We start from the raw sequence: 59,388 nt of genomic DNA on the forward strand, positions 1-59,388 counted from the left end.
GAATCCAAAGAAGCCACGTTAAGCGAAAACCATTTTCAAGACAGTAATAATGAGGGGGAAGTTTTGAGAAGGAAGACACACAAGAATATTAAACTTCACATGTAGTATAGAATTGAAATTCAATTTGAGTAAATTATATCATCATTTTTAGTTAATTAATGAAGGTTTAAAATGGTATTTTTTTTCTTAATTTCTAACTTAAAAATTAATTTTTTTGATAAATTAAGCTATCTTGCCATAATACTAGCTAGTACTATTTACTTATAAATATAGTACACAGGGACCCGCCACTTATAGGCAGACGGTCCTAGCCACACAATAAATTTGTCATAGTTATTTTAGTATTTGATTGAATAATAATGCATTATGGTATGGACTTTATTGTGGTCCTATATGGCCTCCACCCTCGTCTGTCTGAATAAAGCTCAATTGCTCCCTTTGGTAGCATTTAAAAAAACAAAAATTGTTCACTTGCGGACAAGAACCAAGGCAAACCGGAAAGTCAAACTGACAATTCCCCCTGATTCACCTAACTTATTATAATTAGTTATATATTATATAAAACAATAAAAATGTGCATTCCTCTTTTAATATAATATGCATATATTATGGTGACGTGGAGATAAGCACTTTAGAAACTGAATCTACTCTCCATATAAAAATAGCTCAACCTTGAGTCGAGCTTCCATACCATAAGATTAATTATCTTCTGCCAAATATTAATGCAGCTAGCTAGCATAGTAATTCACGAACATGAAGAAGGTAAGTAATTTGTTGCATACGTTGAAACCAGACATCTTAATGGTGTTTGTGCAGATTGCATTTGCTGCTGTGAATGTGATGTACAAGCTGGCCATAAATGATGGAATGAGCATGAGGGTAGCTTCTGCATATCGCCTTGCTTTTGCTTCGGCTTTCACTGTCCCTGTGGCTCTCGTCTTTGATAGGTCCATGATTATTGCATGCCTTTAGTTTCTTTTATTTACTAATACATTGTTACTCACGGGGATTTGGTTTGTGAAATATTTTCTCCTTTGTGTGAATTTTTATGTGATAAAGTAAATATCATATATTTTTAATTTTGACATTTTAAATAATTAAAAAATAATGTATTTGTGAAATATTTAAATTATTTTCTTTAAAAATAAATTAATGATAAAAGTGTATTAAAAAATTATTTAAAAGTATAGTAATGATAATCTTTTTTATTTTTATTTTTCACTACTCAAGTCAATTACAACTAGTTTATTCAAAAAATTTAAACTATATATTATTTTTTTTCTTTACGGTCATGTCTATATGTAAGGTAATATTTATTGACAAATTTTTATTTTATGTACTAGTAAATAGGATAAATTAAAAAAAAATCTTAAAAATGAAAAAATATTGCATCAGCAATGGAAAAAATATTGGTAATATTGGTTATATTGAAAGTTATTATGTTTCTCTCTTTTGAACAAGACGATCATATCACACAAGATTCAAATCTAATATAAACTGACAACATAAATAAGTAATTAGCATCATCCCACTACGCCCTTTCCTTGGCTGTGTCGTCTATCGTGGCATATAATTGCTGAAATCTTGATATCATGATTGTCAATTATTTATCACAGTCAAACCAATAGCGAATATTAAAACCTTTGTTTTCTTTTTTTTTTTTGCTGAAAATATTAAAACCTTTGTGGTAGCATGTAAACCCTAGTACAATTATTTTTATTTTATTTTATTTTAGCGTGAACGATCAACAATTGTTTTCAAACTAGTATTATATTACTCGTGAATATAGATATTAATTGTCTTAAAAGTTTAATTTAATTGTTTAATTTTATTTATTCTATTTTTTCGGTTTTTATTTTATTTTAATATATAATTTTAATGCAAATAACTATTTTTAAGATTTTTAAGAAACAGAAAAAATATTATTTTTTAGATTAAACTAAATCAATCATCCATAAAACTAAAAAAAAATGAAATAGATAAGTGAGCAAAAATTGGTAACCAGATCATCCTTTGAAATATTATTTTTTCTTAGTTTTTGTAATTCATAAAATACCTTTTAGTCCGATATGAAATTGTAACAACTAGAAAGGGCGAGGGTAGCATGCATATGTTTGTTAGGTTAGGTTCAGAGCATGTATTATTAACCAAGTTCAACCTTAAGGTCATGGTTTGATTCATATAGATAGATGTTTTGTTAATATTTTAACAACCAAATATTGTCAACTTCATTCTCAAAAAAACCAAATATTTATAGTATTTGAAGAAAAATAAAAATTTCTCAACCGTTTAAGAGGAGAGATCTAGACTAGCATGGTAGCTTCTTTGAACATGCAAACCTGCACATCAAATTAACTTGGCTTGCTAAAGTTATTTAATTTGCCATCAGGAAGAAGAGACCAAAGATTACTTGGAGGGTGCTTTTATTGGCATTTCTGTGTGGATTGTTTGGGTATGCTACGTGAATTCTTCACCTTTATCGTCATATCATAATTAGATTGTTCAGGATTATATATTTTCAATGGTATAACGTACGTAACTAATGAACGAAACTGATTTTTCAGGGGAAGTTTATTTAGTAACCTTTACCTCGAAGCCATGGCTTTGACGTCAGCAACGTTTATGTTGGCCATGGTCAACCTTATCCCTGGCATTACCTTCATTTTTGCCATATCCTTCGGGTATTCACACCACTCCCATATATCTTCTTTTCAAGCCTTCATATTATTTTAAAAAGTTTTAGCTAATGAACTAAAAAATTCTATATATTTTGGCTCAAGAAAGACACATATGTCATAACGTTTTTTTTTCCTTTCTACTTCTATAAACACCTCTGTATATAATTATTTATATTACACAAGACTCTTACTGCATAAGATATAATGAGAAATACAATACAGGACAACTAAAAAGATGATTCTATAAGAATGATAGTATAAATCTTAAAAGTATTAATAATTGAATGAATCAAGTTTGGACAACTATGCTCCACTTCGATTCTCCATTTTTCATTATCCCCACAACAATAACTCTTTTAATTCATGCTTGTAATGTTCGAAAATGATCGACCTTAATATACTTTATTTAGCTTCTTTAATTTTTTTGGAATTAATGCATACTTCTTCTTATTGTTTAGCGTCACTGAACCACACTTTCTCACCTTTTTTTCTTCACTATCCGATCATCTATTTTTTTTAAATACAATTTGATTCCAATTATTTGACAATATTTGAAAAGGCATAATAACTCCTTCTCAATGATTTTGATTTATTTTTTCATGTCATTTTCAAAGTTTGAAAGTTTATTACTGTCAACAACAAATAACAAAATATATCATTTATAATGTTAGTTTCACCAAATAATCTTTGAATACTTCTCATTTTTCTTTACCTTCTACTTGAACTCCGATCCTTCCTCATTAGCCTCGAGATTTAACTATGATCAAGAACTACATGCTTAAAAAATAACAATTTCCTTTCATTTAAACCGACACATAATGTTGGTTGACATCTGTGTGTGTGTGTCAAGGACTGCTAGGTGTAGAAACTTTTTTTATGGATATGGGTTTAGGTACTTCTTGTGCCTGTTATCAATATACAATAATATTATTAGGCATGCGATGTAGCTATAAAATATTAAATTATAGAAATTAAAGGTACACACTGCTCCAATTTAGAATGTTTTTGTTCATAATATAAATTGCACTATAAGAAGTGAGATTTAATTTAAAGATATGTTGGGAACTGCCATTTTATTTTATATATAGTACTTTGGCTTAATTAACTTTTTGACTTTATATATAGATTCGAGAAGTTAAATTTGCAAGCAGCAGAAGGAAGGGCAAAGGTCATAGGCACCATAATTGGAATTAGTGGAGCAATGCTGATGACCTTTTTCAAAGGCGTAGAAATTAATATTTGGTCGTCTAATAAAATCAACCTTCTGCATCCACATCTGAACCAAAATGGGCATGTGGCATCTCACCACACTGAGTTTCGAAATAAACTGTTGGGTATTCCATGTGCCATAGTAAGCTGCTGCTTTTATTCTTTATGGTACATCACTCAGGTCAGCTTCTTTAGATATACTTTGTCATAAATAAACATCTATAGGAAAAGAAAATAAAATAAAGTTTTTTATGAGTTAATTTATAAAGCTCTCTCATATTAATTTCTCTAAAAAAAATATTTTTAATTTACATATAAATTTTAACTTAAAAAGAAAACTTTTTTTCTTCTTATTCTTATGTGTGAGAGTGTAGAGAAGATTAATTAAACATGCCCTAACTCTTATGTTAATACGGCACAGGCTAAAATGAATGCAGAATATCCAAGCCCTCACTCAAGCGCAGCTTTAATGAGCATAATGGGAGCGATACAGGCCAATATTTTTACTCTTTGTGTCGAAAGGGATTGGAGCCAATGGAAGCTGGGTTTCAATATCAGGCTTCTAACGGTGGCTTATTCGGTATGCCCTTCAATTACACTATGTCTTGGACATTGAAATTAATTACTGCATACATATACACAGGGTGGCGCAATTTTTTTTCTCACCATAATATGAAATAGTTTTTATCAAAAGACATAAGTGATCAATCTTCATTAAAAATCGTGAATACATAAGATGAATATTAAAATTTATGCATTATGCATTATATATATTAAGCACCTTTTTATTAGACACATAGGCATTTAATTAATCAATTTCATATAACGTTAATAACAAAAAACATTAATTGATTTTAGATTTTGGAGGAATAAAAAAACTTCTGCAGAAATTAAAATCAAAATTTGTTCATTTTACACGAATCAGAAACAAATTTAACTCTAAATTAAAAGAAAGAACAACGACGCACTGAACGCTCAAGTGTATAAATGCTCAAAGTAAAGGAAGTTTGTTTCATGTGAGTAAATGTTTATTGATTCAGGGAATGGTGGCCTCTGGAGTAGTGGTCGTGATCATTGCCTGGTGCATAAAGAAGAGAGGCCCTCTATTTGTTTCTGTTTTCAATCCACTACAGCTTTTGTTGGTAGATATCGCTGCTTATTTAATGTTGGAAGAGAAATTGTATTTAGGAAGGTATTCTCTAAATCATTCATATAATTAATTACATAAATATGCCTATTTTTTTTATTAAATTTAATGGTCATACACTAACATTATAAAATTGTAAAGATATATATAAGGTTGATTGAGTTGTAAAGATATATATAAGGTTGATTGAGTGGTTAAAATAAAAACTTTTTTTTTACAGATTCGATCTCTCTTATTAACAAAAATTAACAAATCAATAATTAATATTTGTCAATAAATAAATAATGTAATATTATTTTACTTAATTATTTAATCACAAATTATTATGGGTATGATATTTGAGACAAGTCAACAAATTTATCTAGTTATGATTGACTGAGAGGATAAGATTAGTATATGACGTATTTTGTCTTGGTTTTGGTCATGTTCATGAGTTGATATGACTTCTCCAATTTTGTTAAATTGTATAGTGTGCTTGGAGCAGTGATAATTGTGTGCGGTCTATACACGGTGCTTTGGGGTACAGCCCAAGAATTGAAAAAGAAGTCTCAGTTAGTGCCATTAGGAAACACCAGAGGAGAGTCTGAAAATGATCGGGTGGTAAGCCCAGCCATTTGATCACAACAACCTTGAATGTTGCTAAGGTCAAAGACTGCTAATGGAAAAATGAATGACTTGAAGAACATGATATTTAATATGATTATTTTCTTCTATAGGGGGAAAGATATACATCCTTGCTAACATTGTGGATAGCAATAGCAAGTTCTTTTACTCTTGCCCCCGCCTTCAGATATTGCTTGTGTCTAAGTTTCTGATCTACACCCTTTCATGTCAATATTGATTAAAGTATTAAAGCTAGAAAGAATATTATATTTTCTCTTCTTATTTCTCTCGGAAATATATATATATATATATATATATATATATATATATATATATATATATATATATATACATCTAGTTTGTGAACGGAGGAAATATTACCCCAAGTTGGGACATTAATTAGAAGTGGCCATGGCTCCATATTTATTTTTCCGTCTTTACGATATTACAGATAAGTAGTAAAAATATTTCAATGGTGAACCTTGCTTAAAATAATTAAATATGCATGGCTATATTTACATTTGAATTTTAACGGATTAGATCGAATAAAAATATAATTTAACGGATTAGAAATAAATCAATATTTTACGGAATTCATCATTATAGAATTAATTATTAATAATGCTTGATACAAGTCAATTCAAGGTGTATACCAACTACCAAACTTATAGGGATTTGCTACACATTGAGCTTCATCATTCTTAACGAGACAATTTTTAAGATGGTATGCTAGCAAAGTCCACAACTTCCCTCAGCAAACGTTTTGAAATCTACCAACAGGTAGCCCAGTTTCTTAAGCATTCTCCATTTTTTGATGCAATGGTTTAATATTCCACACACATCATTCTAGCTCTCTGATTACACGCTAGTGCAAATGTTTGATGCCACTAATCCTACAAGTTAGTTTGGGACATTATGGTATGTAAGAGTATAAATTATAAACAAGCCAATTCTAACACCTGAAAATTAGGTTTGATTTGTAAGAAGACTTTATATTTAATTTTTTTATATTTAAATAAGTTAAATTTAAAGTTTAAATTTAACTTGTTGAATATAAAACATAATTAACTTGTTTATAAGTTCATTTTAATTATTTTTTTTCTTCTGTTACATCTCTTCTAATCAACACCTATGACTTCTTATCTTGCTCTTTAAAGTAAATCCCCTGGACTATCAGAATCCATGTATTTTTTATTGGATCTGGTATGATTTGGTATTAAAGGTAAATTGTCAAGTATATTCGGTTCATATGCTTAATTTATTTCTAAACGATTATAAAATCAATAATTAAGTATATGCTAGCAAAATCAACAACTGTCGCCTGCAGACCTTTTGAAACTTACTAACAGGCAACCTTGTTTCTTAAGCTTTCTCCTTTTACACGATGCAAACTATAGGTTGCACTTGCAGTACAGATATTAAAAGAGAAAAAAAAAATATAAAAGATCAAAAAAGGGAAAGGAAGGGACACAAAATAATTAAAAAAACTAGCACAAACTTGAAGTCATTTGCCTCCTTGTCAATGCTAAACTGCATGTTTGCTTGATATAGCAAAGGGACACAAATAAATATCTTAAATAGTTATACTGATACATATATATATGCCGCACAAAAAGAGTCCATGAATTTGTTCCCCATTTCATTCCAATAACAAGCTAAAGTTTAAATTGTCAAAAACAACAGGGGAATCAGAAGCTGTTACTTATTGTTTTTCTCCATGCTGCATTGATAAGTCTTCTAAAACATTTGTACTTTATTTTGGTCATAGGGACTGAAATATGGAGAATTTATACAAAGTTGAAGCCACAGGTAATGTGAAGCCTGTACTGTTAATGATTGCGGTCCAGACACTGTATGCAGTGGTGAATATCATGTTAAAGATTGTGGCAGATGATGGAATGAGCTTAAGTGTTCTTGTTGCCTACCGGTTCTTCTTTGCTTCTGCTTTCATCGTTCCGCTTGCTCTCATCTTTGAAAGGTGTTTCTCTCTTTGCATAAGTTTCCCATTAAAGAGTTAGGAAATATAGTTAGTTGCCTTTCCCATGTGCATAACATATGTAGTAGAGCTAATGCACATTACACATTAAAAAATTAAGAGTGGTGTAGCAATAGACTCTCTTTTAACACACACATACACACTCTATTATTGATTAGAATTTATTGAAAACTGAAAAATCAGAATAGAGGCTCATTAAATATCAAGTGAGGCCTACAAAAATTTGTGATTTCTAATAAATTCCAACCAATTCTAAAGAGTGTGTTCAAAAGAGTCTGTCAGAGAGAGAGTGTGCTGCAAACATCCTTCAAAAATTAATGTTAATCTGAATCTATATGCAAATTTTTTGGCATGTGTTTCCCTAGGAAAAGCCTGCAATATGTTACTGGGAAAGTTCTATTCCAAGGTCTTCTTTGTGGGTTATTTGGGTAAGATATTTAATGCCTTAATTTATTTAAGATAGTCAATTTAAGAAATAAGTGTGAGATGATGATTTAAAAATTTGCAGGGGATCCTTACTACAAGGTTTCTATGTTAAATCCTTGGCCTTGACAACTGCAGTATATGTCACAGCCATGTTGAACCTCATCCCCGCTGTCACCTACATCTTGTCTGTTACTCTAAGGTATGCCCCATAACTTTGTATCTAATCATTGAAGAGAAATGCTAGTAATACAGCTTTCTATCTCGAGAAATTATTACTCCTAACCAATCTCTACATGATACATGATTGAGTGTTTTATGAGAAAAAAATTAATAATACTCGATTATAGCATGTAGAGATTGACCTGAGATCATGTAATAATTGCCCTTCTACCACACTCATTCTAATACACTCTTTATTGTTGACTGCAATTTGTAAAAAAACAACAATATTGTGGGAGTCTTGCCCCTTATTTAATGATCTACACTCATGATTTTGTAGTTTTCACTAATTTTAACTCATAAGGATGTGTATTAGAAAAAGTATGTTACAAACACTCCACATTCAATAAATCACCACTGATAATATTGAATACCATTTGACCCAATGGTGGGGGTTTCATCCCCAGACTTGAGAAGTCAAATCTTGGAACAGCAGGTGGGATGACCAAGTTGCTGGGGACTTTAACAGGAATCGGTGGTGCCATGATCCTCACTTTCTACAAAGGAAGAAGGCTATGCCTCTGGTCAACAAACATTGCCTTGTTGCACCGTGAGCCATCATCACACGATGCCCCCATAGGTTCTCTCTTGTTGGGCTGCATACTAGCTTTTGCAGCCGCTCTGAGTTACTCTGTGTGGTTGATAATCCAGGTTAGAGTCATAATCGTCTTCACTAACTTTTTGATGATTTTATAAAAAAATGTTACAAAACTATGGTGTACTTAAAAAAGAGAGTTTCTTAATGACATTACTAAAGTAAAAAACCTTTAAATTTTGAAGCTACCCTACATGAATTTCTCTAAATTTAGACAACTTTTTGCTTAAACTCACCCAATAATTGAATTTTTGTAACATGATGAATTTGGATAAGCCCAGACAAAGATGAGCGAAAAGTTTCCGTGGCACTATTCAATTGCAGCTTTAACCTCTGCAACGGCCTCAATCCTATCCGTTATATTTGCTCTTTCTACGGAGAGAGATTGGAGCCAGTGGAAACTTGGTTGGGACTTTAGGCTTCTAACAGCAGCTTCTGCGGTAACTAATTAAATGTTCTCCATAGAGAATAGTATGTGTATTCAATTTGCTTGAGTCTACATATTTGGCTGTATGTGTCATGAGTAAGTAACACATATAACCAAAATATGCATTGTTAAAATGAAGTTAGTAACAAGACATAATTGGTGGCTCTAATTTTGTTTTGAAGGGTATCTTGGCCTCTGGAGTGTGTTACCCCCTTTTAGCATGGTGTGTGCGTAGGAAGGGACCTCTGTTTACATCTGCTTTTTGTCCTCTAATGTTGGTGATAGTGACCCTTTCCGAGACATTGGTACTAGATGAGTGTCTCAGCGTTGGAAGGTGAAAAAGCTATTTAATTGTGAACCTTCAACTTCATTTTTTTTTCCCAAGTGTCAATGCCTTATATATATTATGGTTTGTGGATGTACTTGTGCAGTTTAACAGGATCAGTGTTAATTGTGGGGGGATTGTACATGTTGCTGTGGGGTAAAAGCAAGGAAAAACGGATGGAACATAGTGATATAGTGTCCTCAAAAGGCACTCTTCAATGTGAAGCAATTCACAATACCGACCCATCATCTTAGGCATGTAGTAAAAATGAGCATGAAGAGAAGATATATTGTAGCAACTATTCTTAATGTGAAAAATTCAACAATTGAACCACTACGGTCAGCCTTGTTAAAAGTTTGAGTAATTTACATGAAATTTTAGTACCACAAAAAGAAATTCAACAATGAACATCTGAGGATAACAATTCATATTAGTTCGATATTTACTACTCTGATTTAATGGTAGAGCCTTCCAGTAATTCACTTTTAAATGGGAGTATATTTAAATAATATTTGCAATAACATCAACAAAATGGATCAACTATGGTGAGATTATTTAAACTTAATCAATGGTCTTGAATTTTAATCTTAGATATACAGTTGTGTTACATATTGAGAGGAAGAATTTTATTACTTGTAATAGTCCTATATGGCTCGAACAATATTGTATATAATGAAGGATACACACATCTTGAATACATAGCTAAAATAATAATATTTGCAATATATTTAGTACATAGCCATCAAAGTATTATTTATGCTCAATTGCAAATTTTACCATTTAACTTTAGTTATGTTGAAATTATATCATCCAAGTTTTTTTTGTAAATTTTATCACTTAAGTTTTCAATTGTTATGCATTTTACCACTCAGACGGACTTTTTTTACAAAACTATGTGATATTGTAAGACTATATACCAAACTAGGTGATCTCAAAAACTATTTAGTAAAGATAGATAATTTTGACTTATGACATTAGTTATAATTATAACTAATATAGAAAAATGACTTATTTACATCGATTAATCATTTATAACTAAAATCGATGAACAAAAATCTAGAAAAATGACTTTTTACATTGTTTTATTGTCGACATGATGGAAAAATACATAAAAAAATTTTAAAAAATGAATAGTAAAATTTGCAAAAAAAAAACTTTGGTGGTAAAATCAGCAAAACTATAAAAATTAGTCGGTAAAATTAGTGAAAATAAAACTTGAGTAACAAAATTCACAAAATAATAAAAATTTGATGGTAAAATTTTCAATTAAGCCTATCCATTTATAATATATAAAAGCTCAGCTATTCCATATTACGTTGCCACATCAACAAAAATGATGATGTGGAAGAAGAAAAACATTATTCTATTAAGTGATACTCACAATCTTCCAAAATCCTATACAATACATTTCAATTGAGTGATACTCATCTCCAAATGACCTAGTCTTTTATATTCCCTTCTACGTACCTGCTCTTCATCTCAAGGTTTTTTACATACAACTACGTCCTTTCCCAGATCTTCAGCGCATAAGAACCTTCTGAAATTCGATCACTTCATTCATTCGCGTTTCGCTTTCTTTAGATTTTCATCAATATTAAAGATTCTATGTTCGCGATTATGATGATGATGCTATAGCAACAGTATTTCGTGAACCATATTCACATCAAAGACCAAATCGCAGGACCTCCAATCATATATGGCAATCGACGATAACCTTAATCAGACGAATTTGGGGTTGTGCGAGCCTTTTCGCATCAAACCCCGATTCACATGACATTCCATGAAACCTCGGTCAGACCCTCCGAATCACGTGACACTCGACGAAAAATCAGTCAAACGAATTTGGGGATGTGCAAGCATCTTCACATGAAAGAGCGAATCGCAGGACACTTTCCCAATCGCAAACTCTCCATGAAACCTCGGTCAAACCTTTCGAATCGCGTGTCACTCGACGAAAACTCGATCAAACGAATTTGGGGATGTGCAAACATGTTCAGATGAAAGACCGAATTGCAGGACACTCCCCCAATCGCATATTGCATAGTATCGTGAGAGCCTCTCCACAATCGCATACTTCAAAGTTTTGGTCCTACACACATGCAAGACTTCTGATACTGAGTTTTGTTGATTTTTATTTTCACTTTTGTGATATATTTATTTTTCTGATGCGTAGATTTTTCCGTTGTAAAAAATAATTCAAGGAGTTATGAATATCACAATATTTTCATAAATTCTAATAATAGGTCCAAATGTAGCAACACAACTTTGCCTCTTCCAAGGAAATTATACAATCATGGTTACTTAAGACTCGACTTCCTCTTTTAAAAGAGAATGCTCTTAATACAGACTTGCAACTATAATCTATAAGGAAGTTTTTTTCTAACTCAACTTTATAGTTAAACAATATTTTTCACAATTTATGAATAAATTTTAACTTAAATAAGATATGCTTAATTGTTCGTTGCCTACAGGTAAAAAAAAGACTTCAAGGAGTTGGTTATGAATATCATAATCTTTTCCCAATATTAAGATAATTGATCAACATGAAAAAGGTCTTGGAGATGTTTGATCATTTGGTTAGCCAACGGGATAAGCATAAAGAGGGAGAGTAGTTGTGAGAATAATTTGATGGAACACCTGTTTCAAGTAATTAATCTCCTCTCATCTTGTAGCTATTTGATATAGGTTAAATTATTCTTTTTTTTATTATAACACAAATAAATTATTTACTTGTTGAGTGTCAATTTTTTATCCTCTATTTTCATAGCAAGGTAATGTGCATTATATTATATTTAACCATGACAAGCATGACACAAAACTTGCATAAATGTTACTTTTAAATGAATATACAATATCATGGGTGTGCTTGCTAATATGATCTAATTTTAATATTTTGGCATATGATACTTAATAGTGGTTGATGTTCACTTGTTGGTTTGGCCTATTGGTCTTCCACTACCCTATGTCAAAGGTGAAATTATGATTATTTTGTAATTTTGTCTATAATTTAATTTGGACTCAAGCATGCACTACTTTGTTTATAATTAGTATTAATGCTATCATAACATTAGACCATGTTTGATCATGTTGTATGCAACTTAGTATCCATGCTCCTTCTTTTTTCTTTTAATTTGTTTTTGTTCTAACAAAATGCATATATGAAAAACTAAAGCATTTTCCAGCGCATCCACCACTATGGTTACCAAGTTAATCACCTAGAGTAGTCTAGACTTTGGCTCAAGCTCCTACTGTAACTCCTGCTTATGCTATAACTCCTACTTCTGTTGCGGCTTCTTGACGCATAAAGTGATCTACAGTATGATCGATCCCTATACTTTCTATCCCTTGGTGAGATTGACCTTAATCATAATAAAGGTGAGTATAAACATTGTATGTAATAACAAACCTGTAATGTCGCCTTTGTCTTGGAGGATAATAGTCTCGATTAGATATCACCCAGAAACTTAAAATACACTAATTTTAACAAATAAAGTCATTATATATTTTTGTTAATTTATTTATCTCCATATTTATTAATGTATACGCATGCTTATTATATATGTTGCTTCATGAAATTTCATTTCACCTCCTTAATTTCATAAATTCTAATAATAGGTCCAAGTGTAGCAATACAACTTTGTCTCTTCCTACAAGTTAAAAAGTGCATCTTTATCATCTGATGAAGAAGTTTATGAAATCTCACAAACTCATTTAAAAAAAAAGGCAAATAAAGAAGATGGCACAACTCAAAGTCCAAAGTTACAACTATCCAAGTCAAAAGATGTATCTTCATCATCAAAAGAAGAAGAAAGTCCATTAAAAAAAATGTGAAAAAAAAATTGCATAAGCAAAAGTTCCAAGCTATAAGCATCCAAGAAGTCAAAAGATGCATCTTCATCATTAAATAATGTTTATTCAATCTCAAAAAGTTCATTAAGGAGAAAGGCGAATAAACAAACTGTTCTAACATCCTCTGATGATGAAGAGTCAATCTTACTTCAAAGTTTAAAAAGAAGCACAAAAAAAAAAAAAAATTCAACAACAAATCGTCAACAAAAGGAAATAAATACAAAAAATCTATTTAAACAAACAATTTTTTAAGTTTTATTAGCATAATTTTTATGTATTTTAATATTATGATTGATTATTTTCCTTTCATTATATATATTTCACATTATGTGTTTTAAAATTATGTGTTTGATTATGCCAATTTCACTTTATTCTTTTATTACTCTTATAATATTTATGCATAACACTTACTTTTATTTTTACGTTACTCAACTTTAGTTGAGTGATCATACTTCAATTTTAAAATATTTTCTTATAAATATATGGATAAATACAAATTATCTTAATTTATGCATAATTTTTTTTAATTCATTTAACCGTGAATGATATAAAATATCATTAATAATTATATTTTTAATTTTTATTTATCAATCAAATTATTTATTTAAATATATTTTAAATTATTTATAAACCCGTGCATCAGGCGGGTCTATGTCTAGTTATTTAACTAATCCTCAACTCTTGTACGTTGATAGCTCAAATCTTAAACTCCTTATTTTTGGAAGCTTTTCCTAACTAACACCAAGAATTAATAGTATTTATGGGCTACATGATTAAGCCCATTTAACTTGAAAACCAAGCCCAAGAACATTCCATCTTGGGCTGAGGACCCAATCTATGGCTCATTACGCCGTTCAGCCTACTCCAAACAAATCAAAGAATCCTCAACCCCTGCAGACTCCCTCACGCTAGAAGTTCCAAAATATTTAATAGTTGAAGGGAATCTCATAATTGTACTAAGATGTTCATGATTTGTAACATATCTGCATTTGAGCACTATAAATAGAGTAATTCTCTTTTCATACGTTGTTACTCTACTAATTCATTCACTGATTTGAATTGTAGAATGCATTTACATGTGTACCTACACTACACTATAAAAAGATTTCATTATGGCTTCTAAAGGAGAAAAAAGGGCACAAATTTTGGAGAGAAAAATAAAGGAAAAAGAGTATGTTTCTATTTCGTTTTTTGCAGAAAAAAAATTCAGCTATGTCTTGAAGATATCCCGAGTGAACTGTCACCTAATTGAAGAATTAAGCATCACATTGATTATGTGCCTAAAGTTATCATTCCTAACGGACCTGCCCATGAAAGTAATAATGTGGATAAGACATGGGATTTCAAAATCAAGATAAAAAATTATTTCCCAAAGTTATGATTCCAGAATGATGTAATCCAAGTGTCAGTAAATACGGCAGTTGGCTAGTTATAACTACACAAGCTAAGAGAATTAAAGAAGCATTGAGTTGGCTTATAGGACAGCTTTGGAAACTGGAAAGATCTAGTGGCAAAAAGTTTTACAAGGGCAGGGAATATCGATCACAAGCTTCTCAATGTAGTCCATGTTTTAGAATAAAGATCACGATAAGGAATAATGATGTCTGAGTCATTTTGGAAATAGTTGGTTTTGAGCTTTTATGTTATTTTAACGTTTTATGTTAAGAACCAAACTATGCTAGCTATGTTAAACTACACTAAGATAAGTACGGGATAATTCTCTCGTGTATTATTATTTACATTATCTTATATTTATACTGGAACTTGAGCTCAAGGCTAAGGCCAATCATTGTCCTGCTGTGCTAACACTAGTAACAGAATGGATATATTTTGCAGTAACAGAATTAGTGGATAAGCACTAATGGAAACAACAGAATGGATACATAATGGAAATAACAGAATGGATGCTGCCTATACATTGTTGTCCGTAATCACTGAAACGGGTGGGCTTCCTAGTGGATCTTTTGGGCCTGCTATTGGGCATCATGTTGTTGCTGTAGTATTGCTATCATTATATATATATATATATATATATTTTAAGAAACCTTTTATATGTTTTATGTACACCAAAAACATTTTATGTTTTATTTTAATAGTGGCCTTCACTTTATTCCTTTAGGGTTCTTGATTAATGTAAGACTATTAACAGTAGAATTTGAATATTGAAAAAAGAGTTTTTTTTCAACATTCTTTAAGAACTAGTTCTGAACATGTCAAAGAGTCTTTAAAAAAATCTTCCTTTTTTTCTGTCTTGTTACCAGTATCATCATAGGCCAATTATATCACCCATTGTAACTCTAGTAAATGGCTGATGTAAGAGGGTTTGGAGTATTTTTAACTTGTAATGTTGCTATTTTTTTTGTTGTTGAGTTCTTGTAATGGATGCTAACTTGCTATATATGTTTCATGCACAGAGGATGCATATGGATCATAGACATAATATCACCTGCGAACAGAGAATCATTTAACTAGTTCTGATGATGTGCATGATACATTTGTCTAGTGCTTGTTTGGGAATTGGGTATTGCTTATGATCACCACCATTGGTGCTGCTTGTGCTTTATGTTGTATATACCTTACTAACTGGGCACACAAACAATTACTTCCAAAACTCTAGTGTTAAGATGAGTTGAACAAATTGCAAATACAAGTAACTGTCTAAGCAGACTTCTTGACCACTTTCTTTAGATACAAAGTGGGGCACCTGGTCTGAAATTTAACCCACTGAATCATCCTAACTAATCCTATCTAAGAGCATCTCCATGTACATGTTTAAATATATTTAAGATCCCTAAAAAATGGTTGAATTTTGTTCTGCATCTTTAATTTTTGTTGTTATTTTGAGTTTTTGATATATGAAAACTTTTGTTTTGAGTCTCCGATATCATTCCAACATTTTTAATATTAGTGATGGGATTAAGTCGTCATCACTTAACTAATGAATGTGACTCAAAATAAAAATTTTAAAATATCTAAGGACTCAAAACAACCTTAAAATTTATTAGGATTCTCGATCATATATCGAAGACCTTTAACATATTTAAGCCAATTTTAAATTTGTATTTTATAAGGAAGTGAATAATTATTTTTGTTTGAAATTTTTATTTAAGATGGATTGGTCCATGTAATATTTCTAGTTGAAGTTTGAAAATATACGATTAGATAAATAGAGTATCATCTGGCTCACTAACTTATTTAATGAGATTTTAATATCTAAAAAATGTTAAATATGTGAATTATCAAATATATTACTAAAGGGAAAGTTAATGCATGGAGCCATTTGTTATAAATACAAATATTTATAACTTTTAAAATAAAATAATGATTATAAAGGAAAACATTATTAATAAATAAATAAATAAATGATACTCAAATATTTTTTTTTAAAAAAGATTTTTACCCCGCTATAGTAGATTAGTAGTTGTTTTACTTTTGTCTATAAAATATCATTTTATGTATTTAATCTTTACATGATAATTTTTAAAATAAAAAAAATCTAAACAAATATTATTTACCGCATGATCAATTTGATATTCTTGTTTGATGAATAAATATCATTTGATGATCAATTTAACGATAATAATTTATTGAAGGAACAAATTGGAGATTTAATCTTTTTGTTATATTATAATTTTGTGCAAATTAATTTCTGCTCATAATTGAGCTAAAGGGAATGGAGTGAATTAGTAGAATTTTATAATGATTGAAACCATTCAATCACCATTTTTAAATGGCTTAAAATAAAAAGATCGCTTTCTAAATTGAGTATCTGACTATCTCTCTCTCTTTGGATACAGTATGTGTGTTTTTAGTGAAAAACAAATTATAGCGTTATATTAGTTTTACACATATTTTTATAAAATTTAATTTTCATATAGTAACTAACACTATAAAATAATTTTACACTGATAATTTATTATATATAGTAAATTATGATTAAATAATAATATAAAATTATATTACACTGTTAACATATAATCTATTTTCTCAATTTTTATAATATTTTTATGATTTATATTTATATTCCTCTGTCACGTTATTTATTATATTTCATGACTATCTTTTGTTATTATAAGGAAATTATACAGAAGTATTATATAAATAAGATTTAACTATAAAATGTCAACGGGTTAGTAATGCATGATTTTTCACGCAATCATTTAAAAACGGAAAATTATCGCATCAGACAATAACACACTCATTGATGCCTGGAATTTCATTCTGGTTTCTTTAATTGATGTTTATACTTTTTAATTCATTTCAGTTGTTCACAAGGATAAGGTTTGTTTATATATATCATTTGTTGAAGCTAACATGCGTGGCATGTTAAAATACAGATGTTCACAGAAGTTCTGGGTTGCAATTAAATACTAGCAGCTGTGCTGATGTAAACATTAATAAGAGGACAAATGATGTCTAACAAGCACTACTAAAATGTTATTCATTACCCCTTCCATTTTTGTTTTTTCTTTGGTGCTGGCCTCTATTTTAGGTTGAGTCCTCATTATTTAAATTGGATTTTTAAACGTGGCGTGAGATCACAACGTGTTATTAATAAAATGATTTCTATTCAAAAAAATTAATAAAATGATGTTACTAGAAAATTAAATGAAAATGAAAAAAATAATTGCAGCCCAACATTTTTATTTGTCAGCAGAGAAAGACTGGACGAAATGTGCATAAAAGAAACTATTAATAATTAAATTATCCTTTTTCTTAACCTTTCATCTCTTTCAATTTATCCTTTTCATCTTTGCTTCTTAATATAAATTTAATATTTTAAAATAAACTTGTTTCGTAATATAAAATATTTTTCATAAGTCTAGAATACTATAATATTCTATAATTTACATGTTTACAAATATTTATTTATTTATTACAAATTTTAATTATAATATAATTCATATATTTAAAAATATTTTTTATCATAAATTTTAATTATATAAAGTAAACAATTTATGATGCGCATTTTTTCTTGGAAAGTTTATCATGTGTACAAACTAAAATACTAGCTTTGTATTAATCCAAAGTGAACATTTTCTTATTTTTTAACAGCTAATTATTTCATTAAATTCTTCATTCAAAATATGATAAAAATATTATATGTCAAACATGTACAAATTACCACACGTACCTGATAATAATAATAATAATAATAATAATAATAATAATAATAATAATAATAATAATAATAATAATAAGAAAGGCAAAAAGTAGAATATAAATTTAAATTCTAAAATTTAAAATAATTGATCAGGTGATAAGATTAATTCAAGTTCAAAAAATAAGCTTAATAACAAAATTATAATTAATTTAATTCAAATTTAAAAAGAACAAAATTATTTTTAATAATTTAATTTTAAATTATCAAATTCATTGACTCGATACACACTACTAAAATTTAATACCAAATTATTTTTCTCATACCCTTAAAACGGGGAATATTTTCTGCTAGATTTTATTTAAAAAAAAAAGACATATATTACGTGTTATAATTTTATAAGTATAAAGAAAACATCGCCTTCAGACAAAAATCTTCTACATTCCTACATTTTTCTAATTAACCTTAAAAAAAAAGTTGTCTTGTCAGAACTCTCCACAATAATAATATTCCAACTACATCGCTTTTGCTTCCCCTGAACTGGCGTAAACCAAAGCCCTCTGGCTTTGGTCCTTCGCTAGGGTTCGGGGATTCACCATTTCCAATGATCTTCTTCTCTCGGTTCTACACTTCTCAACTTCAGAGGTACTTCCTTTATTCTCTATATTTCTTTAAGCTTTCTTACAAGATGTTCCTGCACCTTTTGTTTTAATTGTTTTATTCAAGTGGTGATGAAGTTCTAAGAAACCCGACAAGTTTTTAAGGTTGTTTGAGCATATGGGTATCTATGTTAGAGATCAAGGTTTAAATTTTATTTGAGTTTTGCTAGTTTTTGAATTTGAAGGTGATGAGGGTCATGAAATTGAAAGTTAGGATCTTTTGTGATTTGGGTTTCTTCGATTTCAGTATTGGGATTTGGTTGATCTGTTTACTCAGATTGATGTTTTGATAGTCGTAAGGTTTTCAATTGGGTGGGTATGGGGTGTTAATTAATTTATGTTGGACTGTTGAGGGTGTTTTAAATTCGTTGGATTCAGTTACTTAAAGGAAGCAAAACTGAAACAGGGAAATTCAATGCAGCTGTTTCTGAGGAGTTTCAAGTGATTTCTGTGGTTCTGGTTCGGTTTATTGAGGATCTTGAGGGGGCTTTTGCGGAAGGCTGTGACTCTGTGACAATGCCTTCTACAGAAAATCAGGGCTTTTCGTTGTCCTTTTCCTCGTTTGGCCGTTCCATATTTGGTGTCGGGCAGGAGCAGGTTCATTCTGTGGAAGCAAGTAATGAATCTGATTCCTGTAATTTAGAGCTCGGGTCATTCCAAAAGCGTGTTACCGATCGATTTCAAGACCTTTCTGTGGCTAGTGATGAGCAATTTCTCTCAATTGATTGGATTCAGAAGCTCCTCGGAGCATTTATCTGCTGCCAAGAGGAATTCAGAGCCATCCTGTTGAATAACAAAGAGCAGGTCACAAAACCCCCCCTTGATCGCATGATTTCTGAATTCTTTGAGAGGTCAGTGAAGGCGCTTGACATTTGTAATGCTAGCCGAGATGGGATTGAGAAGATTCGCACATGGCAAAAGCATCTGGAAATTGTGTTTTGTGCCTTGGGTTCGAGTAAGAGAGCGTTAACTGAAGGCCATTTCCGGAGGGCAAGAAAGGCACTGATGGATTTAGCATTGGCAATGCTTGATGAAAAAGAGTCTGGATCAGTTTTTTCTCAGCGTAATAGGTCTTTTGGGCGACATAACTCTGGCAAGGATCATCACTCCTCATCAGGGCATTCAAGATCGCATTCGTGGAGTGTCTCTCGTTCCTGGTCTGCAGCCAAGCAACTACAATCCATTGCGAATAACCTTGTTCCACCCCGTGCTACTGAGGTTGCTGCAACAAGTGGGCTTGCGACTCCTGTTTATACAATGAACTGTATTCTCCTGATAGTTTTGTGGACCCTTGTTGCAGCCATTCCTTGTCAGGATAGGGGTCTAAACATTCATTTTTCAGTCCCACGGCAATTATCCTGGAGCACTCCGGTTACCTCACTTCATGAACGAATCACGGAAGAGTCAAAGAAGCGAGAGCGCCGAAACTCAAATGGTTTGTTGAAGGAGATATATCAAGTTGAGATAAGCAGCCGCCGCTTGACCGACCTGATAGATTCAGCTCAGTTTCCGTTGGCAGATGACCAGAAAACAGAAGTTGAGCGCAATGTGATGGAGCTGATGCGTGTTTGTGAAGCTTTCAGAAATGGATCGGATCCGTTGGAGCGCCAAGTGAGGGAGGTCTTCCAGAAGATAATGGCATGTCGAACTGAGGGGCTCGATTATCTTGGCACGCCAAGCCATACAGAGCAATGAAAATGGTGGGTTGTTGATGAGCTATCAGATGTACAAATTTGCGGAACTGTGTACATTTTACATCTTACCATCTTTTTCTGAGGAGTGACTCGGCAAGATAAGCAGACAAATCTTTTAGGACTCTTGTGATGCGTTGTATTAAATTATTAATCTCAGTACTTGTGTAAAAAAAAAAAAAAAGAATGGTCAGGTTACGTGTTAAATAGTTCATAGTTTCTTTGCTTTATTATATAAAATGGCGTTTTTGTTGCACATGTATGAGGTAATTTTTAAGGCAGCAGGCAGAACTTCAATTAGAAGGAAATTGTATTATGCCTTGGAAGTATGTCTTTTCGTGTTGTTGATCAAAACTAGAAGGGAACTTGGACGTGGGGATGCTAATGAAGGGATTTAGATGGTTTGTATGAGTTACAAATCTGACTAATACTCTTGTCATTTTTTTTTCAATTCAATATTTTTGTAAGTATAGCGACAACAGTGGAAAGAAATGAAGAATGATGATAAATTAATGGGGAACGAGCGGAATTTTAGGCAGCTGATAGAATAAACTAGTCTTATCTTTCTATATTTGTTTGAATATATGCATATATTCTTGCATAGTTAATACTTAATCTGTTATAAAATAAGGGTCAATCTTTAGGGAAAAAAATTTCTCAAAATAAATATCACATTGGTTTTTCAATGTAATAATTATTTTTTCATTAATATCTCAAATAAGTGTCATTTTAATTTTTCAATATAATGTTAATATTAAGATTAATTTTGTAAAATCATTACTTGCATTCATCTATTTATTAAATTTTCTTATTTATGTAAAATAATATATGCCAACACATTTTGGGAAGGAGGCTTCGTGTTATAATTGCTGCCTCTACTCTATTGTTTTGCGTTGGGGTGTTCCAAGGTATAGACATTATTTGATAAACGTTTCCAGTTTGTTCATTATGGTTGTGTATAGACATTATACTTGCTTATAGCCCCTAGAATGTTGCTTTTATTTTATTTTACAGAAGTTGATTTCTTGTAGGCATGGCAAGTGTACGGTCTCCATGGGATCGAATTTAGATTTAAATTTTTTCCAATTAAAAAAAGTCGAGTTTGTGGATGAAATCGGATAGTTGCCCTCATCCCATCCCACTGTTATTCTGAATTTCTAATATATTACTATTTCCCACTAACTCTATCATAGTATACCCATCGCATTCTCTCAACTCTCAAGACTCAAGACTCCCTGCGCCGCCGTCGACGCACCCACATCGCGGCTCTGTCTCTGCACTCGTCGTCGTCGTCAGACTCACCGCAGCACGGATGCCATCGTCGTTGTCTCGCTGCAATCACCAGAGCCCGTCGTCGCCGGCGCCAATGACACCAGCTATGACCTTTCTGTTCCTTGTCTAACTGAGTTGTTTGGGTTCTTTGAAATTTATCGTGGTTCATAGAGGGCACTGTGGTTTTGTCGATGATGGTGCCCGATGGTTCATTGCTTACAAGTTCTAATGGCATTCCGGGAAGATGATGATGAATACGTGTTTCTTAATCGGTTGGTTTTGGAGTCCTGAATATTTTTTTTTAACAAACCCTGTTCACTATACATGCTGATAATAATGTACCAACACAATAAGCAGAAACGAAGGGTCAAGGGTATATGCTTGGTTCGAAGCCAAGGTTCCCTGAACCTTGAAGGCAACCTGCAGTTGCTATTCACTTTGATACTTGCTATTTTTTCACTGCTTATGGAGTTATGGTTGTCTTTCTGTTCTTGCAGGGGACTGTGTACACATCTTGTGACACAGTATCCTTGTTCTATTAATGATATTCCTTTTGCTGTGCAAAAAAACAATATTGATAGAAATAATAACACAGAATAAACTATAATAGACTTGCCATGTCCAGTGAATAGACTAGCCATTTTCACTAATACCACAATTACTTTTGTTTAAAGTTGAATCAAATGAGGAAGATAAACTTTGAGGAATACATGAGAGCTTGGTAAACTATTTTGAACTAACCCAACTATTCCCAAACTGCAATTTACTCAAATATAGCAAGATATTAGGAATGTACTAGAGGCAGAAGTATAGACAGCTTAATGAAAACTGTCTATTTGTTTGATAAAATCTGGCAGAGAGTGCTCTTGCCTTACACTTTGATTCGGATTTGTTCAAAGCTATCAATTTTTTATCAATAAAAAAAAACAAGATAGGATCGAGGGCAGGACAGGAAAATCCAATCCCTATGCGAGGGCAGGAATGGGTTTAATTTTTGGATTCCAACGGAATTGGAGGCGGGGACTGGAAGGACTTGGGGAGGCAGGGCGTGGAGAGACTTAACCCGCCCTCGTTCTGTTACCATGTCTAATTTCTTGTAATCGTGTCTTTATACTCACGACTAGTGTTAAGGAAATTGCTTTTTTTTTTTTTTTTAATGTCTCACCCAAAACACTTTCTGTTAACAGCTGAAACTACTCCCTCTATTCCACAAAAGTAATTTCCATGTTAACCAGAGAGTACTTCAAGTATTTATAGGTTATTTTAAATCTTTATTTGTGCAAGCACAAGTTCATTTAATATTGAACATCTGTTTATATTGAATCAGAACAGTATGATGTAATTAATCTGCACCCTAGCATAGAAATACTAACCGTAGTAACATTTAACTATATGGAAGAGAGAACAGAAATAAACAGTAGACAACAGCAACATCATTCGTGCCAAAACAGTTGACAAATGAAAGTGTTTTCTGATGTAAAAGGATGAAAGTTCTCTAGAAAGTTCTTAGAATATCATCTGTTAGTGTACAACATTTTCTCTAGGTTCCTAAGCCTAAAGAACTAGCGACTTCTATAAACTTGAATAGACATGGTAAACTCATGATTCTTTGAATATTAATTTTTAATTATACATACATGCCTACACCCTGCCTACTGGCCAAAAGGCTGTATCCCCATCCATAACTGAGAAAAGAAAATTTATATAACTATATTAAAAAAAAAAGTGATTTACAATGGTTAAGGTCCCATGCATGTTTTCTGCTCTGCAAATTCCTCTAATTTGCTGCCTCGCATGAGGACACATTTTTGGGAGGGATGAGATTCACCATTTTTTCCTCCTGTGAGGAGCCGAGGAGATGGTGTTGGAAGTTTACCAACTCAATGTTGGAAGCATCTCTGAACTGTTTTGATTACAGTGCCATGTTTTTAGTTCGGATCTTCTTAAAGTCTTGTCCCAATCTCACTATCTATCTAAATCAATAATGTTGCCTGAATGTAGATTCCTTCTTTACTGTCTAAACAGATCTGGGAAAGACCACATTATGAACTTTGCAAAAATGTCAGATTCCAAGAAGTCAATATGAGCTGTTCGTCCAATAAGTGTGTTTAAGTTCCTGCCATAGGAAGAGGTGTTGAAGTTGATGTCGCAGCGCATGACCACCCTATCGTTAGTGTGAGCTTGGATTTGGTCCAAGCAATTATTCAGCATCTCCAGGAAGATTTTCCCTCTTTTAGAGAAATCCAAAGAAGCTGCTGGACATGGTTCTATTCTCGCAGAATGGTATGGAACATAGCCATCCTGATGTAATGAGAAGGGAAGCATTATGATATACTTGAAATAATAAAAGTAAAGTAAAGTATAGCCAGATTAAAGGTTATGCAGAAGAAAATATAACAAGATCCTATCACTTGCCCAGGACCCCTTATCATGAGTCAACAAAAATAATTTAAAAAGATAATAGACCCTTGCAGAAAGGCAGAGAGAGTCACTAAATAGTCATGATATCCATATTACCTTGAATACTAATCAATATAAGCTTTCCACCATGTAGACTTCTATCTAATTTATTATACTCTGGTTGATACATAAGTTACAATCTTCACCCTTTAGGAAATGATCCAGCATTTGAATACAGGATATTTTGAAACAATGGAACTAGAAGTTCAAATATAGGTCTTAAAAACCATGATAATTCCCATCATAAGCATATAAAGGTTACCTGAGGTGAGGACAAAAGAAGCACATTCCGGAAGTTAGCCAGTGTCTTCTCCTGTAAACAGTAAGACTAGCATTTGAACAGCACTTATGACCCTATATTCCCTTCATTAAGATATAGCAAATGAATTTGAACAAAACATCCCTGTAACCACTTATCCAATAATTTATCTCCATTTTCAAAGCCCAAAAAACCCATTATTTTCATGACTGCAGAAAAGGAGACCTAGATAATGGGTCAGGGATCAGACAACTTATAATCAAGAGCAAAATATTAAGCATTCAATACCTTGGAAAGATTGTAGATGAAAGTATTCTCAAGATCAGGGTCATCTGTGAAGGTAAGTTGGTGAATGCATTGTGTGCCCTTGAGCTTCTTCAATATCCACAACCCTGAATTGAATAGAGAGTTTGAACTATACATATAACCCAAGTGTGGACCCGATATGGAGACATATGTATGTAAGTATCTTAGATATGGCTCCATGATGCTCTCTGGAATTATTTAAATAAAATAAAATAAGCATGTTACTTTCCCTAGTTTAATTTTTGTGAATAGTAGTTATCCTTAAAAACTTTGCGCTTAGATACCTGTCAAGGCTGTCCTGATAATGAGATTCCCAATAGAATGACCAACAAAGCTAAGCTTGATATCTTTCAAGTTTCCATTTCTTGAAGCTTTATCCATCTTCTTTTTCAGGAACAAGATCACTTCCTGGGCAAGCCGAAATCCCATTTCTCTGAAGTCTCCAGATGTTTTATCTTCATTTGCCTGTGACATTAGAAACTGTATCTTGGGGTCTATTAAGAGCCATTGGTTCCGAACAAGCCGTAAATCCAAATGATTTCCCTGTTATGTTTGAGTTTGATGGAAAACAAGACAAAACCTAGTTAGTAACAGTAACCATCAAAACTGATCCAAGGAAACACATTAGAGCAGGAACCCCATTAACTTAAACAAGTAGCATACATACTCAGCTTCTTTATACTGGAACTGAACTTATGTTAAAAGTTGTCAGAAATAAATCAACAAAAAAGTAAAGAGGAAAACATAATAAAAAAATAAATCAGACCAGACTGGAAAGTAAAAGAAAGGACATTGTATTATTGCATATATCTGCCTTTCTCTGTGAAGGTAGATCCACGTTACCTATTCAGGGTTGATATAAAAAATAGTTGAGAAACTAAACAAAAACAAGCTGAATATTTTCAGAAAATTAAGTTGTATTGCGCAGAATGATTGAAGCAGACAAAAGGAAGCTCCTAGAAATTGAGAGCAAAAGCTAATGCTTGTTTAAAGGAAACAGCTGTATTTCTTACTAATACATGCACATATTAGTATAATAATATTTGATATAGTAATTGGTAAGATTAATTCAGAGGTAGCTTTTATTAGAACAGTGAGTTTTCTGTTCTTCATATGTCACCACATGGATACGTCCACTACTAGGATCACATTCCAATAATGGTAGATTCTACAACTAAGCTATAGATAATTCAAATTATCCTACAAAACTTGTAATATTCATGTTTTTTGGGAAACACGAGATGATAAATATTATTTCAGGAGTTTCAACATACATAACAATAAAGCAAGGCTAATAGTACTTATTTAACACATGAAATTCTTAAAAGTCTAGCATCAATAGTTATTCAAAGTTGTATACATAATTTTTGTAAAGATTAAGGATTCAAATTTCAAAATTGTACACAGATGTAACAGTGACAGTGAATGATGACATGTCTAAAAGATTGAAGACCAGAAGTAACAATAAATAAGGAGACAGAACCCAAAACAGATCAAGGAGATAAAAGCAACTGCAAGAATATGAAACATGCCTGAAATCCATGAACAAAAACAACTATTCTCAAAACAAGTTCATTTTTCTGTGGACTACTACCACACAACTTCTTTGTGGCTCTGGATCCATTTTCTAGGATATGCCTCCCTTCACCCTCCAAAGGAATGAAGTTTGAGTTCACAATGGCAGAATGGTACACGTTTGTCAAGCGTTCTACAATAATAATAGGAACCAGCAGAGGATCTCCAAATATATACATATCTTGAAGTGACCGATTGTTGATCTGCATGAGATTCACATATGTCATAAATCCCAGTCAGCCAAAACTATAAGATTACAAAGCACTCCAGAAAAATACAATCACTTACCCTCATTTGAGCTATTCCTCGCCTGTGAAGTTCTGCACGCATAGCTGCAGTTTGAATAGGCTGAATAGAAAAAGAGAATAGAGATATAACATATTTGAAGAAAATGACTCAGTAAAGAAAATCCATATGACAAGAGTACCAATATTTTAAAAACAGCAGACAATGATGAATTTTATGAATATTGCATAATAGATTATTACATCATCAGTAAACCTCCGTGTAATTATTGAACTTCTATGCATGCCATGGGACAATGATGTCCCCTCAACTCCATTGCTCATATTTTGACGAGGCATTGCAACCTTTGAGTACACCATCCATATTGACCATTCAGTTCTCCTATCAATCTCCCAGGATTTACGTAGAAATTCCAGTATTTTTGTTTTGTTTTCCCTGAGTAAAATGATAAGGTTGAAAAAGAGATGATATCGACTTAATGTACAGCTAAAATGTTATGCTTGAATTGTGCATCTTTTCCTACAACATAACAGTTTAATTATGTACTCACATTACCAAGAGAAACCATACAACAACATACGTATAACTAAAAGCAGCCTCATTCTGGACAAGCTAATCTCACTTAGCTGGTCAACCAGGCTCAAGCTTAGCTAACAACACTAGGCAAAAATTAAACCTTAAATAAAAAAAACTAAGCAAAATAGTTCTTCATTATGCTATAATGATCAGAGTGGATGTTTAACTGTAGAAGCATTAATATATATAAAAAAAAGGGGCTAGAAGGACCTTAAAGCTTCCAAACTTAAATAATTATTTGGACATGAAATTACTTCAATTATATATCAGAACAAACCTGTGGAATTTTAGAAATATATTCCAGAGACATAAGAGCTGATTTCCTAAAGACTGGAAAGAGATTAACAGATGGTCATCCCAAGAAAAAGGTTGAGGCGACTTCTCGAAAAGATTATTGACATGATGAGCAGCTTTCTGTTTAGAACAATGAAAGTAGTAAATCATCAAATAGTCTAAAACACAATGAAGCTAAAGCAAATAATGAAATGTTCACATTGCCAGAATTAAATACCTCAGCACTGACTTGTGGCCTGTCAGACAGTTGAAGAGATGATTGAACATCAATACTTTTCACGCATGCTGGAGGAGTAGAAGCAAACAATTCTGTAGCATCTGATTCAGAAGTCATTTCAGTCAAATCAATAGCTTTGCCAATGCCTGTGCTTATTCTTCTCAAATCTTCAAGCAGGATATCATATGCAGCCATCAATGCTTTGATGAGCATAACCTGATTTGAGTTTTGACAATCAGAAGAATAAGTTACAATAGTAAGCAAAGAGATTTCTCAAAAAAAAATTAAGCTTATCAAATAATATAAACCACAATTTAGCAATATCAGCATAAAACAACATAGATAAAACAAGAAACTGTAATTATGTAACCTATACTATACACAAGACACCATACCTTGTTTGACCCAACATAATCTTCAACATAAGCACCTTCTGAACCTCTGGAATCACTGGTATAATTCAAATAATCATATCATTCAACAGTTAAAACAATGTATTATGTACAACAGTAAAAAAAAACATATATAAGTTATGGCTGTTAAAATTATAAGGTTTAGATAGTGAATGGGAAGAGAACATGGTAATACTAATGAAAAATATGAGATTAGATTTGATTTAATGTATATACAAAATCAAGCAGTCAATCACCAATGCCTATTTAAACTAATAATTAGGTATAACATAAGTAGTGCTAGACCAAGCCAAATAATACAATCAAACACCTAACCCTAATCAAACAACTTCAAAGATTACTCCTCACTTAGAGGACTAACTGATTCTTGTTATATATTCATGATATTCTAACAGTAATGATGCAACTAGAGCATATATTTGAACTTCAAAAACTGGAACTCTGACAAACCTGGATACCTTCTGTCGAGATGTGTGATAACTAGCTTTTAGTAGACTGATGTGAATGCTTGTTTCAACAAGGACAGCATGGAAAGCATCAAAATGAACAGGACAATATGAATGTAATCCCTGGAGAGCTTTAGGGGGGATTTTATATTCATGAACTGAAGCAGCATATGCATCCAGTGAACCTAGTAACTCAGGCCTGCACAATGATGCAATAAGTTCAGAGTTCAAAACCTCAAATTCACATTATCATAATAATAAAATCTAACTCAAAATTAATATTATTTTATATTAATGTGTTTAGTACACAATTGCACCCAAAACGGGAAAGAGAATCATCAACTAACCCAGTTTCAATTATAGGAGCATGCATGAGTTCAAACTTCAAGATAACAGCAGAGGATTGTCCCTGTGTGTATAGTTATTAGAAATTTATGACACATGAAAAAAAAAAGTTAGAGCTAGTGAGTGCACATCAATAAAGCAGAAGTCGCAACAGTTTTCTTTTTTAATAAAACATTTATTAGAAAGAAAGGAGAGAAAGTATAACTGGGAGAAGGATTAAAATCCCCTTGGAAAGCAAATGAATAGAAAATAATCCTAAGTGGCTCAAAAACACAACAAATTTGTCCAAATTCTTTGCATGACAGAAGTAGAAATGTATTTCAAATAACCATGAGCTCATGAAGAAAACATATCCAATAGTTATGAAATAACAAGACATCCTTAAATTGTTTGTTTGTTTAAACGAAAAAGAACCTCCTCCATTGCATACACATGCATTAAAGGGTTATATAAAGAAATCATAAAAATAGCGAGGAAAACTGACCTCACATTCACCAAAAGACAGGTAGAATGAGATCATGATAGAAAGAAACACATCCTGTCTTGCATATTTAATATGGAAAGGTGGTGTTGAAAAACTGTTGTCTGTATCATCAATCATCCAGACTCTACATAAATTGTCAGAACCCACTTCAGGAGCTGCAGCTCAAAGAAAAGGATGGATTCTAAGATGTTACTCTATATTTAAAACATCAAACACAAATATAAAGCAATACAACAAACTAACTAAAAGAACAAAATAATTATTCAGCATATCAAGCTTGTAAGTATCAATGTCTCACGTATACTGAAAGGGTACTGCAATTCAAAATAGTAAGATTAAGAGTTTAAGAAAGTATTTACAATACAATCCACTTTATTGAGAACCACAAAGTTGAGTAAAACTATGTGCAAATGTACCATAAGGACTGGTCCACTCAAATTTTGTTTTGCATACAGGCATCCATTCAGTTGCAGAAAACTTAATTCTGAATATGGCTAACAGCAAATAACATTGGAAAACTCGTTATAGAAAGGAAAAAATGGTAGAATTCTCACAACAACTAAAACAAATTCTCAGAATTTCAAGCCCTATTTGGTTGTATAGTAAAAAATTATATATAAATAATAGAAGCAGACAATAGAAGAAAAACTTCAAAATGAGTTTGATTCCATATTACCAGGACTGAATTAGAGATAACCAACAACAATCTGATGTTCATTTGATACAAGTTTGTCTTCTGATATCCTAAAATTAGAAATGTATGTTTACTAAAATGCATCGTTCACTCAACAAAGAATTCATTAGATATCATTATATCAATATTTGAAACTTAAAATTTGAGTTTACACCTAGCCCAAATTTCTGTCACTTATTGTTTTGGGGGATGGTGAGTGTGAAGAATATGTATGCATCATTCTTCATATTTAAAAGGCTTGACTAATGTCAGTCAACACCACACAAAAATTGTATAGTGCAGCTGCACCACATGAACTTAAATCAAGATGTAAGACTTCTATGTAACCCCTGAAAATTTGGATGACTGTCTAGGCTTTAAAATATCAAATGCCACAAGTTCCACAAAAAATTCATGTGTACATAGACAACTTGGTTGTTAAATATTTGAGATTAGCTAAATAAACCATTTCTGCAACCTCTGGAAACTAGCATCAATAAGACATTCATTTAGTAAGAAAAACTTATTCACGTGCTTATTACAACTTAATACATGAAAAGAAGATAAGTTTGCCTTGAAATACCAACTGTAATTTCCATGTAAAGAACATGTTTTTGCCCGGATCTGACACACACATGACACACCCTTGATGGCACAACCACAGGATCACAATAAACCCGAAATTCATGTCTTCAATAAAGTAAATTAGTCTAGTAAACTACAGAAATAGCTGCACTTAACCACTAACACTTAAAGAGATCAGGAATACAAGTCACCTTCATACTGAACAACCCGCGCCGGAATCCCGGGATAGGAGCCTTCACCATCCTCCCATCTCATGGTAACCTTGATTTTGTACCATCTGCATAACAGCAATAAGAATAAAAGACCAGAATTAAAAAAGAAAACTGAAAAGTAAACAAAAGAACATCAAAAAGTGGAGCATACCCTTGTTCAAAAAGGTCAAGATTATGGAACCTATGAATGTAAATTGCAACCTCATGCACAGCATCAAGCACAGGCAACAACTTATTTGGCGTTCCAGGGCCAGGTTGATGATCAACATTGACCAACCTTTTGGTTGACCAATTCTTCTGATTTAGACCCACAAACCATCTGAGTCTCCGAAACATAAGGAGTAGTACTAGTACAAGCAGCAACCGATGCAGCAATAATAATAATACTTAAACCCCAAATGATCACTCATCACTTCAATGGAAAGTGGAGCAAAAGCAAAAAAAACCCACAAGTCCTGAACCCCAAAAGGAGCGAACTTTCTCTCACTCACCCACCTTCCTTTCAATGCAGACCAAACCCATTAATGCTATCTCATGCTTGAAAGCATCAAACTTTAAGTCATTTGCGACGTGGGTCTGGGTTCAAGAAGCGATTGATTGGTTGGAGTAAGGGAAAAAAGTTGGGACCAAGATGGAAAAAAATATATAATAATAAATAATAAAAAGTGAATGAATCGAAAAAGCATGTGGAAACAAGAAGAACAAAGACGCAACTTTGTTCATGATGAGTTGTAATAATTCATGATTTTATATGCCTGTTGGCACTGCGTAATATCACGTTCGTCAAACCTTTTCGCAGGTACCGCTATTAATGAATCTTTTTTTGTGTAAAAAGAAAAAAATGGAAAATGGTAACATGGGATGTCGTGTCGGTGAAGACCTTAGGCCGAAAACCATGGGCCATGTAGGCATGTACGCTGAGATTGGTATCTAGGAGTTACTACTATTCTCACCTAAACTTTTGCTATTCACACCCCATGTGCTTTAAAAAATTGCTATTCCAAAAATACACGTTTCATGGAAATAGGATTTTATTGACAAAATAGATAATGAAATCATGTTTTTATTGTGTAAGAGGAAGTAAAAAAAAAACAATGAAATCACCTTTTTTTGTGTAATTTTTTTACAATTCTCCTACACAAAAGAAAATCCTTTAAAATATCAAAAGTACCATTTAATACATGGTGCTACTCTTGAACAATAAAACAAAATAACATGCAGCATACGTACACATCCGGGTTCATATGCAGATACTTACTGATCTCACACAATGTGTGAACACTTTTAATTAGCTCCTAAGTAATAAAATCATAATACAAATTTGCTTGAAACTTAGCCGCGAGAATGCATGCATTTAGTACTATAAATTAGTGTAATCCTTTTTTGTACGAAAATACGATACGAATTTGATTAAATGACAATTACAATGTTGCTTCTGTAAGTTGCATTTAATGATTATCTCTCTCTTCCTTCTCGTGTAGAGTGATGAAAACCAATTGCTTTATACAATTTGAATTTGCATTTTTTTTTAAAAGTAAGATTTTGAGAAATAATACTATCTTGAGTTTTTATACACTATCCTTATGTATTCTTTAATTCTCTTACAACATATTTTTACTAATTTTCTTATCTATTAAATTAAAAATATTAAATACATTTTATAGATTTTAAATAGTTAACCACGGTTATTTTTTATTTATTTGATTTATTTTATAATATAATATTAAAGAAAGTTAATGAAAAATATTATAATATTAAGCTTTTTTGGTACATCGTGTATATTAAGCTTAAAAGGGTTCTAAAACCATTATTTAATAAATAATATTTTTATGTCTATTCAATAAATAATTAAATCTAAGGATATATAAAATCAATTTTTCTTTTCTTTTTCCTTGTTTTCACTGTGCTTTCAAATGTTAATTTGGTGTTTGATTGACTGGAATGATTCACAATTGTCCACCACAAAGATCATCGTCCCACCTTCCTAAGTAAGTATCTTGCTTATCCAATCATATTCTTCATGATTCCCCCTTCCTAAGTAAGTACCTTGCATATTCAATCATATCTTCATGCCCAATCATGATACAATATCATAGCTGAATTGACTTATATGTACCTATAATTAATAATTCTATATATATGCCACAATATAAATAAACCATTAAAGGGCACTTACTAATGCAAGTGCAAACTACGTACACATCCCTACGCTACCAAGGAAAGACTCGTAATTGGGTAGCATCCCCTACCCTACAAAGATGATCGCCTTCATCCTTCCTATATATCTTGCTTGTCCAGCCATATTCATATGCACACTATTCATGATACAATATGCTAGTTAAACGGCTTACTTATGTCACTAAACACAATTGTTTAGTAATACAGTTATCTGTGTATAATAGTTAAATTAAGTGTTCGGATAGTTTATTCATGACATACCTTATGTTAAAATTAATTCAACTTTTTTTTTTATTTTTAGAACAAAGAGTGGTGAGGATATCAAATTCTATTTCATATCAATATAAAATGTCTAATACAATAATATTAGTGTTAAAAAAAGTTTACTTCCTTTTTAATCTTTAAACTTTTAAAAAATATATTTTTAGTTCTTGAATTTTTTATTTGTAGTTTTAGTTCCTTTAACTTTTTTTTAATCTTTATTTTTGGTCTTTGATTAACAAAGACTAAAAGTGAGAATTTATTTAAGAAAAGAACAAAAAATAATTAAGGGTCTAAATATAGATAAAAAAAAGTCCAAAAACTAAAAACAATTTTTTTAAAAAGTTTAGGACCTAAAATATAGTAAACCAAAAAAAAATAAACCATCGTCCCTCATATCCTCCTTTTTTCTCTTTTCTTTGAGGGGGGATAGTAATCACCATCTAGCATGGGAACAATATTAATGAACTTTTATATGATGAGAGATCGGTTGATGGCGGTGTGGAAGCCTACAAGAGATATGGATGTTGTAAATGTTGTGTCTGATTTCTTCTATATATGGTGAAGTTTAATTTATTAGAGGATAGAGTTTAAGTTATTGCCAGGGTCCTTGGATCATTTTTTTATTTATTACTATCTAGCAATAGATCTTGGATTTTTTTCCTCAAAAAGTCAAAATAGATAGCCCTCTGGTATGGATTTATCTTCTAAGCCTATGTATGGACTATTAGGATGAAAGCAATTTTTTTGGCTCTTGTAGCAGTCGTAGCTAAATCGATTAAAATCGATATTCGAACTGCTAATGATTCACATGAAAAATTTACCAGGGCTTCTGTAGAAATTAATTTAAACCAGTTTGTGGTGGGAAGAATTTGGTTCAAGAATCACAGTTCAATGTAGATCGAGCATGAAGGCTTGCATTTGTTGGGTAAGAGATCTGGTTTGTAAATATGAACACATAGTCAGGGACAGATTTAGAAATTTTATGTTGGGGGAAGGGTAATAGGTAATACTTATATATATATATATATATATATGTATATATATATATATATATATATATATAAATTAAATTTTAGATTTATAAATATAAGATTATTTTTCACTATCGATATTTTCTATTAAAATATAAACAAAAATTAGAGATAGAAATAAAAATAATAAATCCAAAGAGATAAATGATTAAAAACTTCAAGTATACTGATAATGATAAAATAAAAGGTAGTTTGAAATGATGGAAAAAGAACTTATTTAACTAGTTGTCAAGATAGTGTGCAAAATGCACTTAAATGGCCGTATTGGTATCATCTGCTGGATAGTTTCTGTTGCGGAATGTACTTTTATATATAATGTCTTGCCTTTCATCCCTTTAATTTAGCTTTAATTAACCTCCAAACTCATGGTTTTTTTTAGACCCATTATTCTTTTAGCATCTAGTCATAACTGCTAGAGAAGTATTTGGAATGTTGTTAGCATTTAAAGATGAACACAAGCAGCATGGTTTTGATTGGATATGGTCTTTGGGTTTGTTTTATGAAAACTGGGTAGTGGAAAGCTTTAGGTGTATTTTTGGATCTGTGATATTGAATGAGTAATTACTTTTTACACTTGTATTTCTTATATATGAACTAGGTTGGCACTGTTTGTGCTTTGATCTAGTTATGTTTATATAACGTTTTACTTCTTAAAAAAAAGAATTTAGTATGTGAAATGTACGTCCAAAGAATAGAATAAAGAAAATATTGAAAATATCTAACTGAGAGGATGAAAAGAGTGAGACTAAAAGTGGATTTGTGGGCGAAATACTCATTATGAATTAATTTTTTTTTAGTAAATTTCAATTTAGAGGAACAACTTATAATTATACGTGTATATTATGTGTAAAAAAAGCTAAAAAGTCATCCCAATACATGATTCCAAAGGCACTGAAGGAGACGCCAAATGCAGAAGGCAATGACGTAAAGGGAGCTCATAGTGAACAAGTCGTGTGTTTTGCAGCCATAGCCAACAGGTTATCCTCATGACATTAAAATTTCCTTCAATATTAATTGAAGCTATATCTCTTAAAATAATTGTACTGTAGCTACTAAATTGTGTAGGTTGCTTTAACAACGAAGCCACAATACCTAAATTGTATGATATGGCTAGCATAAGTGCATGTGTTGTGTACATCGAAAAACAAAACATGGGTTTGCAGCCATAACCAACAAGTTACCCTCGTGGCATTAAGATTGCCTTGAATGTTGAAGTTGTTCTCCTATTAAACTTATACTCTTGGATGACACTGAACCCCCTGATTTTAGTAAGGAGAATGATAGTATGGTGAATGAAGTGCAATTTAATCATAGAAAATAAGGAGTGCTAGGAATGATGAAATGGAGTTTACAACAACTAAGTAATAATAATCAATTCTGGTCAATTGGGTTTTTAAATTACAAATTTGATACTTAAACAAATCACCATCAATTCTGATTGATTTAGTTTAGATTGGTCTCAGTTAGACTGAAATCCGAATAAACACCCTAAATAACGATTGACCCCAACTACTATATTTCGAGCGCGCTCTTCTATTGGCAAATGAGATGGATGTGTTTTTAGGAAATAATTTTTATTTTTTGGAGGGCTGTCTTTTGCTTCTTTTTTGCATCTTAAAAAAATCATGTTGGTGTTTATTAAGTCCAACTGATCTGAAACCAGTTGTTATGAAGAAGGCATAAAACAAGAAAGCGCGACAAGCACCAGCATGCATCAAAGGACCACCACAACACCTAAGGGATTTTATGTAAATCCATTCTGTTACAAGAATACTGAGCTGCTAGGGAGGGATTGGCTCCTGAAAAATATACTATCAGCCCTTCTTCCCCATCCTGCGGCACCATGCAACGCTGCACTCCACATCTCGTTTTTGTTTTATTCCATTATCGCAAATATCCCATTTTCTGTTATTCTCTAGCAGCTTTTATTCCCTGTTAGCACTGCCGGTCATGGTCCTATATAAAGGGATGCTTAAACACACACACACACATACACATATAAAAGTTTTCAAAGTTTGATTTTTATAATGATTTGTCCCATCAATTTTGGTCTTTCTCGCTTATTTTAACATTTTTAGAAGCCATAAATCATGCTAAATAATTTTTTTATTTATTTTTATTCGTAAGAATAAAAAAGAATATACCAAATGATTTACAACAATATTTACACAACACTTTGTGTAACCGATTGAGTTACACCCCTCAGTTAAATAATTTGTGTTATAATATTCAATTTTATCATCATATTTTGAATAAAAAATAAAATAAAGAAAAAATATTAAATGTTAGTGAAATGTAATAAAAATATCTTTATAATTAATTGGATTATCGAGGATATGGAAGAGTAAGAGTATGTTTGGGGTTGCCATTTGGATGCTCCAAAATCGGTTTAGGGAGTAAATTAACTAAATCAGTTCTTGATATGTTTTGTTATTATCAAGATTATGTTTGCTAGCTTATATTCTGCCTTAAACCAAGTTCACTTGAAAAATGAAAACTACTCTAGAAATCAATATTTAAAGACACTAGAAAAGAAAATATTATGTAAGCATAAACTAAAAACAATACACACTACAATTTGTGTTTTCATTTTAACCTGATTGAAAACCCAAATTAAATCAATTTAAGTTTAACCAAATTTGTTGGGATAATTTTTTCTAAAAATATTTTTAAAAGAAGAAAATAAGAAGAATAAAAAATAAGTTTTTTCATAAACTAAAATTAGTTTAAACAGAAGCTATTTTGTTGAAGCTCTATCATATTAGTGTGTCGAAAATATAATTATTTTAACTCACACAAGTTAATGTTAACTTATGAAAATGTTCATTTAATTTCATTTTTTTCTTATTGTGTTTTAGAAGTGTTTCTAAGTAAATTTATCCAAACAAGCCTTAGTTTGGTTCAATTTTTAAGAACAACAAAACAAATTAAACAACAAACTTGAACTGTTTAAAGCAATAATATTCTCACATTATTCTTCACAATAATTTCTATAATAAAGAAAGAGACAGGGTGAAAAATAGAAAATAATATAGGATAAGGTGAATGATGTAAGGAAGTCTTGCAAAAGAATGTTATAGAAATCATATTATGTATATATGTGTGTGTGTGTGTTGAGAGGAGAAATCATATTGTATATTAATAATTTTATATTACATCTCAAGCAATACCTAATGCATTAGCAAGAAATAGAGCAGGTCAGCAAGATGTTAGTGTAACACGGAAAACCTTCATTCGCACCAAAACCAGTTAGCTCAAACAAACAATGTAACAGTGGAATTGCAAAGCAGTGTGCCACAACAAAAAGAAAGGCGTGGAAATGACAACGGTTTGTTGAAGACCCTATGCGGCAAGGCGTGTTCGAGGGAAACCGCTACATAGCTTTTTGGAAAAAGGTCACGTTAATATCCAGCACATAATTTAGTTTCCAAACCGTATCACATAACGTAAATAATCTTCACAAAGTTTTAGAATCATAGAATATTTAACAATATTAATAATAATGAATAATTAGGTAATGTTAATTACCTCCTAGCTACCTCACGTTTTTTTCCTTTCTCTAGGTATGTCTCTTGTGCAAAATGAGTCACACCAATATCAAACACATGTCAACAAAAACAACACAATTAATTAAGCAAATGCAGACATATATGGTATAGTCCAGTAAAGTACACTATATGCAACTTTAGCTTTCGTGCCGTGTCCATTAGCTAAGTGTGTGCATTCGGTGAAAATAACAATTTCGTAGAATGCCAAAATCATGATGCAAGTTGCATGTGAACGTTTCTAAATTTGCAAAGTAAAAATGGTTTGGTGCTACACTACCTTCTAAAAAGATCAATCAGATCTCCATGAAACATGCATGCGCAGTAAGTGCTCATTTCCCTTCATCGGTTATAATAATAATAATATTTTAACTTTGTCTTTTTTAATCTTTTTTCATCATTTTCTTGCCCCTTTTACGTATCGTTTGTGTATATATAGGCCTTGCATGTTGCTCAACCCTTCACCAGCTTCAGTGTCTGCATGTGATTTAGGGGTTGGATAGCAAGAAACCCTGTAAAGGTTTCTTAACCAAGCAACTCCTAAACCTTCTGGTCAAATTTTACTTAAAACCCTAAAGCAGACAAAGAGAGGTCATGGCTCTGAACAGTCACAATCATTTGGCTTTAGCTTTTGGCATGCTAGGTAAACATATAAGGGTCTTCATCGGTCTCTTTCAGTTGCTATACAATTTTCTCTTTTTGTTTCTTTCCCCACAACATATCTAATTCGAGTATTATACAAAAGTTGTTCAAGCAAATGTAATTGCTGCTTCGTGATCTTGATATTCCTGCCTTTTCTCTCCTTGTGAATTTCCTTAATTTTCTTTTTCCTCCATCCTTTTCCATTTAATTATTTTAATGCATGAACAACTTTTTCGCTTCATTTCCTTCAACCAATTCCTACTTAACAGCCCTTTTTGTTCTTTTTAAAGTACGGAATATGTTTAATTCCAGTAACATAATCGTAGTTTGTTTTATCATACATAATCATAGTTGAGTTATAATTTATAATAAGGTGATTTAATTAACAATGTACCTTTAAAAGTAATTGACTAATCATTTTCTCTTATAACATTTTTTTGTTTTCATGCACAATGTTTTATCTGTTATAACCTCTTTTATTTCTGCAAAATCCAAGAACTTAAAATATCCTCCTTTTGATGCGTAGGAAACGTCATTTCCTTCATGGTGTACTTGGCACCCCTGTAAGTATCTGAACACAAAGTGTAACTTCAACCCAATTAAGGGACACACTTCTTATTTTTCCTTTCAATAAAAAGAATATACAACCTGTTTTATTTAATTATTATATTGTTAATACTAAATATGTACGTTTTCCTTTTCTTCCTAATTAATTTAAATGTAGGCCAACATTTTACCGAATATACAAAAAGAAATCCACAGAAGGTTTCCAATCACTGCCTTACCTGGTGGCACTCTTCAGTTCCATGCTTTGGCTATACTATGCCTCACTCAAGCCAGCTGATGCTACTCTCCTCATTACCATTAATTCATTGGGATGTGTCATTGAGATTGTTTACATTGTCATGTTCACAATCTATGCCACCAAGGATGCCAGGGTATATTCTCCAACCAATTACTCAAATACTAACTTTATTCTCATCTTATCTAATAAAATTAATAAAACGATAAATAGTAGTAATTAACGCAATCTTTTATTGGTTTAAATTTATTAAAAATTATAAAATTACTTAATTACTTGGGTAATTCACTCTTTATTTAATATACTTTACTCGTAATTTTGTAATCTTTAACAAATTTTATTGAATAAAGAAGTTATAAAGAAAATTAGGATACCACTAATAATTAGTTTTGTTTGCAAATTCTCTAACACTGATTAGCATTGGTGATTTTTAACTGCAGAACTTAACCGTCAAATTATTTATGGTGATGAACGTGGGTTCCTTCGCCTTGATCTTCCTCGTCACCTACTTTGCTATACATGGCTCCCTACGTGTCCAAGTCGTTGGATGGGTTTGTGTATCTATTGCAGTTGGTGTTTTTGCGGCACCTCTCAGCATTGTGGTAAGTGAAAAATCTAATTATTGAGTGCTTGAACTCTCATCGGTCCCATTTCCCCGAAAAATTATTATGTAATTCTAAAACACTTTAGTCTCAGTTAATTTTATGTGATATATAATTAAGTGTTATTAACTTTTTTTATAAATGAAACATCTTAATTATATGTCGTGTAAAAATTGATTGAGACCGAAAACATAATGTAGTTAGAGACTACTTAATAATTTTTCCATTCTGACATCTTACCCACTCTCTTAATTTATCAATTGATTTCTTGACCTGCATGCAGGCTCAGGTTATTCGAACCAAGGATGTCGAGTTTATGCCGTTTAACTTGTCACTTTTCCTCACCCTAAGTGCCGTAATGTGGTTTTTCTATGGCCTCTTACTCAAGGACATATGCATTGCTGTAAGTATACATATACACAAAATTAATATTGAGTGACATATAGTTAATTTAACATTGAAACTGTGATATATTGACGGGTTTTTTTATCATTGTTTTTTGTTTGGTCTTACATGTGAGCAGATCCCAAATATTCTTGGCTTCACATTGGGACTGCTTCAGATGTTGCTCTATGCAATTTACAGAAATGGTAAAACTAACAATAAGGAAGTTGCTACAAAGGAGGAGAAAGCACTAGAGGCAATAATGAAAAACGTTGTTGTGGTGAACCCGTTGGGAACGTGTGAAGTGTACCCAGTTATCAATAAAGAGAATAACAATGGACAAGGAATAGAAGGTGCCAAAGAGAAGGAATGCCCAGTGTGAAATGGTTTTAATATTATATATATATATATATATGCTCAGTGCAATTGTTACAGACAGAAGCACTTCGAAGCATACTAGGAAATGGTTTTTCTCTTTATAATAATATTGATATATTATGTGTATACCCGTTTATGTCGGTGATCAACTGTTATGTTAAAATATTCTAGTAATTTATTATGAATCATGTTCGTTCTCTAGTTATCTCAAGAAAAATGTGGTGATATTTATCTTTTAAACTCATTGTCTTTGACCTATTTGAAAATTCTTGAATGTTTTTCACTTTTCAGTACCTTTTGTTAACTTGACTACTTTATATTTAAAAAAAAAAAAAAAAAACTCAATGTCACACAAATATTGATTGAAACCAAATGGAGTTGTATAAATTACGTGTCATAAATTATAAATGACATTTTTACCTTAATTAAATTTAAACCCCAACTTATAAATGCCTGTGTAATATCCTAAATTAATTGTTCTAAAAACTTAAAGATGTTAAGTAAAGGCAATATGTTTTTCATATCTATCATGTGGTGGACTAAGAAATGCATATGCAAAAAATAAGAGAATTTTTTACCCAAAAAACCTTCAGTTGCACGAAAAGTAGTTACATCTAACTGTACAATGGCAAGATCTTTTTAAAGTACATAAAAATAAATTATTGAAATTAATTGAATTTTATTTTTTTTTTACGTTTTATTATAAAATAAATACTTAAAAATATTTTTGGTCCCTAATAAATTAATAAAAAAAATTGGATCTAATAAAAAAATTTATTAGGCCCTAAAATATGTAAATCATTTGTTTTTTAGTTTTTATCAAATATTTTTTAAAAAAATTAATATAAAATGAATAAATATTATAAGGACTAAGATGAAAAAATAAATAAATTAAAATAACTATAACAAAATAATAAGGATAAAAACAAAAAATAAATATTTTATTATTAGATCGAAACTTAAAACAAAATTTATTAATTTATTAAAGACAAAAAAATGTATTTTGAGTTAAAAATTAAATTAAATTAACATAATTAAGGCGTAAGAGTACAAAGAATAAATGATGGTGCAAAAATAATAGAGAAAATTATATCAATATATAGTGATTAGTATTTAATGAAGAAACATCTCGCGTGAAGATAAGAGAGATTTCCAATTGATGGCTAAGTTAGGGCATTCTCTCCCAAGCTTTGTTGAGACCAACCACCACCATAATCCCCATATCCCAATGGGGATGACAACACTACTACGCAAATGTTCTTTAGGGACAGTGTCCTAGGAAAGCTAACCGCTCCTACCATATTTTTGCTAACCGAAAATAAGGTATAATGAAGCTACAATTGGAAGGAGGGAATGGATCTTTTCTTTCCAAGTTTTATTTTCAACTTAAGTATTAAAGTTTAATAGTCTTTTATGAAAGTGTTTAAATAAATAATAATTTTTATTTAATTTATAATTAATTTAATATCTTTAATAATCATAATCTTTAATAACCATAATTATTAGTTAATAATTTATCAAAAATATCAAAATTATAAATTTATAAAATTAAAAAAATTAAATATTACAATTAAAAATTAAAATAACCAAAATTATGAATTTAAAAAACTACGAAAATCAAAATTATAATTCAACCTATTAAATAATTTTAAAATTTTGAGATGTGGAGATCTCATATGAGCTACATCATTATTCAACTGCACACTCTAGGAACTAAACTAAAAGTTCAAGTTGTAACAGAAAAAAAAAAAAAAAACTTTTACCAGTCAAATTTTAATTAGGGACAAAAAAAAAAATTGTTGAACGGCGCACAGTAACAAAAGTTGACTGATGCTAATTAGAGTCGATGTTTGCCTGACGTTACATTTGAAAATTGAAATCACTCAAACTCCTACTCTAATAGCAACAAGTCATTGGTAAAGAAATTAACAAATAAAAAATATAACATTCAATGTTATCAGTTAATGTATATTAATTTATTTATAATAAATTAATTTTATTATTTATTTATTTCTTAATATTATGTTTGGAAAATAATAAATAGCAAAAAATTTAGAAATAAAAGTAAAATTAAGGAATTCCTTGCATTTTACATTTTAAAACAAATTATACTAATACAGAAATACCATCATGTTAGGTACAAATGAGCTCAAGTCTAAAAATCTTGTGAACCAAAAAACTGTGTCTAAAAAACATGATTTTTAAAAAAAAAAATTGTCGTGTAAATTGTACTAGCACAAGTTCTGGAATCATGTCTAGAGAATTTGCAGTGGAACTAGGTTACTAGGATACCACAAGAACAGTTACACGATACAAATAACAAAAAACTGAATATATTTATAAGACTTACAAAATCTAGTCGGAGAACATCAGAGGTACAAGGAAGAATACTCAACAGAGTAAAGAAAATGGTTACATGATAAAGGAATTCTAAACAAGAAAGCGACAGTTGTTGGCAACGACAGTGATCCCACATTCGACTCTGCAGCTAGGAATGTTGGTGCTTCATCTAAGACATGTAAATTGTCCAACTCCGGACCCAACCCAGTAGTATTAAATCATCATGCAAAATTGTGAAAAGGCAAAAAAGAACCTCAGGATTATTAACTCTTTCAACGCTTTCTTTCAGCACGCCACATGTATACCGGTTTAGTTGTTGGACAAACAATCTCGTCTTCACGTAGTTTGCGCTTCCTACCTTTTTTCTGTTCATAGATGGGATATCCTTATTGAGCATTCTACATTTGTAAGACACATACAGGAACACAATAAGCAATGCAAAATATCAAAATACCTGCAACTCCTTCTGCATTGTCATATCCATGTAGATTTTCTCTAGTTGGCTGAGTCTACCCCTCCTTGCTTCCAACTCTTGGTAAGACCGATCTGTTTTTCTGATAAAAGAAAAAACCTTACCATCAATCTGATATCGTGCTAGAAATCAAGCACAAAGCAATGGAGATAACCGTAGTACTATAGACAAGAAATGACAATAGATTACAAAACAATGTCAGCTTTCCATACGCAATTTTACAACAGATTCAACCCAACATAGAAACAGAAACACTTCAATAAGGCCAAAATGGCAGCGAACTAATAGCAGTCAATCTGACCATAATTGTTATTCATTGCTATTTTTTCTTCTCTTTCTATTTGTTGGGTTAAAATATAAATCATCGCAACTGAAATAGAACTCCAGTTCTCAAGACTTCAAGGTATCATGATTGTTAGTTGTCAAAAAAAATGCCACAATAAGATGCATGCAAATATATAAACATTAAATTTGTCACCCATGACCACATCCTCAAACCTTGTGTTTGGATAAAAGGGTGATGGTTGTTGAATGTTTAGATCTATAGTAATCTTATTTCTGAATTAAAATCCTTGGTGGAACTTTATCAAAAGAACTATGTTTTCTTTGCCAAAGAAATCACTAAGCTAAACAAATTTTCAAAAGTAATTGTGTTAACAATTCATTCCCATGAACCCACAGGCTGGGATACAGATGAAAAATAATGCCAAGACACAGACACCACATTACTGCAAAACATCTTAATACGGTTGGCATTTACTACAATAAAGATATTTACTCAAACTAACAATCTTAAAGCACATTAAAGAGAAAATAAATAAATTATAAATTATTCAATACAAAAGATCCCTGAAAAAGTTTCAGTGGAGGCAAATCATTTAACAAAAAATGTTAATCTCACAGAAGACATCATACAAGAAAAAAAAGCATTTGATCTAAGCCTTTAAAGCCAAGACATATCATTTAACAAAAAAAGTTTAATCTCATACAAGATGTCAAACAAAACAAGATGGGAATTGATCCAAGTCTTCAAAGCCAAATGTAGGGATGTACCTCTTAATGCCAGCAGGAATATCACCAGAAGTAAGTGGAATTTTACTTTTTTGATGTCGTGATTCTAACTCTTTAGCCTCTTCCCTATACATGGACAATGATTAAAAAAGCTATCCATTCAGAATAAATTTGTGGAATGAGGATGAAATCTACAATTACATGCACACAATGTAACACTATAAAGAGAAAGAATATCAGGAATGGGAGTAGGGACGGAAAAGTAACATATCAATCAATAAATAGAAAATGGCACCATATAGATCTTATAAAATGACTGTGTGCATTTGGAAAAGCTCCTATGAAGTTTATTTGGGTTATCTTATCATATAAAGACTGAATTTGAAAATTGAAGGTGTGAGGTTAGTGATCATCATATAAGCTCTACTTAACTTATTTAATAAGCTTTATGGTAAAAACTTATCAAGCTATTGAACTCAGCACTTATAACATAGCTCACATGTGACAAGCTTGTTTTGAATAAACACTTCAGTAAATATAAGGGTATAGTATGGCTAGTATACTGCGTGTAATCAAAAACTGAATGTACTAAGTCAGCACATTCAGTTATTCAGTAAGGAAAAGCAGTTAAAATTACTCCTTCCTCTGTATAAATACCTATGTAATGCCCTCTGGTAAATGAATGAATGAAAATCATTTTCTCTTTCTGTTAATTTGATAAACACAATTCTCTCTCCCTGTTCTCTATGAATACCAACCTTACATTGAGCTACTTCTCCAAGCATACCCTATAATATATCAAAAATAACATTTGCTCACACAAATTGCAATGCAATCACTTGAATTGAAACCACATACCTTTTGTATCATAATAGCCATAATGATATATTCAACATAATTTATCATCTAAAAAACAAGTAAGCAGTAATCACAGACTTAATGCACGATGGAAATATCATCCTTTAAATTTTGCATAACCAAACCAGTCAAATTTTCATGTCTAAGTACACCAATCAAATACTACATATTAAAAAAAAAACTTCGTACCCCATTGCCCAGAGGCTCTTCACTATGCGAAGGTATGGGGGAGGGATGTTGTACGCAGCCTTACCCTTGCATATGCAAAGAGGCTGTTTCCGGATTCGAACCCATGACCAACAAGTCACCAAGGCACAACTTTACCGCTGCACCAGGGCTCGCCCTCAAATACTACATATTAACATTTAAAAAAAAAAAAAAGGAATCAACGCTGGTCACGGAATGATATCTCAGAAACTCACACCTGTCCTCAGCAAAGAAAACATGCTTGTTCGCCGGCTGATTATCGATAGAGTGCAGTGAGGCAGTTAGCCTTTCAATTTTCTGCAACAAAGATCAAAACATTCACAATTAAACCTACATTATTATTAGAACATTGACACAAAACCCCAATAAAAACAAGAAAGCAATTCAAAGCAAAGGACCCACATTTCTCTCACTCTGAATCTTCTGAAGAATGTAACCCATGTCCTGAGTCTTCATCAGCATAAGCTCTTCCTGAGTATACTTATTCGCTTCACTCCTACACAATTCAACACAACAGAGTAAAACAACAACAACAAATAACAGAGAATCGAAAAGTGCATATAGGCATATAGCAAAGTCATCACTTACTCTGGTTTATGAACTCCATCAACGGTTTTTGTTCTAACCATCTTGAAGTAAAATTCATCTTCATTTCTATTCGCTGCTTTTTCCCTAAGTTTCTGTTAAACAAAAAATTAAAAATTGTTAACAGGGGAAGGAATGAGAAGTTGAAGGAAGAGGAGAGAGTAAAAGGGTACCCGCAAAGTGTCTTCTTTCTTGTGGAATGCTTTAGCACGCTGGATATAGTCCTTGTGCTTTTCGAGAAGGCCGAATTTTTTCCTCGACGACCTAATGAATGAAAAAATAAAAAAGAATAAGCGATTTTGAAGTTGCAAGCAAAGACGTGATAGGGAGAGAGAAAGACTCACGGTTGAGAACGCTCTTTGTGAGCACGCCTGGGAATGGCGTTTCGAAGAGAAGACATGTTTGGGTTGTTTGTTTTCGTCGACGGCGATTCCCTCTCACCTCTGCAAGCGATGCTGGCTTCTGCGTTTGCTTTTTTGCATGATAGTAACCATGCTGGCCCTATTAGTCTTTGGGTTAAACGGGCCGGCCCAATCACATTGGGTTTAAATTTTTATGTTACCCTAATTTTTTTTATATAACAATGTTGTTTTTTTATGGGAGATAATCTTTTAGTTAGATAATTACTTTTGTTTTTTTAATGTGTAATGTGTTCTAAAAAATAAAAATATTTAATAAAATAATTTATGTAATACGAAAGGATAAATTTATCACTGAAATAATTATCGATTACAGCCTAAAGACATATTTGTTATAATATTTTTTTGACTTTCAGTCTTTTCATTCCGCTAACAAAGATAAAAATATAAAATTTAATTACTAAAAGTACAAAAAAGTACGAAGACAAATATATTTAAATATTAACTTGTTTCATGTGTGTATTATGTTATTTGTGATTTCTCAATTTTACATGTATCTTTTCAAAGGCAATTATATTCTATGGACATGTTTTCTAATGTAAAATTTGAATCTTGCTATGCTGTGTTGGGTAATCTCTCGTAATATAGTGAACTGAGATATAAATATCTATTAAGAAATATATTTCATATTTAATACCCGACTGACTAGGGAGAAAATTTGTTTGTGATTTTTCCCCTATTGTCAGGTGTTTTTTATTTTTTTAATTCCTTTCTCTAGGCCTAGGCCATCCTACCAATGTCCCTTAAATTTATGGTTTTGATCCCCACATATAAAAAAACACCAACCACCAAACCCCATTCCCGTCCTCCAATCCCCCCTCTCAAGACCAAAAAGTAAAATCGCATGTTCTTAAGTTTTAGATTGAGAGGTTAACTACGTACCTGTGCATCCTTATGTGAGTGTATAATTTCATATTGATGTACCGCATAAATAACTGAAAAATCAACTCACTCTCATCTTTTCAAAAGTTACAATTCTTTTATCCACAGTACAGACTACAGAAAGAACATAATTTTAGAGACTTTTTTATTTATAACGTAATTTTAGCGATTATAATGGTTAAATTAATTTTTTTCTTCTAATTCATTATTTAAGTTTAACTTGTTGTTTTAATTTTTATATAATCCTCTTATTTTTAAAATCAATTCAATGATTCCCTAATATTTTTTGAATTCAATTTCGTTATCTAATTTTTAAAATCGATTATTCTTTATGAAAAACATGTTTAAAATTATTTAATAACGGTTTAAAACTGTCACAAAATATGATTTCTTATAATTTAGATTGAATGATTAAATTAAATTGATTTAAAAAAATTAAAAGATCAAATTAAACAAAAAAATAAAATGAATCTAAAAAATAAATCAGGAATAAAAAACTATTTTAACCGAATATAAATTCAAACAGCAACAATACAAATAATATAAAGAGATTAATTTTAGAATAAGAAATCAAGATTTTTAAAGAAAAGACTTTTCAACCCGATGACTTCATTTTTAAAATATTTATCACAGCACTCTTCAAAAACCTTGTCACTTTTAAAGTGGGTAATGTTTTATGAACTAAAAAAAATTCTGTTTAATTTTTTAATGTTTTTTGAGATATATGTATACAAAAAAAAATTATCACAGCACTCTTCAATTTTTTAATATTTAAATATTAAAACCCAACATTCAATTTGATATCTAGATAGCAATACATAAGTTTTTCTTGCAGAGCAAGCTTTCTAGCAAAAAATCGCACATGAAAGATAAAAAATTTAAGGCTGTATATTAATATCTTACTTATTTAAATTTGTAAATATATTCATTATGAATTTAATAATAATGCACTAGTGTAAAATTTTATATTTACATGTAATTACAAATTGCATGACAACATAACTTATAAGCTACTTATTATAAAAATTAATAAGCTTATTATATGATAATTTGTGATTAAAGTTAATACTGCATAGTCTTTTTTTTTCTTCTCTAGTTATATAATCCTTAACAAATCCTTTATTATTTCGCTAGTAATGTAACAGTTATTTATTTATTTACTGCTAATCCATTTTCCATTTTATAATGAATGAATATTTCATTTTATAATGTAACAGTTTGCTTCCTTTCCGCTTGTTCCTGTAATTTTCTCATTAATCAAAAAAAGAAAAATAATATATATATATATATATATATATATATATTTAAACTCAAAGATTTTGCTTTTATATTCTCAATGTACCGAAAAAATTAAAAGATTTAACCACTCTAAAACTCCAGGAAACTATTAAACTATCATATGAGAGCTCAACATGATAAAATTAAATCACAAGTCATGTTACTTATAAAAGTAATTTGTCACAATGAATCATGTGACATATAGGTGATCTTTTAATCTAAAAACAGATTATGTCGAATCTAGCGATCATTTTTCATCCATTCCTCTCACCTGTACCTCACCCCCTACCAAATCAAGCATGGCATTCAAATTGCATAAGTTAACACAAATTATTATTTCAACTTTTCCTACAAGGCCAAATCCGGGCAAAACACACCCAGAACCATGGATCTTCTTATGGATCTTCCACAAGCAGTGGATCAATAGAATACTTTCAGGCTGAATCAAATTACTTGGAATTATTTGGCTGCACCTATTTTCTCTATACAACAATGTAACTCCGAGAACCTGCAATGGCATGCAATCTCTCAAACCTTTCCCTCCTTATATCTACACCAGGCCACAAAGCCTAGTCTGTCCATTAGTGATGACAAACAGATCACAATGATTGTGCTGAATTTACTCTTCGAAGTTTTTTCTTCGGTTTAGGCATCACCTCAATTGGAATGATGCACTCGAAAAGCTGCAAGAAATGAAATTAAAGAAATAGAGATTAGAATTGACAACTAGTATTCAAAAAAGCAACTATATGGTTTGAACACAGTTAAAGGCCAGACTTGAGGCCATCCACGGTACATGATTTTTTGAGCTGTTCATGTGCCAAAAGAATGGGAGTAACAATCAAGAGGTAACAACTAACAAGCAATAACTATGTTATCAAGTTGATTTTGTAATCCGAAACAACTGACCAATTCGGCTAGCAAAACAGAAGCATGAAAACGAGACCATTTCATCATAAGAGATGATATAGAACAAAGTTGTCAGACTATATATAGAAATACAGTAAGAATTATGCAGATCCTTTCATATATAGAAATTCTACTACTGATTTCCTAATTCAACCAAGATTATAAAATTTAGGCACTTAAGTAATACAAACATAAAAGTTCACCAAAAGCTCTAAAAAGATTCCCCAAGATATCTCAAACTGCAGGTTCAACTAAATGGCATGAACAAATGTAATTTAAGGATATATGAAGTCTAATCAAGTGAGGTAGCACAATTCAACAAGTATTGATAGTCAGGAAAATCTAGAAAGCGTAATATTATGCTCTGTAATGAATAATAATAGTAATGAGTATTAGAGGGTTTAGTTCATAAGGACAAGTTCAAGAAGCAAGAAAGAATGACTCAGAAGCAACTCATCCCAAAACAGAGCATAAATTGCAATTAGCATATTGATCATAGTAACAGAAGTAATTGAGATTACGATAGGAGTATAAATTACCCATCAAAAAACTATTTCTGGCATTTTGGACACCACATATTCTACTGATAGTTCTCAGAAAGTTCAATATTCAAGTTGTAGTGTATTCCTTCATTTTTCCTCTTTTTTTCTAGATATTCGGAAAAAGGACACTTCGAAAGTGATGTTTAATTTGTTTGTTATTTGTGACACTTATGTATGTTTAAGACATAAATAGTATCTTTATCCAAATTATATATTGTATTGTATGCACTTAACCGAGAAATCATGATGAGTAGAGTCCCCTGGCCCCACCCAAAAATTATTTATAAAAAAAAAGACTACAACACACGAACACTTCTTAAGATACTTCAATTACCCAATTTTCATGATTTATCAGTGTGAATACTATAGTTTTAACAGCACCTGTCTACCAGAACTAGATGTTTGATAACATCATTAAGCTGGAATTTACTACTTATTTAATCTCAAGCTTGAGCTTCTGCCTATCATTAAATCCACGTTATTAAAAGAAAATTATAAATGGAATTTGGCTTCTTTACTAAAAACATGCCATTACAGGATAGTTTCAAGTATACCAGATCAAATACACATGAACATGCAAATTAACATGTCAAAAAGACAGCAGATATGTTACACAGTACATACCTGCTTTTTCCTCTGCCTTCTCATCTCAGCCTGCATTCAAGACCCAAGGTTTCAAAAACTAATAAAACAATCAGATTCCAGCAACAAAATGTAAAAATCTTCAACCAGCAAAAAAAAACAGTTGCAACAAAAGATGTAACTAAAATTGACTGCCCACAAACAAAATTGCATTAACCAACTAAAGGAAGTTTTAAACTTTCATCATCAGTCAAATACCAGCAATGAGACAATTTTACAGAACGCCAAATCATGCAATCCACAAGTGCACTCAAATGATACCCATTGAAGAGAATTTTTCCAATGAAACCAATTCTATGCTTTCAACCATTAACGCCACTTCCTCCAACACAAACCACAAGGCCAAAACAGCAAAATTACAACCCCATCAACTAACACCATTGATTCCCAACCCAACAACAGCATTAAAGCCTCACCTCTTCATTTAATAACTGCACATTCTCTTGCTCTAGCTGGTGAACCAGATACTCAAGCTCAGATGTGTAAGCCTGTAAAGCAAACAACACCCCACCAATAAGCTCCAGATGAAAATCCAATAAAACAAAAATTAAAAACACTAAATGAACAATAAAGCTTAGATACAATTCTGTAAATGCTTTCAGCATTCTTCTCGAATCAGAATTGAAGTTTCACCTCAATAATCTAAGTTAACTTTAATAAAATACGAATTACCGAGGTAAAAGTCTAATTTTGATTTTAGAACAACACCAAGTGCACCTAGAAACCACACCCCAGAAAATTAAAAATGCTAACTTTAACCCAGCTGGTTCCCCCCAGCAACTAAAAACTGAGAATTCAACCCTTTAACTAGAAACCCACATTGAGAAAAACCAAACTGAATAGAAACTACACCCCAGAAAACTAAAAATCCGAACTTTAACCCCGCTGGTTCCCCCCAGCAACTAAAAACTCAGGATCCAAACCTTTAACTAGAAACCCACATTGAGAAAAACCAAACTGAATTGAACCACACCCCGGAAGATTAAAAATGCTAACTTTAATCCAGTTGGTTCCCCCCAGCAACTAAAAACTGAGAAAAATCCAACCCTTTAATTAGAAACCCACATTGAGAAAAACCAAATTGAATTGAAAGTGAGGAGAGTAGGCACTAGGCACCTGCTTGCGTTCCCTGGACCTAGCAGCAGACTCTCTATTCTTGATCATCCTCCTCTGCTTCTGAAGCGTTGCCTTGTCAACCGGTTCCTCCACGGCTCTTCTCTTCCCTTTCTGAACCGAATTCGACGGCGCGGCACTAACGCCATTGGCGAAAGGCTCAACGGAGGAGGAAGAGCCATCGGCAGGGAAGGGGAGAAAGGAAGAAGGAGGAGGAGGAGGAGGAGGAGGAGGAGCCCCTCTGACGTCTTCCTCTCTTATGGCCTTGGTGAGGAAATCCTCGAGGGTCATGGCGGCGTCGGCATTGTCGGTAGTGGTGGCAGAGACGGCGTCGTGGACGGTGGCGCCGGTAACGATGTCATTCCAGACGTCGTCGACCGACTTGGGGCTGATGGACTTGAGAATGTCGTCCATTGGGTGCAGATCGGAGAGAAGAGAAGAAAGGGGAGATATAGGAGAAGTTGATGAAGAAGACGACGACGAAGAAGAGTTTCGTGGCAGATCCGGATTCGTCGAGACAACCTTCGACGACGCCATGCCGCGTTTCTAGCCGTCTTTTTTTCTTTTTCTTTTTCTTTTTTGTTTTTGCTTTTCTTCGACTTCAACTGTCACCAAAGAATTAGCTCCAATGCTCCGTTTTTATTTATTATTATTATTAATTGAGTTCACACTAGAACTGTTTCATATTAGTTTTGGGTTTCCCAAAATAAGTAGGTGATTTTAATGATATTAAATACGTTCTTCTTAATAACATGTTATAATTATTAAGCTTTGGTTTTTTAGTCTCGTGAATAATAAAAAATGTTACTGAATTTTTTTTACTAAAAATAAATAAATTTTTAAAAGAGATTAATTATTGAAAAATTAATAGATAATTCGTATGATAACCAAGAGTATTAGTTTTGGCTTGAGGAAAAGGAAAAAAAACGTATGGAACCATCCATCATCACCAACAAGTCTCGGGAACTCATCTACCACGTGGAGTATTTCCTAGTAAGTCGTGAATGATATACCTATCTTTTCTTTCACTTTATATATAATAAGACTTTAATGTTTAAGTGTTTAAAGAAGTAAAATAATTTTATATGGTAATTTAATCATAAATTATCCTTAAAATTATTTTAAAATAATTATATTAAAAATTAACAAATTTATTATACACATTATATGATTATATGATTGAATAATTATGTAAATTTTTTTATATTATTAAATGCATTAAATTCATAATAATATATACCGTAAATAAATTATTCTAATTCTTTTTTTTTCCAATCACATGTCTCTAATGATTTAGTTCTCTAGTTTGTTTTACTACTTTGCTCATTCGATTTTAATTTTTAGATTCACTTATCATTCTCTTTATATTGTTTCTTAGAGTAACTAATACTTTTTTTACATGTTTCTATTTCTTATGAAGATATATACACGTGAAAGAACAGTATCTTTAATATAACGATTTTATGTTTACCATTCATACTGTGTTAGTATTTATTAAAATTATGTGATGATTATTTTATCACCGTGGATTAGATTAAAGTGACATAAAGAAAAAAAAATTCATTGAATTCCAACTATTTTAGTTTTAGGTGTGAGGAAAAGAAACTAAAAAAATCACTAACTCATTATTTTAGTCGTCAACAAGATTTATAAAATGATCTATAATTGTATTTTTAGTTATTGTCGTCGATATTTTTTAAATATATACAACAAGGTAGCGTTTTTTACAGAAATATGACAATAGTTATAATCACATTGTTCATAATTTTCTAAAGTATAAAAAATATAATAAAATTGTAACTGTGCTTATAATTTAAAATCTTGATTAATAACTTGTCAATCTGAATGATAATGAATTTGATCTCTTTTTTGAACACAAATGATATGATAAAAAATCAGAGAACAAAACTAATGAATACTTAATTTTCTTTACTTATGTCATTCATCCTTTATTATATTTTTTTTGCATTTACTCGGTCATTCTCTTTACGTAACTTCCTTTTTGTTGTGTTACTACTCTTCCTATCTATTACTAAATATTAGTATTTTGTAAATGTTATTTTTTTAGATTGTAAATGTTGTTCATTTATTAGATTATATCTATTTTGATATCTTAATAGATTCTTGAAGATTAATGTTCCATCCGTATTGCAAGATGCCATATTATTGATCTTGCTTACCAGATATACATTTTTATTTCAATGTTTTTCTATTTGTAAGTTTTTTTAACAGGGTCTCATTCTTTCTTTCTTTTTTTGCAATTTTGATTTTTGAGTAGGAATTTTTCTTTTAAGATTGAATTATTTTTTCATATTCAGTATTTTATTTATACATTACATAGAATAAATATATTTTTATATTAATTTGTGACATAAAGTTATTTTTAACTATTGACAATTTATGCATAAAAAACCATTGACAATTTTGATTGTAGTTACTCATCACTCTTTACTTTCACTATACATTTCAAAAATGTTACTCATTCTCAGACTCTTGAACATCTCCTATTTCATGACTCAATCTTTTTTTTTTTTTAAGTTACTCATCACTGTTCATCAATATTATAAAAATAGGATTAAACTACATGATGCTAAATAAATTAAAATAAACATGGTATAGATATTATAACACATGTGTTATCAATTTATGGCAACAACTTAGTAGTCTAATGGCAAATTGTCCTCCACTTAACTTATGGGGCATTGATGGTACTTTTTTTTTAGTTTTAATTAATTATGCCGCACAAATCTTTTTAGCTTTCCTTCTTAATTGAGACATGTAACGATGCAACAAGCAATTAAATGGACATTAAAGGATGTGAACATCAGCCATGAAAGGACATGCACCGACACACATCACAATTAACATTGGAAAACGTGAGATGGTCTTGGAATTATGCAACAATCGGACTGAGTCACAAAACGCGTTGGTTCACTAATTCGGTAGCTAACTGCCTAAATTACACTAGTTTTTACCGATTCATTTGTACAAACGATTCAACACATGACTCGAACCTAATGTTGATGGTGGAAATTGATTGAATCTTAGTGTTTTATTTTTTGTAAATCCTAATGTAATGTTAACTATAATCAATAATACCTAAAGATATCTTTGACCATTTAATATAATCTTATTTTTGTTATTCAAAATTGGGGGAAGGGAGTGCTACAATTTCTCTATTATTTGTCATTTTGCAAATTTAGCCCTTAGTTTTTTTTTTAAAATGCAAATAAGGTTAATTGTTAATTGTTTGTGAAATAAGTAACGTAGTTGAATAGATGATTACGTATCTTATTTGTCTTATGTGCCATTATGTGACATGATGGACGTGTTTTTTAAAAAATGAAATTACAATTATAATTAACCAAAAAGGCAATATCTTAGAAATGAAGTCTTTATAACTTAAACTTTTTCCAACCATAATCCTAATAGTCAATTATATCCAACAACTCATCCTTACTATTCACATGGAACCTTTTTTGATAAGATCATGATATTGAATCCTAATGTAATGGTAACTATAATCAATAATACCTAAAGACATCTTTGACTATTTAATATAACCTTATTTTTGTTATCCAAAATTGGGGGAAGGGAGTGCTACAATCTCTCTATTATTTTTCTTTTTGCAAATTTAGTCCTTAGTTTTTTTAAAAAATGCAAATAAGGTCAATTGTTAATTGCCTGTGAAATAAGTAACGTAGTTGAATAGATGATTACGTGTCTTATTTGTCTTATGTGGCATTATGTGACATGGTGGATGTGTTTTTTAAAAAATAAAATTACAATTATAATTAACCAAAAAGGCAATATCTTGGAAATGAAGTCTTTATAACTTAAACTTTTTCCAACCATAATTCTAGTAGTCAATTATATCCAACAACTCATCCTTACTATTCACATGGAACCTTTTTTGATAAGATCATAATATTGAACCCTTCTTGCCAAAACATGATATTGATATAAAAAATGGATCAATAAAACAATTTTTTTTAGGTTGTAATATTGATACACAAAATGTATGTTCTAGCCTCTAATGATTGTTCTAATGCAAAATCGTGATGAATATCGGCCTTTTTTTTAAAATGCAAAGATCTTTAAAGGAATTATATGCAGTGAATATATATGAATGATATGATCAATGAGATAATCAATAATACAATCAATCACCACAATTTTAATACCAACATGTATCCAATATCAATAATCAATCCAATTATCATAATATGATTAATTAAATTCAAGATTGGAATCAATTTCAACAAAAATAGAGAAATATATTAGAATGAGAGTTTAGAGAAAATTGAAAAAATGATTTTACACTAGTTCATTCTTCCACTAAGAACTACATTTAGTCTCCAATAAAAAAAGTTAGGATTTTCCACTAAAATAATCAATTTTACAATTAAGACATTATATTTCACCCTGATGAATCTTGTGATACCTCATCAGTTAAATACTCAATTCTTTTTAGGGATACCTTACCCTTAAAATGCTTGAGAATCCTCTCTTAATATTTAATTATGGAAATGCAACAGAATTGGAAAGAGAACAAACCCTAATGACACACCAACTCCATCCTTTTATTCTTGCGAGAGAATATGCTTCTCTTCCTCGATCCCTACCTTCTCATCACGTCCACCTTAATTAATTAATTGGCCATATACCATTTTATTATTTTGGAAGAAGAAGTCATTAATGGTGGGGACAAAAATGGAATGAGGAGAAGATGCTATCAACAACTATAATCAATGACTCAAAGGAAAGAATATTAGGGAGAAACTTCGCAGTTTCATGGATCCAAGTTAATTTGAGGGATGAATACCCTTTGGATTTGGATTAGTTCATTTTTGTGTTTTGCCTTACTCTGTGGAATGGTATGTGCTGGTAATGTGTATGGAGTATGGTTGGTTTGACTAAGGTGATGGCACAAGTTCAATGAGTCATGGTGTATGGTTCAAGATTTATGGTTATATTGCATGAAACTTTCAATGTCAAAGATAGAAAAGGACAAGTGAATACTAAGGATCCTATATTTGCCGATAAATTGTCAGATTGAAGTTAAATAAAGTTTAAGATGGATAAAATTTGTCTTTGAGACACTGCCAGTCAATTTTCATTTTAATTTCAATTTTAAAAAAACACATTCACGTCACATAATTACACATAAGACAAATATGATATATTATCATCTTTGTTACTCAGTTAACATACAGTTAACAATTAACCTGTATTTGCACAATTAAAAAAATATAAAAAGAATCAAATTCGTGAAATCACAAAAAATAAAAGTGTAATTAATTTTTTTTATGTGAGACATCATAAGTCAGATTATAATATCACATAATATATAAGTTACATTATAAGTCACGTAATGATGTCAAATTATCAAGTTCACATCATTATTAATTTATATAACAAAAGTTAATGGGTCGATCAAATTTATAAAATTATATTTGAAAAAAAAGTTTATAGATACAAAATTAAATGTGAAAAGAAAAAGAAAACAATTAAGTGTTCCTTTAATTTTCCCATTAAATTTTATGCATCTACACCGCCATTCGTATCAATTTGTTCCAATTAAGTACTTATTCTTCTTTTTTTTTCGATGCAAAATATTTCTTCTTAAATTTTTGGTGTCTTCCTTCTTTCATTATATTTTTTTTTCAATTGAGTCTGCAAATTGTGTCTACAACCCCCATTTATCATTTTTTTTATGATCTCTTTCTCACTCCTTGAGGACGAGCCCTGTGCAGCGGTAAAGTTGTGCCTTGGTGACTTGTTGGTCATGGGTTCGAATCCGGAAACAGTTTCTTTGCATATGCAAGGGTAAGGCTGTGTACAACATCCCTCCCTCGTACCTTTGCATTCTTACTCACAAAAGAAAGAAAGTTCATATTCACATTAATTTTATGCCAAACCTAATTAAAAAAGTAGTTAAATAAATACGTTTTACATATTGTCGTTTCTTCAAAAGAATGAAAAAAGAGAGTTAGTGAAGCTTTTCCATCCTTTTCACTTTACGTGCTTTAAGGAATTTGCTTCTTTTGAAAACTCCTATGCATGAGTATTCCTCTTCATGCTGCTTCTATTCTTGTGAATTACTTTCTCCCCTGTGCACCATTGGTTGCTTTTGGCCTTGTGCAACTCAATGTAAAAACACATGCTAATACAAAAACATTAATTTCATTTTCATATGTATAACACAATAATTGGCTTTGTATTTAGCCAATTATTATGTCTATGTTCAAGACGTTCTAAGATTTCAAGATATATGTATACATGTGTATGAAAATGCGTGCACGCGAATATTTTTCTCATGAATAATAGTAGTACTACGTATAGAGCATATAAATTAATGTTTGATTTTTAAAGATTCTATATTTATTAAGAAAGAATAAATTTTATTTAGAATATAAACTGAACATTTTTTAAAAATATTTATGTGAATACTTTTCATTATTTAAAAATATTTTTTTGATACTTAATAAATTTAAGAAATTCTTTTTAATATATATATATATATATATATATATATATATATATATATATATATTGACTACAAAATTTTTAAAAAATTCAAAATTATTTCTATATATCACATCTTTTTTATGCCGATATATTAAATCTTTTAGGATGAATTTCTTTCGTCAATGAAGCATCGTTGAAACGCAAGAATTTGCCTTAAAAAAGCCGCATCTATTTGTGCCAGCTAAAATATAAACTAATCACAGGCTTAATTATTGAGACCAAAGTGTGATTCTAGACTTTTTAAAATCTTAAAACAAAAAATACATTAAATTATATTCAAATTTCAATTTAAAATTTGATTCGTCTAAGGAACTTTTTAGAGGTGAAAGATCATGTGGTTAGGTTAATGACTCAAACTTCTTCACACGGCTAGTATTATCAATGAACAAATTATATATCTTAAGGTGAATTATTGATAGTGCATGCATTTTCAATAGTAAAAAGGATGTTGCAATTTGCGACTTTGTATTATGAATATTAGCTAA

The 59,388-nt window shown here is 31.2% G+C and overlaps 6 protein-coding genes across 11 annotated transcripts; 3 read left to right on the forward strand and 3 right to left on the reverse strand.

Annotated features, from left to right (window-relative positions):
- The first annotated feature begins 696 nt into the window (after positions 1-696).
- LOC114424758 lies at positions 697-10,079 on the forward strand. The gene is made up of 14 exons (XM_028391591.1): positions 697-947; positions 2,390-2,452; positions 2,565-2,681; positions 3,804-4,068; positions 4,309-4,467; positions 4,928-5,079; positions 5,505-5,649; positions 7,413-7,615; positions 7,999-8,061; positions 8,142-8,258; positions 8,686-8,929; positions 9,155-9,313; positions 9,483-9,634; positions 9,732-10,079. Exons 1-14 carry the CDS (start codon positions 754-756, stop codon positions 9,877-9,879), a joined length of 2,181 nt encoding a protein of 726 aa, XP_028247392.1. The 5' UTR covers positions 697-753; the 3' UTR covers positions 9,880-10,079.
- Positions 10,080-19,055: 8,976 nt separating this feature from the next.
- Positions 19,056-21,340, forward strand: LOC114421429. 2 transcript variants are annotated; one of them, XM_028387334.1, is made up of 2 exons: positions 19,056-19,220; positions 19,641-21,340. In XM_028387334.1, exon 2 carries the CDS (start codon positions 19,751-19,753, stop codon positions 20,927-20,929), a length of 1,179 nt encoding a protein of 392 aa, XP_028243135.1. In that variant the 5' UTR covers positions 19,056-19,220; positions 19,641-19,750; the 3' UTR covers positions 20,930-21,340. The 2 variants fall into 2 exon arrangements, with proteins under 2 accessions (XP_028243135.1, XP_028243136.1); XM_028387335.1 differs by having other exon boundaries at positions 19,656-21,340.
- A 2,293-nt stretch (positions 21,341-23,633) lies between these two features.
- LOC114421430 (protein FAM135B-like) lies at positions 23,634-32,061 on the reverse strand. Of its 4 annotated transcripts, none has more exons than XM_028387338.1 (15): positions 31,440-32,061; positions 31,268-31,353; positions 29,819-29,973; positions 29,337-29,398; positions 28,994-29,188; positions 28,526-28,580; positions 28,131-28,346; positions 27,897-28,033; positions 27,286-27,478; positions 27,086-27,145; positions 26,755-27,000; positions 25,507-25,765; positions 25,205-25,308; positions 24,920-24,970; positions 23,634-24,498 (listed from the first exon to the last, which is right to left on the reverse strand). In XM_028387338.1, exons 1-15 carry the CDS (start codon positions 31,622-31,624, stop codon positions 24,208-24,210), a joined length of 2,295 nt encoding a protein of 764 aa, XP_028243139.1. In that variant the 5' UTR covers positions 31,625-32,061; the 3' UTR covers positions 23,634-24,207. The 4 variants fall into 4 exon arrangements, with proteins under 4 accessions (XP_028243139.1, XP_028243137.1, XP_028243138.1 ...); XM_028387336.1 differs by having other exon boundaries at positions 25,205-25,410; positions 31,440-32,058; XM_028387337.1 differs by lacking the exon at positions 24,920-24,970 and having other exon boundaries at positions 25,205-25,410; positions 31,440-32,059.
- Positions 32,062-38,772: 6,711 nt separating this feature from the next.
- On the forward strand, positions 38,773-41,331 carry LOC114424520 (bidirectional sugar transporter N3-like). Its single transcript, XM_028391378.1, has 6 exons — positions 38,773-38,949; positions 39,475-39,511; positions 39,673-39,886; positions 40,191-40,352; positions 40,636-40,755; positions 40,876-41,331. The coding sequence occupies exons 1-6, from the start codon at positions 38,901-38,903 to the stop codon at positions 41,116-41,118; spliced, it is 825 nt and encodes a 274-aa protein (XP_028247179.1). The 5' UTR covers positions 38,773-38,900; the 3' UTR covers positions 41,119-41,331.
- Positions 41,332-43,370: 2,039 nt separating this feature from the next.
- On the reverse strand, positions 43,371-47,078 carry LOC114422869 (probable U3 small nucleolar RNA-associated protein 11). Its single transcript, XM_028389419.1, has 8 exons — positions 46,932-47,078; positions 46,761-46,851; positions 46,591-46,682; positions 46,405-46,498; positions 46,220-46,299; positions 44,980-45,063; positions 43,909-44,008; positions 43,371-43,819 (listed from the first exon to the last, which is right to left on the reverse strand). The coding sequence occupies exons 1-8, from the start codon at positions 46,985-46,987 to the stop codon at positions 43,727-43,729; spliced, it is 690 nt and encodes a 229-aa protein (XP_028245220.1). The 5' UTR covers positions 46,988-47,078; the 3' UTR covers positions 43,371-43,726.
- A 2,223-nt stretch (positions 47,079-49,301) lies between these two features.
- LOC114421434 (G-box-binding factor 4-like) lies at positions 49,302-52,989 on the reverse strand. Of its 2 annotated transcripts, XM_028387342.1 has the most exons (4): positions 52,376-52,987; positions 51,676-51,747; positions 51,242-51,271; positions 49,302-49,849 (listed from the first exon to the last, which is right to left on the reverse strand). In XM_028387342.1, exons 1-4 carry the CDS (start codon positions 52,907-52,909, stop codon positions 49,766-49,768), a joined length of 720 nt encoding a protein of 239 aa, XP_028243143.1. In that variant the 5' UTR covers positions 52,910-52,987; the 3' UTR covers positions 49,302-49,765. The 2 variants fall into 2 exon arrangements, with proteins under 2 accessions (XP_028243143.1, XP_028243145.1); XM_028387344.1 differs by lacking the exon at positions 51,242-51,271 and having other exon boundaries at positions 52,376-52,989.
- Positions 52,990-59,388: the final 6,399 nt, after the last annotated feature.

Source organism: Glycine soja, chromosome 8 (genome assembly GCF_004193775.1).
Source record: "Glycine soja cultivar W05 chromosome 8, ASM419377v2, whole genome shotgun sequence".
NCBI classification, from domain to species: Eukaryota; Viridiplantae; Streptophyta; class Magnoliopsida; order Fabales; family Fabaceae; genus Glycine; species Glycine soja.

Coding starts and splice junctions, on each gene's coding strand:
- LOC114424758 (XM_028391591.1), top strand. CDS start 754: ATGAAGAAGGTAAGTAATTTGTTGCATACGTTGAAACCAGACATCTTA. Junction 4,468..4,927: donor TTCTAACGGTGGCTTATTCG/GTATGCCCTTCA, acceptor TTATTGATTCAG/GGAATGGTGGCCTCTGGAGT. Junction 9,314..9,482: donor TTCTAACAGCAGCTTCTGCG/GTAACTAATTAA, acceptor TTTGTTTTGAAG/GGTATCTTGGCCTCTGGAGT.
- LOC114424520 (XM_028391378.1), top strand. CDS start 38,901: ATGGCTCTGAACAGTCACAATCATTTGGCTTTAGCTTTTGGCATGCTA. Junction 39,887..40,190: donor ATGCCACCAAGGATGCCAGG/GTATATTCTCCA, acceptor TTTTAACTGCAG/AACTTAACCGTCAAATTATT. Junction 40,353..40,635: donor CGGCACCTCTCAGCATTGTG/GTAAGTGAAAAA, acceptor ACCTGCATGCAG/GCTCAGGTTATTCGAACCAA.
- LOC114421429 (XM_028387334.1), top strand. CDS start 19,751: ATGCCTTCTACAGAAAATCAGGGCTTTTCGTTGTCCTTTTCCTCGTTT.
- LOC114421434 (XM_028387342.1), bottom strand. CDS start 52,909: ATGGCGTCGTCGAAGGTTGTCTCGACGAATCCGGATCTGCCACGAAAC. Junction 51,748..52,375: donor GGTCCAGGGAACGCAAGCAG/GTGCCTAGTGCC, acceptor TTTGCTTTACAG/GCTTACACATCTGAGCTTGA. Junction 51,272..51,675: donor TGCAGTTATTAAATGAAGAG/GTGAGGCTTTAA, acceptor TCTTGAATGCAG/GCTGAGATGAGAAGGCAGAG.
- LOC114421430 (XM_028387336.1), bottom strand. CDS start 31,624: ATGTTTCGGAGACTCAGATGGTTTGTGGGTCTAAATCAGAAGAATTGG. Junction 29,189..29,336: donor GCTCCTATAATTGAAACTGG/GTTAGTTGATGA, acceptor ATCATTGTGCAG/GCCTGAGTTACTAGGTTCAC. Junction 28,347..28,525: donor ATTATGTTGGGTCAAACAAG/GTATGGTGTCTT, acceptor AACTCAAATCAG/GTTATGCTCATCAAAGCATT.
- LOC114422869 (XM_028389419.1), bottom strand. CDS start 46,987: ATGTCTTCTCTTCGAAACGCCATTCCCAGGCGTGCTCACAAAGAGCGT. Junction 46,300..46,404: donor AGATTCAGAGTGAGAGAAAT/GTGGGTCCTTTG, acceptor TCTTTGTTGCAG/AAAATTGAAAGGCTAACTGC. Junction 44,009..44,979: donor ATTCCTGCTGGCATTAAGAG/GTACATCCCTAC, acceptor TTCTTTTATCAG/AAAAACAGATCGGTCTTACC.